Raw genomic sequence first — 72,089 nt, 5'->3', positions numbered from 1 at the left:
AATTTGTCACTGTCTTCCTTTTTTGACAAGTTATTTTTATTGTTCCTTCCAGAAAAGTAGCTTTCTATAGTTAACTCTCTTTTTTTTTTGGTTTATTTTGGCTTATTTTAATACTTGAGTTCTTCTCCTGGGGAACAGGGAATATTGTCCCAAGCTTTTAATGCTTAGGACAGGACATAGTCCTTGGCTTATTCACTTCCCATAATGTTTCCTATACAGCCAGGCCTTGCCTATGCAGAGATTTGTTTTCTCCTTTATGCCAAGGCAACCTATCCAGCCTATTCCTCCCTACCCAGTCCTTTCTATTGCACCAGCATTACCAGGGCTCAGACTTTTTTTTCCTCATCTAGGGTTGGGACCCTCACTACTGACCTTTTCTCATGTTGGCTTGTTGAGTTGGGACCTGAGCTTTGCTATAATGAAGACCTTCCCACTAGCTTTCTTGCTCTCCCTTCTACACTGGACTATATTTTCATTTTACCCAAAAGTCACAGACCTTTACCAAAGATCATCCACCACATCTTTATTTCAGAACTTGTTTTGCTCTTTTTTAGTGTGATCTGTAGCTTTAGGGTTTGTGCAAATGATTCATTTAAAATTGTTTCAGGAAACGTTGCAGAAGTTAAACTAGTATTACATCACCATCTTTGCTCTGTCCTGGAAGTCCTATTCCTGTTCTCTCTGATGTTTTTTATTAGGGATATGTACAATATTTTTTCAAAGGCTTATTCAGTATCTATTAAGACAATCCTATGATTTCCTGTTCATTTTCTTATTGATATGGTCAATCATGTTGATTGATTTCCTAATATTGAACCATTCCTAGATACCTAGTATAAATTTTACCTCATTACAGTGTATTATACTAGTGATAATTTTCTATGATATCTTTGTGAAAATTTTATTTAAAGTTTCTGCATCAATATCCATTAAGGAGGTTGGTCTATAATTTTTCTCTCTTTGCTTTGACTCTTCCTAATTTGGGTGTCAGCACCAAGCAGAATGTGACAGAATTCCTCTCTCACATAATTTTTAAGATAGCTTATATAGAATTGGAGTTAATATTGATATTATCTCATTACCAATTACTGCATTACCTTTTAGGATCGAAATGAGCAAAAAAAGTACAAATCATAGAAATCTACTATTAAGATGAAGATGCTAAAGTTACTGTCTCAAAAGAAGAAAGCAATGACAAATTATCTACATGGGATGTCTCAAGAGTTTATGAATTGGACTCAAGTCTAAAACCTCATGAAGAGTTTAAAAAGATTTTAAAAATAAAAGAAGAGAGGAAGAAAAGAAATGGAAAAAAAGAAATTAGAATCATGCAGGAGAATTATGAAAAACTGACCAAAGAAATCAACTCCTTTAAAAGTAAAAATGAACAACTGTAAAAGAATGTAATTTATTAAAAAAAATAAAAAGGAAATGCAAAATGGAAAAGGAATGCAATTCATCACAAAGTAAAATTGACCAACTGAAAAGGGAATACAACTGATTTAAGAGTAAAATTAACCAAATGAAAAAGGAAATACAGGGGACAGACAGCTAGGTGGTGCAGTTGATAGAGCACCAGTGCTGGATTCAGGAGTATCTGAGTTCACATCCAGCCTCAGACACTTAATAATTATCTAGCTGTATGGCCTTGGGCCAGCCACTTAACCCCATTGTCTTGCAAAAAAGAAAGGCAAAGCAAAAAACAGGAAGACAAAATACCCTGAAAATCAGAAGTGGACAATTAGGAACTAATGACTCCATGAGGCATCAAGATTACATCAAGCAAATTAATAGGCTGAAAATAAATATAAAGTACTTTTAAGCAAACAACCTGGAAAATAGATCCAAGAGAGATGATAGTTGATGAATTATTGGTCTACCCTAAAGTCCAGATAAAAAAAAAGAGCCTGAAAAATATCTTTCAGGAAATTATAATGGAAAACTGTCCTAATATACTAGTTCAAGAAGACAAAATCTTTCTTGAAAGACCACCAGAAAGAGACCTCAGAATAAAAACCCCAAGAACAAACTTAGCTAAATTCCATAATTCTCAACTAAAGGAGAAAATGCTTCAATCTACCAAAAACTCTAATTAAATATAAATTCTGCTCATCAGAGTTATATGACATCAGCTTTTCAGAATATGAGGAACTGGAATATGATATTTCAGAGGACAAAGGACCTTGGATTACAACCAAGAATTAACTACCCTGAAAATTCAGTATATTCTGTAAGGGGGGGAAAAGGTGAATTTTTTTTACGTTTTTGCAAGGCAAATGGGGTTAAGTGGCTTGCCCAAGGACATACAGCTAGGTAATTATTAAGTGTCTGAGGTAGGATTTGAGCACTGGTACTCCTGACTCAAGGGCAGGTGCTTTATCCACTGCCCCACCTAGTTGCCCCAGAAAAGGTGGATTTTTGATGAAATAGAAAAATTTCAAAGTTTTCTGTTAAAAAGATCAGAACTGAACAGAAAATTCTATCTTCAAAACAAGACTTAAGAGATACATAAAAAGGTTAATGGAGAGGAAAAAAACATTAGTCAGGAACATTAAACTGTATACATCCCTTCAGGGAAAATAACACTTGTAACTCTTGAGAATTGTATTTCTCTTAGGATAGTTAAAAGACTGCAAATAGTTGAAGGGATTATACTTATATGATATGGGTATAAATGAGACCTGAAGCAATGTTAATTATGAGGGTGATATTTCCTATAGAGACAGAGTTAGGAAGAATTCTTAGAGGCTCTATACATAATTAAATTATGAAGTGACTTTATTAGATTCTTTGGTTAAGGAGGGTTGTAATACAATATAGACAGAGGATGGGAGAGTACTTAGAACTGTTCAACATAAATGGATTAGGAAGTGATCTTGCAATAATCCATACTTTACATTAAAAGGTTACATACCATAGTTGTAGTCCTAAAGAGACAGAGGGAGAGAGTGTACTTGATACTTTGTTTGGGAGGGTTGTAGGCCTATGGTTGGAGTAATATAGAAATACAGGGAAAGAGTATACTTAAAGGGATTGGACACAAAAAGATCATGAAGTGATTTTGATTTATTTGATGCTTTGGCTTCAATCAGAGGAAGTGTGGTGGGGAAGTATAAAAGATCCATGAAATGATTTGGCTTTGCATTGTTACTTTGGCATATGAGTATTGTGTGTCTGTGTACTTCTGGATAATCATATCACTCTTGATTATCTCCTTGCTTCAACACAGTATCTGTGCTCCAACCAAAATAGCTTACTGGACATGAACAACTACAATAAAATGTAAATGCATACCAAGAGGATACTACAAAAGGCAACTTGGATGAGAGACCTACACTCGATTTTGATTTTCCCCTCCTTCTCTCCTGGCTTCTTTTCCTACTGGCTCCCATAATTGTTACACTAATAATAATTCTCTTGCTTCTATTTGGTCTTTGCCTGCTTAATCTTTGTAGCAAATTTGTTTCCACCGGGATAAGAGCAGCAGGTCTACAACTAGTGGCCTCAGTCGACTTTTCACCTGTATCAGATCCTGATAAATATATTTTCTCTCCAAATAAGTTCCAATAGGATAGGTAGGGACAACTCTATGAGCCTTTGCAACTCTGAAGAAGTTATAGAAAACTGACCATCTCAATTCCAAGATGAATCTGTGCCCAAATAATTTGAGTAGGAGATTAAGATGCAGGGGGAAATGGGGTGGCTAGGTGGTGCAGTGCATAGAGCACCGGGAGTACCTGAGTTAAAATCCAGCCTCAGACACTTAATAATTACCTAGCTGTGTGGCCTTGGGGAAATAACCCCATTGACTTGAGAAAAAACCCTAAAAATATGCAGGGGGAATTATGGGCACAGAGAAATATTGGAATTGGAAACACATCTTTATTTATTTATTTTAAGAAAGATTTTATTTATTTTGAAATTTACAAATTTTCCCCCATTCTTGCTCCTCCCCCACAGAAGGTATTCTTTTAGTCTTTACATTAGTTCCATGTTATATACTGATCTCAGTTGAATGACAGAGAAATCATATCCTTAAGGAAGAAAAATTAAGTATGAGGTAGTAAAATTACCTAATAATGTAATTTTTTTTTATAATTTAACAGTAATAGTCTTTGGTCTTTGTTCAAAGTCCATGATTTTTTCTATGGATACAGATGGTATTCTCCATTGGAGATAGTCCAAAATTGTCTCTGGTTATTGAACTGAAGGGATGAGCAAGTCCATCAAGGTTGACCTTCACCCCCATGTTGTTGTTAGGGTGTAAAATATTTTTCTGGTCCTGCTCATCTTGCTCAGCATCAGTTCATGCAAATCCCTCCAGGCTTCCCTGAATTCCTATCCCTCCTGGTTTCTAATAGAACAATAGTGTTCCATGACATACATATACCACAGTTTGTTAAGCCATTTTCCACATTGAAGGACATTCACTTAATTTCCAATTTTTTGCCACCACAAACAGGGGTGCTATAAATATTTTTGTACAAGTGATGTTTTTACCCTTTTTATCATCTCTTCAGGCTATAGACCCAGTAGTGGTAATGTTACGTCAAAGTATATGCACATTTAGGCATAATCCTAAATTTCTCTCCAGAAAGGTTGGATGAGTTCACAGCTCCACCAGCAATGGAATAGTGTCCAAGATTTCCCACAACCCTTCCAACAATGATCGTTATACTTTCCGGTCATATTGACCAGTCTGACAGGTGTGAGGTGGTACCTCAGAGATGCTTTAATTAAAATTTCTCTAATAAGCAATGATTTAGAGCAATTTTCATAGGACTATGGATTGCTTTGATCTCCTCATCTGTAAATTGCCATTGAATATCCTTTGACCATTTGACCATTTTTTAAAAAAAATATGACTCAGTTCTCTGTATATTTTATAAATGAGTCCTTTGTCAGAAACATTGGTTGTAAAGATTGTTTCCTAGTTTACTACATTTCTTTTGATCCTGGTTACAGTGGTTTTGTCTGTGCAAAAACTTTTTAATTTAATGTAATCAAAATTATCTACTTTGTTTTGAATAATGTTCTCTTTCTCTTCCTTGGTCATAAACTGTTTCCCTTTCCATAGATCTGACAGTTAAACTACCCCTTGGTCTTCTAATTTGCTTATAATATTGTTTTTTTATGTCTAAATCCTGTATCTATTTGGATCTTATCTTGGTATAGGTTGTGAGGTGTTGGTCTAATCTAAGTTTCTTCCATACTAACTTCCAATGTTCCCAACAGTTTTTATCAAAGAGAGAGTTTTTATCCCAGTAGCTGGGCTCTTTGGGTTTATCAAACAGCAGATTACTATAATCATTTCCTGCTATTGCAGCTAATCTATTCCACTGATCCACGATTCTATTTCTTAGCCAATACCAGAAGTTTTGAGGACTGATGCTTTATAATTTAATTTTAGATCTAGTAAGGCTAAGTTGCATTCTTTTCTACTTTTTTTCCATCAAATCCTTGGAAATGCTTGACTTTTTGTTTTTCCATATAAATTTACTTACAACTTATTCTAACACATTAAAGTAATTTTTTGGAATTTTGATTGTTAGGGTGCCAAGCAAGTAGTTTACTTTTGTTAGAGTTATTAGCTCAACCTATCCATGAACAGTTGATATCTGCCCAGGTATTTAAATCTGATTTTATTTGTGTGAGAAGGGTTTTTAATTGTTTTCAAAAGGTTTTTGAGTCTGCCTTGTCAGGTAGACTCCCAGGTATTTTATTTTGTCTGAGATTACTTTTAATGGGATTTCCCTTTCTAGCTGTTTCTGCTGTATATTGCTAGTCATATATAGAAATCTTGAGGTTTTATGAGGAGTTATGTTATATCCTGCTACTTTTCTAAAGTTTCTAATTATTTCAGCCAGTTTTTAGAGGATTTTTTGGGATTCTCTAGATATATCATCATGTCATCTGCAAAGAGTGAGAATTTTGACTCCTCCTTCCCTATTCTAATTCCTTCAATTTCTTTTTCTTCTCTTATAGTTGAGGCTAACATTTTAATATTATATTGAATAGTAGTGGTTATAATGAGCATCCTTGTTTCATCCCTGATTTTATTGGGAATGCCACAAGACTATCCCCTGTTGCATATAATACTTAATGATGGTTTCAGATAGATACTGCTTATTATTCTAAGGAACAAACCATTTATTCCTATACTCTCTATTGTTTTTATTAGGAATGGGTGCTGTTATTTGTCAAAGCTTTTTTCAGTATCTATTGATATGATCATATGATTTCTGATAGGTATGTTATCAATATAATTAATTATATTAACAATTTTCCTAAAATTGAACTAACCTTGCATTTCTCATTTAAATACTACTTGATCCTAATGTTATTATCCTAGTGATAACTTGTTGTAATCGTTGTGCTAAGATTTTAAGATTTTTGCATATATATTCATCAGGGAGATAGGTCTATAATTTTCTTTCTGTTTTAACTCTTCCTGGTTTAGATATCAGCACAATATTGGTGTCATAGTTAGACAGAGGTCCATCTTCACTTATTTTTCCACAGAGTTTTATAGAATTGGAACCAATGGTTCCTTAAATGTTTGATAGAATTCACTTGTGAATCCATCTTGCCATGGAGATTTTTTCTTAGGGAGTTCAATAATAGCTTGTTGAATTTCTTTCTCTGAGATAGGGTTATTTAGGTTTTTAATTTCCTCTTCATTTAATCTGGGCAACTTATTTGTAAATATTGTTCCATTTCACTTAGATTGTCAAATTTATTGGCATAGAATTGGGCAAAGTAATTCTGAATTATTGCTTTATTTTCTTTCTCATTGATGGTGAGTTCACCTTTTTCATTTATGATACTAGCAATCTGATTTTCTTCTTTCTTTTTTTAATCAAATTGACCAGAGTTTTATCAATTTTATTTATTTTTTATAAAACCAGCTTTTGGTTTTATTTATTAATTCAATAGTTTTCTTACTTCAATTTTATTAATTTCTCCTTTAATTTTAAGAATTTCTAAATTGGTATTTAATTGGGGATTTTTAATTGGTTCTTGTCTAATTTTTTTAGTTTCATTTTAAGTTAACTGATTTCTTCCTACTCCAATTTATTCATGTAAGCATTCAAAGATATAACATTCCCTGACAGCTGCTTTGAGTGAATACCATAGGTTTTGGTATGTTGTTTCATTATTGTTATTAAGTGGGATTAAATAATTAATTCTTTCTATAATTTGTTTTTTGATCCACTCATTCATTACAGGGAGGCTATTCAGTTTTGAATTGGTTCTGGGTTGATATCTACCTGGCCCAATATTGCATATGACTTTTATGGCATTGTGACCTGAGAAAGATGTATTCACTATTTCTGCCTTTCTGCGGTTGATCATTAGGTTTTTACTCCCTAGTACATGGTCAATTTTTGTATAAGTGCCATGTACTGCAGAGGAAAAGGTATATTCCTTTCTATCCCCTTTCAATTTCTTCCACATGTCTGTCATATCTAGGTTTTCTAATAATCCATTTACCGACTTAACTTCATTCTTGTTTATATTATGATTTGATTTATCTAAATCTGAGAGCTGGATGTTGAGGTTTGCTACTAGTAGAGTTTTGCTGTCTAAGTCTTCCTGTAGTTCTTTCAGCTTCTCCTCTAAGAATTTGGATGCTGTCCTATTAGGTTCATATATATTAAATATTGAAATCACTTTATTGTCTATGGTACCTTTGAGGAGGATATAGATTCCTTCCTTATCTCTTTTAATGCTATCTATTTTTGCAGCTTCTTTGTCTGAGATAAGGATTGCTACCCCTCCTTTTTTCACTTTAGCTGAAGCAAAATATATTTTGCTCCAACCTTTTACCTTTACCCTATATGTATCTTTCTGCTTCAAATAAGTTTCTTGTAAGCAGCATATTGTAGGATTTTGGTTTTTAATCCACTCTTCTATGCACTTACATTTTAAGGGAGAGTTCATCCCATTCACATTCAAAGTTGTAATTACTAACTCTTTATTGCCCTCCATGCTATCTTCCTTCCGTTTGTATTTTCCCCCCTTTTCCCCTTCATCAATATTCACCAGTGTTTTGTTTCTGAATACTGCTACCTTCAGTGCTTTAGCTCTCTTATAGAAACCCCCCTCCCCTTTTTCCCCCTTTCCCTTTTCCCCTACTTCCCTTCCTTCTGTTAGTTCCCCTTTTTTGTCCCCTTCCCTGACCCCCCTCCCCTTTTCCCACTTTTAATGCTTGAAGGGTAAGATAAGTCTCTTAACTTTATTAAGTATGTCTAAGCTAACTTTAAGCCAAATCTGATGAGATCAAGTTACAGATGGTTCTCACCTCCTTTCTTCTTCCCCTCAACTAAAATAGGTCTTTTGTACCTCTTGATGTAATGAGATTTGCCCCATTCAGTCTCCTTCCAACCTCCCTTCTACTTACTGCTCCCCTTTTTAAGGAAGTATTGTTTTTAAATCATTCTATCTGAGTCACAGAAAAGTTACCAGTGTCCATCACTTCTGGCTAAGTATATTCTGTGTAACAGAGTTACAATTCTCAAGATTTATGAGAATCTTTCTCCCAAGTGGGTATAAAGCCACTTAATCTTATTGTATAGCAGTTTGTTTTTTAAACTTTTCATGTGTCTCTTGAGTCTCCTGTTTGATGTCCAAATTTTCTATTTAGCTCTGATCTTTTCATCATGAAATCTTGGAAGTCTACCATTTCATTAAATGTCCATCTGTTTCCCTGGAAGAGAAGGCTCAGCTTTGCCAGGAAGTGGATTCTTGGTTGCAATCCAAGCTCCCTTGTTCTTTGGAATATCTCATTCCCAGCCCTTCAGTCCATTAAAGTTGCTGTGGCCAGGTACTGTGAAATCCTTACTGTCTTTCCTTGGTATTTAATTTTTTTTCTTTCTGGCTGCTTGTAGGATTTTTTTTTCTATTTTATCTGATAGTCCTGGAATTTGGCCACAACATTCCTTGGTGTTTTCATTTTAGGATCTCTTTCTGGAGGGTATCGCTGTATTCTTTCAGTAACCATTTTCCCCTCTGGTTCCATGATATCAGGGCAATTTTCCCTCACTAAATCCTGTAATATTAAGTCCAGGTTGTTTTTTTCTCTTCAGTGTTTTCAGGAAGGCCAATAATTCTCAGTTTCTCACTTCTTGACCTGGTTCTCGAGGTCTGCAGATTTGCTAATGAGATATTTTACATTTTTTTCTATTTTTTGATATTTTGGTTTTGTTTAACACAATCTTGTTGTCTCATGATGTCATTAGTTTCTGATGATTCCATTCTTTGTTTTTAGAGATTTTTCTTCATTTATCTTTTGCACCTCCTTTTCCAGTTGGTCCATTCTATTTTTGAACAACTTTTCTATTTGTCCAAATGTATTCTTGAGAGAATCATTTCCTTTTTGTGTTTGCCCAATTGAAGATGAGAAAGTTATTCTCGTTTTGTATTTGTCCAATTGTATTTTCCAAAGATTTGTTTTCTTGTTGTGAGATGTTAATTTTCTCTTGCAATGTTTTGATTTTCTCTTGGGTTTCTTTTCCCAATTTTTCTAATTGATTTTAAACTCCTTCCTGATTTCTTCCAGGAAGTCTTTCTGGGCTGGAGACCAATTCATATTCTTCTCAACAGTGCTAGATCTCTCTGGGTTAGGATCTGTCTCTTCTAAGTATTTCTCTATGGGGTCCCCTTTTCTCTGGCCTTTTTTTCATCTTGTGTTGGTGGGTGGGGAGGTTTGCTTTTGAAGATCCTAGAGACTTTGGCCACTTGGCTTAGTAATTCCAGGGGTCAGCCAGTCCTGGTTGCTTTCTCTGGAGGGGCTCCTCAGTAGCAGGGTGTGAGTTGACCTTGAATACTAGGCTGGACCCTTGGGGGGGAGTCAATATCTTTCTGTTGAGTGAATTCTGTTGCCCTGAGGGGGTGCTGGTGGGGGGTGGAGTTATTGCTTGTTCTGAGCAAAGGGCTCTGCTGAAAGTATGGAGCTCAGGTCCTGGCCCAGCTGGTTGTTCTCCAGGCATGTACTGAGATATAACTCACCCTCCTGTAGCTCTTTTCTCCCTGGCCAAAGACTCAGCAGCTAAAGTTGGATCTCAAACCTGCCACTCACAAAGTCTCTATGGCTGAGACTGGCCTTCTGGCTTCCCCCAGTTGCTGTCCCTGTACTGATCCTCTGCTCTTCTCTCCCAGTTCACCCAGGGTCCCCTGAGATAGAACTTCTTGATGGGTCTTCTTTTCATAGCTTCTCTTTCTGGGTTTTGTTGATCTAATTTCTGTTAAGAGGTTTCTCTCATGTTATTTCTGAGGGGAAAGAGAGAGAGAACCTATCACATTGCCTGTCTTCTCTCCACCATCTTGACTGGAAGTCGGAAACACATTTTTATAATCTTTTCTCTGTACTGTTAAAGTTTTTTAATCATGTACTGTTGGACATTTTGGGAGCTATTTTTGTAATCTTTTCTGCTATGTTAAAATGTTTCCTTTTTGACATTAACTTTGACCTTGGCCACACACTCACCTATGTGTCAGAAGAAATTACTCAAGAATGGCAAAATTTAAAACCTTGGGAGTCTCTTCTATAGTTATCCCTCCAATTCCAGATGTTGACCACTCCCAAAACACCACCCCTTCCACTAACCTTAGAAGGGCATTTAAGGGGAGTCTGGCAATTAACTTGCCCTCTTATATCTTACCTATCCTACACAATGTAATTAGAAAGGGGGTAGCTAGGTGGTTCAGTGGACAGAGCACCAGACTTGTAGACAAGAGGACCTGAGTTCAAATTAAACCTCAGACACAATACACTTAAATGACCTTGGGTAAATCACTTAACCCCACTGCCTTGCAAAAATCCAAAAGCTAATTAATTAATTAATTAATAAAAATAAGTAATAAAAAATTAAACCAGCATTCCACCTGTATTATTTCAATAATCACACTCAAACCCCATGTTGTCTTTAAGGAATTCTTAACTTTCTCTCATTTTCTCTTTTTTGTATTTGTAGCAACCATTTAATAAACCCATTATTTTTTCTTTTAACACTTACACTCTAGGATCAAATGTTTGCTTTTGAAATGCTTTTAAAATGAACTAACAACCCAAGCTCAATAAGAAAACAATAGATTTTAGCTTATTTATAGAGAAGTCATTCATAAAGATTTGTGTTTGTAAAAAAAATCCAAACATGAATTAAATAGGTCTTTTATTCACCTAAGTTAAATTCATATCTACTTCCTCTAGTCATTTTATATGATGATAGGATGAAATTGCTTTATTTTATGAAGAAAAGGATGTATATCATATATTATATAGAATATTAGCCTTGGATCAGGGAAAGGTCTTATTTCAAGTTTTACTTTCATTATATGCTGACTGTGTGACTTCAAAGAAGGAACTTAAATTCTCATTCTCTGGCAACTCCCTAGAACTTTGAGTTTCAGAGATAATATCTGAATTAGCTGAGAGAATTCCTTCATCTGGGAAATGTCTATGTCAATAAAATAAAAGGTTCAGTTTTGTTTTGATGTCCTGAATTCCTCCCCATAATTATTTTAATGAGATAAATTTAAATAAGCATTTTCTCATCCATTAGTGGTATTTCTAAGAGTGACAGATCTCATTTAGGGAATAAATAATATATAGCTTACATTAATTAATATAAATGTAATAATGACATTGACATAATCAAAGTTTTGTAGGTAATACTTAAGGTGACAAGCAAAGTAAGTTTGCTTGTATAGTAAGACATATTTGCACCAAATTTAATTAAAACCTACTACAAATATAAAAGATATGCCAGTATAAAAATAATCATTAATCCACATTTTTCTTCTCATCTAGTTACCTGAATTACAAATGGAAATTTGGTAAATATCAGTCATTTCTATCTTAAGTTGTAAGATAGAAAGGAAACTCTGAAAAGTCAAGCAAATAACCTTTTGTTTTGGTTTGAGGTAGATCAGGAAATTATTAATAATATTAGAGAGAAGGCAAAATAATTTGACCTCAATTTTGTTTTTTTATTAATTTTTTATCTCAAGAAAAATATCTTTATAATAGGAAGTACAGGACAACAATAACAACCAAAACAGATCACTGAAACCCAAGATAAATGAGATAGTAAGGCTTGACAATATGCTGTCAATCAGTTAAAGTTACCTGGCCCAGAAGAACTATGTTTCAAGGAATAGTATTTAATGTTATTGATCTTTAAAAAAATTAATTATATTTTATTTGCTCCCAATTTCATGTCAAGACAACATTTAGCATTTTTATTTATTCATTTATTTATTTAGTTAGTTAGTTAGTTGGTTTTTATTTATTTATTGGTTTATTTATTTATTTAATGTTCAAGTCCCAAAATTCTATAATTCCCTTTCAACCTTCCCTGATATGGTAAGTAATGTACTATAATTATTATTATTATTATTATTATTATTATTATTATTGTTGTTGTTGTTATGTTAAAATATGTAAAATATATAAAACATTTCCTTGTTAGTCATTTTTTTTGCAAGAAGACTCAAACAAGAAAGAAAAAAATAAAGAAAAATGGTTTGTTTCAGTCTGTATTCATATAACATAAGTTGTTACCTCTGGAAGCGGATAGCATTTTTCTTCATGAATCATTTGGGATTGTTTTAGATTGTATTGCTGAGAAGAAATAAATCATTCACAATTCATCATAAAATATTGCTATTAATATGTACTATGTTCTGGTTCTAGGTCTATTCAGTTTACTTTATATGAGCTCATGTAAGTTATTTCAGGTTTTTCTGATATCATCTTTCTTGTCATTTCTTCCACCACAATAATATTCCACAGAAAATATATAATACAGCTTCTTTAGGCTTTCCACCCCACCCAATTGATGAGCATCATCTAACTCCACAATTCTTTTTTATTTTTTATAAAAGATTTTATTTACTTTTAGTTTTAGAATGTTTCCCCTAATCTTACTTCCCTCCCCCACCTCCTATAGAAAACAATTTGTCAGTCTTTACATTGCTTCCACGTTGTACATTGATCCAAATTGAGTGTGATGAGAGAGAAATCATATCCTTAAGGAAGAAACAGAAAGTATAAGAGATAACAAGATCAGGCAATAAGATATCAGTTTTTTTCTAAATTGAAGGGAATAGTCCTTGAACTTTGTTCAAATTCCATGGTTCTTTATCTAGATACAGATGGTATTCTCCATTGCAGATAGCCCAAAATAGTCCCTGATTGTTGCACTGATGAAATAAGCATGTCCATCAAGGTTAATCATCACCCCCATGTTGCTGTTATGATGTACAGTGTTTTTCTGGTTTTGCTCACCTCACTCATGCAAATCCCTCTAGGCTTCCCTGAATTCACGTCCCTCCTGGTTTCTAAAAGAATAGTAGGGTTCTATGACATACATATACCACAGTTTGCTAAGCCATTCCCCAACTGAAGAACATTTACTTGATTTCCAGTTCTTTGCCACAACAAACAGGACTGTTACGAATATTTTTGTACAAGTGATGGTTTTTACCCTTTTTTCAACATATGTTCAGGGTATAGACCCAGTAGTGTTATTGCTGGACCAAAGGGTATGCACAATTTTATTGCCCTTTGGACATAGTTCCAAATTTCTCTCCTCAGCTCCACCAACAATGTAATAGTGTCCCAGATTTCCCACAACCTTTCCAATAATGATCATTATCCTTTCTGGTCATATTGGCCAGTCTGAGAGGTGTGAGGTGGTACCTCAGAGAAGCTTTAACTTGCATTTCTCTAATAAGTAATGATTTAGAGCAATTTTTAATATGACTATGAATTGCTTTGATCTCCTCATCTCTAAATTGCTTTTACATATCCTTTGACCATTTGTCAATTGGGGAATGACTTTTTAAAAAAAAAGATATGACTCAGTTCTCTGTGTATTTTAGAAGTGAGTCCTTTGTCAGAAACATTAGCTGTAAAGACTGCTTCCCAGTTTACTACATTTGTTTTTTTTTTTTTTTGTTCTTCTATTTTCTTTTTCTTTTTTAGTTTTTGCAAGGCAATGGGGTTACATGGCTTGTCCAAGGCCACACAGCTAGGTAATTATTAAGTGTCTGAGACTGGATTTGAACTCAGGTACTCCTGATTCCAGGGCTGGTGCTCTATCCACTGCGCCACCTAGCCACCCCACTACATTTCTTTTGATCTTGGTTACAGTGGTTTTATCTGTGTAAAAGCTTTTAAATTTAATGTAATCAGAATCATCTAATTTGTTTTTGGTGTTGTTCTCCATCTCTTTCTTAGTCATAAACTACTTCCCCTTCCATAGATCTGGCAGGTAAAGTACTCCTTGATCTTCTAGTTTGGTTATAATATTGTTTTTTATGTCTAAATCCCTTTTCCATTTGAATCTTATCTTGGTATAGGGTGTGAGGTGTTGGTTTAATCTAAGTTTCTTCTGTACTAACTTCCAATTTACCCAGAAGTTTTTATCAAAGAGAGAGTTTTTATCCCAATAGATGGACTCTTGGGTTTATCAAACAGCAGATTACTATAATCATTTCCTGTTATTGCACCTATCAATTCTACTAGTCTACCACTCTATTTTTTTTAGATTTTTGCAAGGCAAATGAGGTTAAGTGGCTTGCCCAAGGGCAATCAGATGTTTATAAATTATATTGCTTTTTTCATAAAACCAACTGTTGGTTTTATTTATTAATTCAACAGTTTTTTGCTTTTGATTTCATTAATTTTTCCTTTAATTTTTAGAATTTCTAATTTAGTATTTAATTGGGGATTTTTAATTTGTTCTTTCTCTAATTATTTTAGTTGCATATTTGGTTCATTGATTTCCTCTTTCTCTAATTCATTCATGTAAGCATTTAAAGATATAATATATCCCCTGACAGCTGCTTTGAGTGAATGCCATAGGTTTTGGCATGTTTTTTCATTATTGTCATTATCTGGGATAAAATAATTAGTTCTTTCTATAATTTGTTTTTTGATCCACTCATTCTTTAAAAGGAGGTTATTCAGTTTTGAATTTGTTCTGGATTTATATCTCTCTGACCCAATAATGCATGTGACTTTTATTGCACTGTGATCTGAGAAAGATGTATTCACTATTTATGCCTTTGATCATTAGGTTTTTACAGCCTAGTATGTGGTCAATTTTTGTATAAATGCCAGAGAAAAAGATAGATTCCTTTCAATTCCTTCAATTTCCTCAATACATCTGTCATATCTACATTGTCTAACAATCTATTTACCTCCTTAACTTCTTTCTTGTTTATTTTATGATTTATCAAGATCTGAGAGCAGGAAGTTGAGGTCGCCCACTAGTAGTTTCACTGTCTAAGTCTTCCTATAGTTCTTTCAGCTTCTCCTCTAAGAATTTGAATGGTATCCTATTGGGATATATATATATATATATATATATATATATATATTCAGTATTGAAATCACTTTATTGTCTATTGTACCTTTGAGGAGGATATAGATTTCTCCCTTATCTCTTTTAATGCTATCTATTTTTGCAGCTGTTTTGTCTGAAATAAGGATTGCTACCCATGCTTTTTTCATTTCACCTGAAGCAAAATGTATTTTTCTCCAACTGTTTACCTTTACTCTATATGTATCTCTCTACTTCAAATGAGTTTCTTGTAAGCAGAATATTGTAGGATTCTGTTTTTTAATCCACTCTGCTATTTGCTCATGTTTTAAGGAAGAGTTCATCCCACTCACATTCAAAGTTATAATTACTAATTCTTTATTGCCCTCCATGCTATCTTCCCTCTGTTTGTAGTTTTCCCCTTTCCCCCTTTATCCATATTCCCCAGTATTTTGTTTCTGAATAACACCCTCTTCAGTGCATTTTTAATCCTATATCCACCCCCTCCATTTATTTCCCCTTTCCCTTTTTCTCTTTTCCCTTCCCTTCCTTTTGTTCATTCCCCTTTTTTTCTCCCCCTCTCTTTCTCCATCCCCCCTCCCCTTTTCCCCTTACATGTTTTTTATAAATTAACTGAGTATGTGTGTAAGTTAACTTTAAGCCAGGTCTGATGAGAAGAAGATTCATGTGTTTCTCTTCTCCTTTTTTCTCCTCTATTACCATAGGTAAATTGTATCTCTTAGTGTAATGAGATTTTTTACCCCATTCATTCCCCTCTCTCTTATCTTCTCCTTCCTGTCCCCCTTTTTCAGTAGGAGGTGTTTTTAAATCATTCTACCTGAGTCATAGGAAATTCTGAGTATCCATCACTTCTAGCTAAGTATATTCTAATAGAGCTACACTTCTTAAGAGTTATTAGAGTCTTTCTCACAAGTAGGATTATATACATTTTCATCCCATTGGATAGCAGTCTCATGGATAAATCATGAGTGTCCATCATTTCTGGGTAGGCATATTCTCTCTGTTAGACTTACAATTCTCAAGAGTTATGAGAATCATTTTCCCAAGCTGAAATATAGCCAGTTTCAACTTATTGGATAGCAGTTTCCCCCCCACCCCGCTTTTTTTCTTTTTCATGGGTCTCTTGAACCTCCTGTTTGATGTCCAAATTTTCTATTTAGGTCTGGTCTTTTCATCAGGAATTTTTGGAATTCTTCCATTTGCTTAAATTTCTATGTTTTCCCCTGAAAAAGAAGGCTCAACTTTGTGGGATAATGGATTCTTGGTTGCATTCCAAGCTCCCTTACTCTTGTTCTGGAATTTAGCCACAACATTTCTTGGTGTTTTCATTTTAGGATCTCTTTCTGGAGGGGATCGATGTATTCTTTCAATAACTACTTTGCCCTCTGGTTCCATGATATCAGGGAAATTTTCCATCACTAGATCCTGTAATATGAAATCTAGGTTTTTTCCTCTTCAGTATTTTCAGGAAGTCCAATAATTCTCAGGTTTCCCCTCCTCAATCTATTCTTGAGGTCAGTGGTTTTGCTGATGAGGTATTTTACATTTTCTTCTATTTCTTCTATTTTTTTTTTATTTTGTTTAACAGGCTCTTGCTGTCTCATGAAGTCAATAGTATTCGCAGACTCATTCTTTTTTTTAGAGAAGAGTTTTCTTCATTTACCTTTTGAAACTCCTTTTCCAATTGGTCACTTCTACTTTGGAAAGAGCTTTCCATTTGATCAATTGAGGTTTTGAGAGAATTATTTTCTTTTAGCATTTGCCCAATTGAGAGAATTATTCTCATTTTGTATTTCTCCAATTGAGGATCTGAGAGAATTATTCTCATTTGATATTTGTCCAATTGTATGTTCCAGTGATTTGTTTTCTTGTTGCAATGTGTTAATTGACTCTCCCAAATTTTCCAATTGCTTTTTAAACTCCTTCCTTATTTCTTCAAGGGAATCTTTCTGTGCTGGAGACCAGATCATATTCTCCTCAGAGGTTCTAGGTCTCTCTGAGTTAGGATCTTTTCCTTCCAAGAATTTTTCTATGGATCTGCTTTTCCACAGACCTTTCTTCATTTTCCTAGGACCTTGATTTGGGGAGGTGCTGGTTCACAGGGGTTTGGTGTTGGTATTCCTAAAGGCTATACTCACTGAGTGCAATATCTCCATCTGGCCAATAGGAGGTGCTGATTGCTTTCTCTGGAGTGTCTGTGACCTTGATTGACCTTCTCCCTTAGCCTGGAGGGAGTGAATGAAGCTGTTAAATCCTTTTGTCTTCAATCCATCATAGGCTCTAGCCTGGGGTGAGATCATCCCTCTCCCTATTATCAGCTGGGCTAGTTCTTCTGCTTATACATGTGTCTGGGGCAAAAGTAGTCTGTAATTGTGCTTGTTCTTGGAAGAGGCTTCAGCTGAGTGGACTCAGAGTTCCTCAGATCAGAGGAGCCCAGGGATGATGTCTGCAGCTCTCCTGCACCAGAACTCTCTCCCCAGCCCTGTTGGCAAGCTCCAGACTGTCAGCGCCAACACCAATACCTCTGCTCCCTAGTTGACCCAAGTCATGGAGGTCAACCAGGCTCTAACCCCACTGATCAAGCAGGTCTGGGTTATTGGCCCTCAGGCTCCTGGGGCTCTAACCCTGCTGCTAATTAGTCTTATCTGGGGCTGATCTTCCCTCTGAGCTGGGACTCACCCAGGACCATGGAAATAAATCCTGAGGTAGGTGTTCTTTCTGGGTTTTGTGGATTGGATTTCTGTTAAGAGGTTTGTTTCATATCATAGATAGGGAAAGATCAGGAGATTTTAGAACTCTGCCTGTCTTCTCTCTGCCATCTTGGCTGGAAACCCCTAACTCCCCAATTCTTTTTTTTAAGGTTTTTACAAGGCAAATGGGGTTAAGTAGCTTGCCCAAGGCCACACAGCTAGGTAATTATTAAGTGTCTGAGACCAGATTTGAACCCAGGTACTCCTGACTCCAGGGCCTGTGCTTTATCTACTGAGCCACCTAGCCACCCCCAACTCCCCAATTCTTAACCACTACAAAGAAACTACTATAAATATATTTGGACAAATAAGTTCTTTGCTCTTTAAAAAAATTTCTTTGACATATAGACAAAGTTAAGATCAAAGTATACAAAAACAAAGAAACATAAAACATTTGTTTTGGTTATAGACCTAGAAGAATTGGACAGTGTGCAAAGATTTATAGTCTCTTAATTAATAACACCATATCGTCTGCAAAGAGTGATTGTGTTGTTTCCTCACTGCCTATTTTAATTATTTCTATTTCTTTTTGTCTCATTGATAGAATATTTCTAGTATTCTGTTCAGTTACAGTGATCATGTGCATCATTGCTTCGCCATGGTTTAGTTGATTCTCTAATATTCTTGAAGTACACCATCTTATCATCTGCAATTTTGTTTCCTCTTTGACTATTCTGTCTCATTTCTTTTTCTTCTCTAATTGCTAAGGCTAACATTTCCAGTACAATATTGAATTACAGTACTGATACTGGCATCCTTGTTTTACCATATTATTGTAAATGCTTGTCCATTGCATACAAAGTTTGCTGCTCATTTTAGATAAATGCTGCTTATCATTTTTAAGGAAAACTCCATTAATTTCTATGTTCTCTCATATGCTTGAACAGGTATAGGTGCTATTTTTGTCAAAAAATTTTTCATCTATTGAGATAATCATATGGTTTCTCTTAGTTTTGTTACTGACATGGCCAATTACACTCATAATTTTCCTAAAATGAAGCAACTCTATATTCCTGGTATAATCTAACCTAGTCATGGAGTATAATCTTTATGACATATTTCTAATATGGTTATTTTATTGCATTATTTATTGATTTATTTGTTTAACTTGTATTCATATTTATAGTAACTTTATTGTTTTATTTAATTAACTTTTATTTGTTTATTGCTGTCTCATATATTTAATTTTTAAGTTCCAAATTCTGTCTCTCCTTTCCTTTCAACCTTTCCTGAGATGGTAATGTGGTATAATTATAATGTTCAAATATGTAAAACATTTCCATCTTAGTCATTTTTTGCAAGAAGTATAAACTAGTGTAGTATATTACTAGTATTTTATCTAAAATTTATGCATCTATATTCATTAGGAAAATTGGTATATAATTTTTGTTCCATGTTATAGCTTCTTTTGGTTTAGGTATCAGCTCCACATTTGTGTGATTAAAGGAGTTGGTTGGACTCCTTCTTTACCTTTTTTCCAAAACAGTTGATAAAATATTGGAATTAATTGAGCCAAGATGGAAAAAAGAAGCTAAGAATTTGCCTGAACTTTTTTGAAACAGCATTAAATTAAGCCTTTATACAGAGTCTCAAGTGACAGGATCAACAAAAAATAAAATAAAATGAAATTCTTTTTTCCCAGCTCAAGATGTCTTATAGGGTGATCAGGAAATATCTATTTCACTTGGGTAAAAGGGAGTGCAGTCTAGCTCAGATCAGGTAAGTCAAGATAGCAGGAGGTTCTTTGCTACAGTTTAAATCAGTAATCTTGGTCCCTGCATCCCGTTTCAGCAGACCAGCCAACGCTGAGGGCCCCATCTCCAGGTTAGAAGATATATTACAAGCCCACAAATGCCTAAGCAACAGGAAGGACTGGTTACTATTTTGAGGCCCCAGTGCAGAAATTCAGTGATCAGACCCCAGGCTCCCAACATAAAAATCTTGAGACTGTACTTCCTATGCCCCAGGAACAGAGTTGCCTAGAGAAAGCAACTCCTTAAAAATAGAATTGGTCAAATGGTAAAAGAGTATAATAGCTAACTGAAAAAACAGATACTTAGAAATTATAATTGGGCAAGTGGAAGTTAATAATTCTTTGAGACATCAAGAATTATTCTAACAAAATAAAAAGGCTTGAAAAATAGAAGAAAATGTGAAGTTCCAAATAGGTAAAACAACTAAACTGGAAAATAGAGGTAGAAGAGATATTTTAAGACTGAAAGCCATGGACATAAAAAGAACATGGACAATATATTTTGTGAAATTATGAAGGAAAATTGCCCTAATATATTAGGATAAGAAGCTAAAATAGTCCTTGAAAAAAATACACCAATGACTTCTTTGAAAGGGATCTGAATATTAAGACAAATATCATCCTAATCTTTCTGGGGAAAAATGAATATTCAACAAAATAGGGGACTTTCAAACTTTCCTGAACAAAAGACTAGTAATGAACAGAAAATTCAAACCTAAAATATATCACTCAAGAGATAAATAAAAAGATAAATAGAAAAAAGTTACTAAATAAGATTATTCCTACATGTGAAGATAATATTTATAACTCTTCAGAAGAGCTAGAAGAAATATGATGACTATAACTTTCAAAATTTAAAAACTTTTCAAAGACAGTTGATGCCAAGAGATGATATTCTGGAGTCCAGGAGAGAGTTCAGGGCTGGAAATGTTGATCTGGGAAAGATCACTGTGGAAGTAAGAATGTAATCCACAGAAGTTGATATGTTCACCAAGAAAAATTGTACATAGGTAAGTTATCCAAGTCAGAAGTTGGCAAAGGTTTGATGGAATTGAGAATAGACAAGGGGAAAAGAGAGTCATATAAAGAAGATAATGAAGAGTTAAACTCAATCACCAATTGGTCAAGAAACTGAGGGGTAAAGGGTATAATTGGGATAAAGGTGAAATCTTTACAAGTGCTTTTGGACAGGTAAAGAATTTAACAGTAGAGTGAATAGATAAAATAATGAAGACAAAAAATGTTAAGAGTAATGAAACATAGAGAAATGCAATAATAAAAGATCATTGTCAGGTAAAGAATTTTTGGTGAACCTTCTATTTTCTTTTTCTCCCCCAATTTAAACAAAAACACAAGATCATGAAATCATTCATTCATTCTTTCATTCAAGTCAAGCCAAGGAGGCCAAAACAAGAATAGTTTTGGCAATTAAATTATTAGGTTTAATATAATTGTGGTCACCCTTTTAGCATACAAAGGTTTTCATACAAGCATGCTTAAAATGATAAATTTTCACAGATCTTTGAATTATATCATTAACTGTGTATTTTTTCTGGTTCTGGTGTTTCCTCAGCCTAAGAAGCTCTCAAATTTTGCAACTCTTTCCAACTGGACAATTCATGCATATTATTGTCCTAAATTATGGGTAGTTTTTGATAGATTCTAAAGACTGTTTAAAAGCATATCATAATCAGGATAATTGACTTTCTTCATAATTTGATAATTTTATTACTATATTATATATAGTATATTTGTTATATATATATATATATATCTTACTATATTATTATATCACTATACTATATTATAATATATATATACTATATATCTTACTATACTATATCTTACCATATTATATATGTATATATTTATATCTATCTATGTCTATGTGCATGATATACTCCTGGGCATAGATAGCTACTTATTCTGTACTTCCTTACTGAAGCTCTATCTTATAGATTTTTGTAGTAACAATAAAAATTTAGATCTGGAGAAATATTATGTGGGGAAATAAAAATTCTTCACACACTCACTTAACACCAACTAGATATGAAGCATTGTGTTTAGTATAAACATATTTACTGATCTAGACCTTCATAGGTCATTTGCATGAAATAAAAACTAACTCCTCAAATATAAATTGGCACTTCTAAAGCCTTAAGGGTTTTCACGAAGTATTGAGACTCAATGAGTCGGACAGAAACAGAATGTGAAACCATATCCTCTACCCATTATGACTCCCCGCTTCTAAAGACATTTTATTGAAATAATTAAGCTAGCAATTAATTGTTAACTAAATTAACATTTTAGACTTATCTATTAAATTGAAATGCTAATTCTAGCTACCTCCAGAGAATTGAAATAGTGTTAATTGTAATTTAGGATTTGTAGCCAGATTAAACATGCCATCTCCATTGTAGGCTGTTTCAATGAAAAGGATATATTAGAAATCATTACTTTCATAGGAAATATGACAACCTATACTCTATTATTATTGTGCGGCACTTCATAATGGAATATTTATAACTTAATAATAACTAAGGAGAAGAAAACATATATATATATATATATATATATATATATATATATATATATATATGGCTCTTTAAAATATGTGAAATACTTTTCAATTATCTCATTTTATCCTCACAACAATTTTGGTAGTTAGATGCTATTATCATCCCTATTTTACATAGGAGGAAGCAGTGTTACACAATCAGCAAGGATCTGAAGGCCAAATTGAAGTAAAGTGTTCCTGAGTAAAGGTCCAGAATTCTATACACTAAGCCACCTAGTTGCCTATTACTTGCAGAAATAAGTTACCTCTTTCAGCTATAGATATGTATCCAGTAGATATCTATAACCTATTTAGCAATATTAATTTGATAAAAATTGCTATTAAATTGTTTAAAGCACCGTGGTAGTATATTGAACATTCAAATATTGATGCTACATGGACCTTAAAATGTTAAGAGTGGAAAAAGACATGTTTAGGGAGATCATAAGAGCTAAAATATTGAATAATAAAATCAAGAACCAAAAGGATATGGACATGCAAGGAAGAATGGACAAATATAATAAGATTGAGATTTTATAGGGAAAAATAATAGAGCACTATGATTTTGGGGGGGATCAAATTGTCTTTTATAAAATAGAAATGTGTTTCTAGAAAGAGAATAGTGAAAAGCATTAGATAATTTATTGATTTGGATTAGTATCAACTGAATTGAAGTGAGTACAATGCAATATGAATTGTTTATGTCACATTGTAGCCAAAAAAGCAAACAATATCAGGTCTCTTTATTAGGGGCATGGTACTAGTAGTCTGACAGTTCTATTTACTTTGCCCTGGTAAGATCATACTGGGAGTGCCGGGAGCAATTCTGGATACTATATTATAAAAATAGTAACATATTGCAGTTTGTATAGAGTACTGGGACTCTTGACAAAGGACCAAAAGATCATGTCAGATAAAAATAGGCTGAAGAAAATAAGGATATTTAGCTTAGAGAAGAGAAATCTTGGAAGCATGGGGACATGTGGTACACACACAGTAGTAGAAGAGACAAGGAGTTGAAGAACTGGCATATGAGTGATTAGAATCTCTTGTACCAAAAGACAAAAGGGGTAGAACTGAGACTGTCTCTCACTCTCTCTCTCCAGATATATATATATATATATATATATATATATGTATATATATATATATATACATATATATATATATTTATATCCCCTATCTTTCCCACACATGTACATACACATGCACACAAACACACACATGCACACACACATACACGCAGCTCTGAGTAGTTTGAGAATTCTTTTCTTCCACTTACTCAAATCTTCACCAGTTATGGTCCCTTATTGTTAGGATCCTGATAACTAGCACCCAGTTATATTTAAATATTTAAAATTAGATTAGCTTTTTCAAAGAAATATTCATTTCAAAGGTATAATAAATATTAATGTATATCTTTTAAATACTATTTTGAATTTATAAAATAAAGCAAGCATTTCCATAGCATTGAACAATAAAAAATACAGCTTGTTATTCCTTTAAAATGCACATTAAATTATCATGAAAATTTCTTTTTTTTCTTTCTTGCCATTACCCTAGAGATGGTTACCATTTATGTATGCATGTATATATTTAGCTATTATATCTCTATCTCTATCTCTATCTCTATCTCTATCTCTACCTCTATCTCAATATCTATATATCTATAAAAATTATTCTATACATACTAGCATTTATCAGTCCTTTTCCCTCTGGATGTAGAAAGCATCCTTTTACATGTCTTTTATAGTTGATTTAAGTTTTCATAATATTCAAAATAACTTAATGTTCTTAAACAAATGTTCTTAAAATGACATTGCTGTATTTTCCCCAATAATTCTGAGGTGTAATTTCTAATACCACCCTGTTCCATTATCTCAATATTCAGGAGATTAGACTTACAATTTAGTTTGGTTGCTACATTGCATTAATTCCAGCAAACTAAAGCAAAAAAACAAGATTACTTGGAGTATCTGGACCTCTGCTCCTCAAGGATTCACTTCTGGACTGACTGTAATATCTGAACTGGTTCCTGAATTGCAGCATGATCATGGCTCAAACTCATGGTTTAAATTGGATATTCTACTTCCTAAACTTATAACGGTATAGAACCAATATGACAAGGTCATGGTCCAAGGACAGAGGAGAACGTTGAGACCTCACCTACTAAGCTTCTCTCCACTTACTACAAAAGTATTGATAATAAAGAAGTTCCTTGCCCTCAAATTGTATAATACAAAACATCGCAGATGGTGAGATATACCACCTATTACAGCTACCAATACAACCAGCTTCCAAGAGTCAAGATGATGGAGTAAGCAGTCAGTTCCTGCAACTCTCTCATATTCTCCTCCCCCAAAAAGCCATAAAATAGTGCTGCAAAAAATTCTGAAAGAACAGAACCAGAAAAGGATGAGGTGAAACAATCTTTTAGCCCAAGAAACTAGGAAGAATTGCAAGAAATGGCTATCTCATTCAAGTAAAAGAACAGAGCAGCAAATTATAGGACAGGGAGCCAGCCACAAATACAACCTCAGCAAACCAATAGGAGATTGAGTTACAATGTGATAGAGTAGTTAATTATCAGAAAGCCCTCCCCCCACACCTGCAAGGACTGCAGACTAGCCAGGGGCAAGAATCATCTTGTGCTTCAGCACAGCCCCCATCAAAAATCCTCTAATTGCCAGACTACCATGTATAACAGTGTAGCTCCAGGGAAATGCAGATCATCCCCTCAGGACAAATCAGATGGCACCTATACTATAACTCCAGTTTAGAACCAGGTAAACTGCTAGAACCCTACAGTTTCCAGCAGTGTCAGCCATCTTTCATATGACTCCCTAAGCACAATACTAAACTCGAGGGTCCCCTTTGGGCCTTAAGGCAACATCAGCACAGCACCAGGTAAATAGCCAGGGTCTTTAGGTTCAAAATTCAAACAAATTATGCATGCATAATTTAAGAAGACGGAGAGAGTGCCCCTTTCACTGACAACAGAGTTCAAATTTAAAAGAAAAGAAAAAAAAACAAAAGAAGATGAGGGGGAAAAAAAAGAATGTGTCCAAAAATATTATTTTAGTGACAGAGAAGACCAAGTCACAAACTCAAAAAACTACAATGTCAAAAACTCTGATTGGAAAAATCCCAAAGAAAAATGGGAGATGGTCTCAACCCCAGAAAGAACTCATTTGAAGAGGTCAAAAAAAAGTTTAATAGTCACATAAAAGAGGCCGAAGGGGGGGGGGGGGAATGGAAAAAAAGAAGCAACTGCTTAAAAAGTAGAATTTGTCAAATATGAAAAAGAGGCAAAAATTCATTAAGGAAAACAATTCCAAAAAGAGTACAATTGATCAAAGGCAATAGAAAGTACAACAACTAATGAAGTAAAACAACTCCTTAAAACTCAGAATTGGACAAGTGGAAACTAATGAATCTTTAAGACATCAAATATCCATCAAACAAATTCAATAGAAAGAAAGAATATGTAAGAAAATGCCAAATACCTCATGGGAAACATAACAGACTTGGAAAACAGATCCATAAAAGACAATATCAGATCATGTTCAACTATGATGAACTTGTTTATTTTAGCAGCACAATAACCAAAGACAAATTCTAAAACACTTGTGATGGAAAATACCATCCATATCCAGAGAAGGAATTGTGGGATTTAAATGCAGACCAGAGTTTACTATCTTCACATTTTAAAAGTTGTTTTAGGTATTTTGTATTATTTTCTCTCATTTTTTATTTCAATTTGATTCTTCTTTCACAATACGATTGATACGGATCTATGTTTAACATGTAAATTTGTATAGCTTACAATACTTTACTTTCTGCAGGAGAAGAGGGAAAGGAAGATAGGGAAGGAGAAAAATATAAAGCTCAAAACCTACAAAAATTATTGTTGAAAATCATGCTTGTTTATAGTTGAAAAATAAATAAATAAAATATTTTTTTAAAATAGACAATATCAGGATCATTAGGCTACCTTAAAGTCATAATCTAAAGGAGAACTTGGACATCTTTCTTCAAGGCAAATTGCCCTGATGTCCTAGAACCAGAGGGCAAAATAGAGATTGAAAGAATCCACTATTCAACTCAAGAGGAACAAAATAGCCAAATTTAACAACTATCTGATCAAGAAAACTACAAGTGGCCAGAAAGAAACACTTCATATTTTGAGGAGTCACAATCAGGGTAAACAAGGCCTTGGCACCTGCAATACCAAAGGGCCAGAGGGCCTAGAATATGATATTCTGGAAAGTAAGGGGCTAGGACTATGGCCAAGAATCATCTTCCGAGTGAAATTAATGTAGTATTATAACATTTAAAGCCAGCAATAGGAGATGAAAAAAGACATTTCATTTAAAAAATTATAAACAAAATATATTTAGGAGACTACCTGTCAAATCATACCTAGGATCTATATGACCATACTATTCAAACAAAGTCAGACAATTAGAAACATTTAGAAATATTTAGAAAACAATTAAAAATTACCAATTGCTCATGGGTCAGCAGAGCCAATATAATAAAAAATGATAATTCTACCTAAATTAATATACTTATTCAGAGCCATGCTAAGCAAACTACTTAACAATTATTTGATAGAGCCAGGAAAACTAAGAATAAAATTCATCTGAAAGAATAAAAGGTTAAGAAGGTCAAGGGAATTAATGAAAAAAAAATACAAACCAAGATGACCTAACAATACAGATCTCAGATTATATTATAAAGAAATAATCACCAAAACTATCTAATATGGTGTGAGAAATAGAGGAGTGGATCAGTTGAATATATTGAATACATAAGACTCAGTAGTCAATGACCCTAGTAGCCTAGTGTTTGATAAACCCAAATATTCCAGCTTTTGGAATAAAACTCATTATTTTTAAATAAATAAAAACGTCTAGGAAAACTGGAAAACAATAAGACAGAAGCTAGGTATAGAACATCTCACACTATGTATCAAGATTAAGTTAAAAATGCATGCATAATTTAATAACTGCATAAAGTTTGATAGCATTAGAAAAACAGAATAGCAAAGAATAGTGTATATCATAGATCTATGGGGAGAAGAATTTATGCCCAAATGAGATAGAAAGCATTACAAAATAATACAAATATAAATTTGATTATATTAAATTTAAAAGCTTTTGTATAAACAAAACCAAAGCAACCAAGATTAGAAGTAGAGCGGTTGGGGGGGCGGGGGGGGGGGGGGCTATGTGGCATAGTGGATAAAGTACCAGCCCTGGAGTCAGGAGGACCCTAGTTCAAATTTGACCTCAGACATTTAATAATTACCTAACTGTGTGACCTTGGGCAAATGACATAACCCCATTGCCTTGCATAACAAAACAAAACAAATTAAAAAAGGAAACCCCAAATAGGGTCACAAAAATTTGAACACATTTGAACTCATTCACAAGTACTCACACACATGTACACATATACATACACACACACACACACAAGAAAACAGTAGGATTTGGAGAAAAAATTTCAGAAATGTTGAACTTAAGGTATCTTTAAAAATAAGTAACTAAATTTAGACTTAAGTTATTAGGAAGTTCAATAGATAGAGTGTTTGGCATGGAGTCAGGAAGATCTGAGTTCAAATCCAATCTTAGACATATTTGTGACTCTAGGCAAGTTATTTAGCCTATGTTTGCCTTATTTTCTTTATTGGTAAAATGAATATAATAATACCAAATTGTAAACTGCTAAGCATAATCCCTGGTACTACTACATGATAATTATTACCATTATTATCATTATTATTATAACAAGACATTCAGACCCATAAACTGATGTGTTTTGGATGGGAACTGGTTCATAGGAATAGGTTTATTGACAAAGTTTCACTACAGATATTTGGATTATAATTTTAGAGCTAGAAACAATGAATGATGCCTAAAATTCATTTTACAGATGAGTAATTGAGGTCCAAAGAATTTGGGCTAAAAATTGTCTCATCACAGTAAATTACAGAGAAATGATATGAATACTCATCATCTGACTCCAATGTCAATGTTTTTTTTCCAATTGCTAAACTGCTTTTCCATATGAGAAATATCTCAGATTTAGAAATATATGAGATAATTTAGTAATGATTCATGCAAAATTCTGTAATTCAGATGACATACTTTGATGTCAATTCCAATTCCTATATTGGCATTTTAATTTTGAAAAAAATGTTCTCACTTAGAACTGGCATGCACACCTGTTGATATTAAAGAAAATCGTACTTATGTGACAAAATAGGTTAAATATTGACAACTGTATTTCTTTTAATCTAACCAATCTCCAAACAGAACAGTGTATATAAAATATATAATGGCATGTTCAAGTTCCCTAAGTATTATAAAAGAAAATAAAGATTTATTTTATTTTATAGTAGCATGAGGGAAAGTCAAAAAAAGTACATAGTGGCATGTAACTTAAAAGTAAAAACAACTGAGAAAGCTACTAGAGTATGAGTCAGACTGCTTTCCGATTGTCATCAAAGGCAATCTGCAAAAGTAATAAAGATAGATCAGGGAAGCTCTTGGAACATTATTTTTTGAAGGCTAGCCCACACATCCATAACATGCAAAGTTTTAACATAACATTAAAAACAGGAGGCCTGGAAACATCCTTTGACTTCTGTATTTGAATTCCAGCCATTGGGAGTATGTGCACACCACGGAAAATGTTCTTCAACTTGATTCCAATTGTTCAAATCTATTTCTTTACATTTTAAAAAAGGAATTCTTATGAGAAACTTGTTTGAATTTTTAAAATATTTTTGTGGTTAATAGAAAATTTGTGAATGTAAATAATGTACAAAAGGACTTCTTCCAGGAACTGGTAGTAAACCTATAGTTGAACTCTTGGCAGCTCTGTGCTCTTATCCTCACTGCCCTTTTATACATGCAAGTTTCAGGGAACATCCTGTGAAGCAGCTAATATAGGGACTTAGCTATTTGACACTGGCATCTATTTAAGATTGTGAACTTCATGTCTTGAAACTATAGGATAGATTGATCCAGCAAATCTTTCATTCTCTTCTCACTTCATGGTAGACCAGGAATTGGATAGTTTGGATCAAGCAGAAATTACAACCACCATGGAAGCTGAATTTGGGTCTGAAATTCTGGACATAGATGCAGAAAAGTTAATATATCCATAGAAGATCATAGATTATTTTGGAGATAAGAAGGATACCTATAAAGTTGTTTTTTAATTTTTTTTTTTAGTCAGAGACTCATATGTCCCCGGTGAGTATTTGAATGCAAGAACATACTATCATCATATTGCTGCAATATTTCTGTTTTCTTCAATTAAATTATCTCTGGGTATATATTGACCCTTTTTAAAAAATATATCTAAAAACAATTTTCTCAGGATTTAATTTTTGATGCTTTTAGATGCAAGGTACTGCCTTTATATTGATTGTTTTAAAATAGAGCTCACAGGGTGCAGCTAAGTGGCACAAATAGATAGAGTACCAGCCCTGGAGTCAGGAGGACCTGAATTCAAATCTAGCCTCAGACACATAATACTTACCTAGCTGTGTGATCTCAGACAAGTCACTTAACCCCATTGCCTTGAAAAAAAGACAAGTAAAATAGATCTCACTGTAAAAAGGATATTTATAACAGATTTTACTGGAACTTAATATTTAAATGATTATTTCCCAAGATTATGTTATGCTTTCTCTAAATAAACAGAAACAGAGAGAGGTAGGGGATAGTGGGGGATAGAGGGGGGGAGAGAGAGAGAGAGAGAGAGAGAGAGAGAGAGAGAGAGAGAGAGAGAGAGCAAGCAGAGTCAGGGAGAGAGAATAAACCCAAAATAGGTGAGACACCTGGGTCTTTACTTAAGGCATAAAATTCGGAGACTGTTGATGGTACTTATTCCTCTTTATCAGCATTGAAGAAAGAGAGATTATCCCAATACAGGTTTCCCTGATTATGTATATTACATCCACACTCAGCTCACCTAAAGATATGCTGCTATTCCTTCAGCTTGTTCAGGGTATTGATATTCCTAGATAGAGCTATTAATGAAAATGTTTGACTAAAGATTTCATTATATTTTCCTAAGGGTACTGTGTTAATAAACAATTCTAAAAGCATATTATTGACTTTCTATAATAGAACTAAATTGTTTTACTCAGAACTTTGTAAAGTTTTCTCTCAGTTTAACACTGGAATGAAAGAGCCTACCTCTCTGAGCCCAGATGACAACTATATCAGTAAGCATGGCATAATTGGTTGTATTTTTAATTTATTATATTAACAACATGGATTCCCAAGTCTGAAAATTTCCATCAGTACAGGAATGAGAGAGAGAGTTCAAGAAATGTGTCTGTGAACTTCTGCACTATGAATCAGTGGCTAGAGAGGTAACCTCAGAATCAGGAAGATGGGAATTCAAATTCTACCTTTGGTACATATTGACTGTTTGACCCAGGGTTAATCACTCAAATTCTCAATATATAGAACCTTCCTCTAAGATTGGAAGGGGCAGAGAAAGTTGCTACCTGATGTGGCAGTAGAAAACATATTTCAGTAGATATTCTCTCCATCAATTAAATCACAAACCTGGTTTTAAAGCATTATAAACTTTCTGGTTCCCTGAAAATTACTTTTTTTTAATGCTTAAAAATATTTACTTAGGACTTAGGGCCAAGATGGCAGTTCTAAAGTCTCCTGATCTCTTCCCCATCTATCACATGAAACAAACCTCTTAAAAGAAATCCGAACCAGGAAACCCAGAAAGAAAAGCCAGGAGAGGAAAATCTACCTCAGGATTTGTCTCCCGCAGCAGCCTTGGCTGAGTACCAGCAGGTGAGTCTGAGCCCAGGATCAGCCAGATCAACAGCTGAATCAGAACCGGGAGTCTGAGGGCCAGAGAGCCGGACCTGCTGGATCAGCGGTGGGGCTGGACGAAGGGGGGCTTGGGTCCGTGAGGAAGCAGAGGCTCTGGTGTTGGGGCTGTCCCCCTGGAGCTTGGGGAAGGGGCCGCTGGTAGAGGTCTGGTGGAGGAGAGCTGCGGACACCATCCCTGGGCTCCTCAGGTCTGAGAAACTCTGAGCCCACGCCTCCTTTGCACTGAGGCCTCTTCCCAAACAAATGCAAATTACTTCTGCCTCAGGCCCAGGTGTGTGAGCAAAAGAACCAGCCCAGCTGTGGAATCACCTCAGGCCAGGGTAAAGCCCACCATTGATTTAAGGCAAAAGAATTCAATAGCTCCAATTCCCTCCCTCAAGCAAAGGGAGAAGGCCTCACAACCAAGGTCACAGACACCCCAGAGAGGGCAACCAGCACCTCCTACTGGCCAGCCAGAGAAACTGCACTCAGTAAAGCCTTTGGAGATCCCAAGCCCAGGTGAACCAGCCCCACCCAACTCAAGTTCTTAGCATAATGAAGAAGGGTCAGCGGAAATCTGGATCCATAGAAAAATTCCTGGAAGGGAAAGACCCCATCCCAGAGAGACCTGGAACATCTGAGGAGAATACAATCTGGTCTCCAGCACAGAAAGACTTCCTTGAACAAATAAGGAAGAAGTTTAAAAATCAACTGGAAAATCTGGGGGAGACAATTAATACCTTGCAACAAGAAAACAAAACCTTAGAAAGTACAATTGGACAAACACAAAAGGAGAATAAATCTCTCAGATCATCAATTGGACAATTACAAAATGAAAATAATTCTCTCAGATCCTCAAAGGAGCAAATGCAAAAAGAAATTAATTCACTCAAAACCTCAATTGGTCAAATGGAAAGCTCTTTCAAAAGTAGAATTGACCAATTGGAAAAGGTTAATGAAGAAAACTCCTCCCCGCAAAAAATAATGGAGTCTACAGAAACTAATGACTCCACGAGACAGCAAGAGTCAGTTAAACAAAATAAAAAAATAGAAAAAATAGAAGCAAATGTGAAATACCTCATCAACAAAACCACTGACCTTGAGAATAGATCGAGGAGGGGCAACCTGAAAATTACAGGACTTCCTGAAAACATTGAAGAGAAAAAAAGCCTAGACTTAATATTACAGGATCTAGTGATGGAAAACTGGCCTGACATCATGGGATCAGAGGGCAAAGTAGTTATTGAAAGAGTACATCGATCCCCACCAGAAAAAGATCCTAAAATGAAAACACCAAGGAATGTTGTGGCCAAACTCCAGAACTATCAGATAAAAGAGAAAATCCTGCAAGCAGCCAGAAAGAAACAATTTAAATATCAAGGAGCCACAGTAAGGATCACGCAGGACCTGGCTGCATCAACTTTAAGGGATCAAAGGGCCTGGAATGAGATATTTTGAAGAGCACGGGAGCTTGGAATGCAGCCAAGAATCTACTTTCCTGCAAAGCTGAGCCTTCTCTTCCAGGGAAAAAGATGGAGATTTAATGAAATGGAAGAATTCCAAAAATTTCTGATGAAAAGACCAGAGCTAAACAGAAAATTTGGATATCAAACAGGAGGTTCAAGAGACACATGAAAAGGTAAAAAAAAAGGGGGGGGCAGTAAAAGGAAAAAAATGCAATCCAGCAAGTTGAAACTGGCTATATCCCAGCATGGGGGGGGGGGGGGGGAAGAGACTCTCATAAATCCTGAGAAATGTAACTCTAACAGAGAGAATATACTGAGCCAGAAATGATGGACATCCATGACCTATCCATGAGACTGCTATCTAATGGGATGTAACTGGCTTTAACTCCACTGGGGAGAAAGACTAATAACTCTCAGGAATTTTGACTCTATTCAACAGAATACACTGAACTAGAAGGGACAGACACTCAGAATTTTCTATGACTTAGATAGAATGATCTAAAAAAAATACACTACCTCCCTAAAAAGGGGGACAGGAAAGAGAAGGGAGGAGGGAGGGGATTGAATGGGACAAATCTCATTACACTAAGAGGTACAAAAAACCTATGGTAATAGAGGGGAAGAAGGGAGCAGAGGAGAAACACCTGAATCTTCTTCTCATCAGACTTGGCTTAAAGTCAACCTACACATATTCTGTTAACTTATAAAACATCTAACCTTTCAAGAATTAAAAGGGGAAAAGGGGAGGGGGGACAGAGAAAGGGAAGGGGAGTGGAGGAAATAAGGGGAAATAACAAAAGGAAGGGAAGGTGTATTGTGATTTTAAGTGTTCGTGGATCTGCTCCCACAAAATGACACTCTCATACAACAAATTTTAATAGGGATTTATTAAACTAAACAAGGAATAGGACAATAAGACGAACGACACTGACACAAACAATACAAAATTACACAGAGTATTAAAACTATTACAATAATTATTAAGATAGAGGAAAAAGAAAAAGAAAACATCACCACTTCGGGGGAACACCGTCTCTCAAAGTCAATGCTGGGGAAGCCCCGGATCAATCCAGCGTGAGACCCAAAGGGGAGAATCCCAGGCAACTCGTCAGCTCCATGGGTGAGGCTTCAGTGTTTTTTAACACGAAAGTGATTTTTATACATTAGAGGACAAAGAAGGCATAAAGCCAGGGCTTGGGCTAAGTTCCAGTATTCAGTAATAAATTTAAAAAAAACCATCTGTAGATTGTGTGACCTGCTGAAGGCCATGTACTCGTAAAGGGCATATTCTTAATTAAATCGTTTATCCTGAAGAAGGTAGCCAACTTCTTTCAAGGATAAACAGCTCCTGGAATGGCTAGTTCCTGGAATTACAGCTGCCGATAATCAGTAGAGTTCATGGATCAGTCAATCAGGCCTTGGATGGTTAGTATTTGAAATGATCTTATAAAATGGGTAAACTGATTTTTCCCTTCAGAAGGGAACAGGGAAAGGGGAAAGAAAGGGGAGGGTGTGATATAGGAGGGCAAACACACTGAAGGGGGTGGTATTCAAAAACAAAATACTGGGGAATATGGATAAAAGGGGGGGAAAGGGGGAAAATACAAACAGAGGGAAGATAGCACAGAGGACAATAAAGAATTAATAATTGTAACCTTGAATGTGAATGGGATGAACTCTCCTTTAAAACATAAGCAAATAGAGTGGATTAAAAACCAGAATCCTACAATATGCTGCTTACAAGAAACTCATTTGAAGCAGAGAGATACATATAGAGTAAAGGTAAAGGGTTGGAGCAAAATATATTTTGCTTCAGCTGAAGTAAAAAAAGCAGGGTTAGCAATCCTTATCTCAGACAAAGCAGCAACAAAAATAGATAGCGTTAAAAGAGATAAGGAAGGAAACTTTATCCTCCTAAAAGGTACCATAGACAATAAAGCCATTTCAATATTGAATATATATGCACCCAGTGGGACAGCACCCAAATTCTTAGAGGAGAAGCTGAAAGAATTACAGGAAGACATAGACAGCAAAACTCTTCTAGTAGGAGACCTCAACCTCCCACTATCAGATCTAGATAAATCGAATCATAAAACAAACAAGAAAGAAATTAGGGAGGTAAATAGATTGTTAGAAAAATTAGATATGGTAGACTTATGGAGGAAACTGAATGGGGATAGGAAAAAATATACCTTTTTCTCTGCAGTACATGGAACCTATACAAAAATCGACCATGTACTAGGACATAAAAACCTAATGATCAACTGCAGAAAGGCAGAAATAGTGAATACAACTTTCTCAGATCACAATGCAATGAAGTCATATGGAATACTGGGCCAAGGAGATATAGACCCAGAGCAAATTGGAAACTGAATAGCCTCATCTTAAAAAATGAGTGGACCAAAAAACAAATTATAGAAAGAATTAACCATTTTATCCTAGATAATGATAATAATGAAACAACATACCAAAACCTATGGGATTCATTCAAAGCAACTCTCAGGGGATATATTATAGCTCTAAATGCTTATATGAATAAATTGGAGAAAGAGGAAATCAATGAACTAAACATGCAACTAAAAACATTAGAGGGGGCGGCTAGGAGGCGTAGTGGATGAAGCACCAGCTTGGAGTCAGGAGGACCTGGGTTCAAATCCAGTCTCAGACACTTAATAATTACCTAGCTGTGTGGCCTTGGGCAAGCCACTTAACCCCATTTGCCTTGCCAAAAACCTAAAAAAAAAATAGAGAAAGAACAAATCAAAAATCCCCAATCAAATACCAAATTAGAAATTTTAAAAATTAAAGGAGAAATTAATAAAATTGAAAGCAAAAAACTATTGAATTAATAAATAAAACCAAAAGTTGGTATTATGAAAAAACCAATAAAATTGATAAACCTCTCATCAATTTGATTAAAAAAAAGAAGAAAACCAAATTGCTAGTATTATAAATGAAAAAGGTGAACTCACCACCAATGAGGAGGAAATTAAAGTAATAATTTGAAATTATTTTGCCCAACTTTATGCCAATAAATTTGAAAATCTAAGTGAAATGGATGAATATTTACAAAAATATAAGTTGCCCAGGTTAAATGAAGAAGAGATTAAATACCTGAACAACCCTATCTCAGAAAAAGAAATTCAACAAGCCATTATTGACCTCCCTAAAAAAAAATCTCCAGGGCCTGATGGATTCATAAGTGAATTCTACCAAACATTTAAGGAACAATTGGTTCCAATCCTATATGAACTCTTGGGAAAAATAGGGAAAGATGGAACTCTGCCTAACTCTTTCTATGAAACCAATATGGTACTGTTATCTAAACCAGGAAGAGTTAAAACAGAGAAAGGAAATTATAGACCTATTTCCCTGATGAATATAGATGCAAAAATCCTAAATAAAATCTTAGCAAATCGACTACAACAAGTCATCACTAGGATAATACATTATGATCAAGTAGGATTTATTCTAGGAATGCAGGGTTGGTTCAATATTAGGAAAACTGTTAGTATACTCAATTATATCAATAACAAACCTATCAGAAACCATATGATCATATCAATAGATGCTGAAAAAGCTTTTGACAAAATAAAGCATCCATTCCTATTAAAAACACTAGAGAGTGTAGGAATAAATGGACTGTTCCTTAAAATAATTAGCAGTATCTATCTGAAACCATCAACAAGCATTATACTCAATGGGGAGAGGCTAGAGGCATTCCCAATAAAATCAGGAGTTAAACAAGGGTGCCCATTATCATCACTATTCAATATTGTATTAGAAATGTTAGCATCAGCAATTAGAGAAGAAAAAGAAATTAAAGGAATTAGAATTGGGAAGGAAGAGACAAAACTCTCACTATTCACAGATGACATGATGGTCTACCTAGAGAATCCCAAGAAATCATCTAAAAAACTACTGGAAACAATTAGCAATTTTAGCAAAGTTTCAGGTTATAAAATAAACCCCCATAAATCCACAACTTTCCTATATATAACTAGCAAGAAACAGCAGGAAGAGCTAGAAAGAGAAATCCCATTCAAAGTAACCTCAGACAGTATAAAATACTTGGGATTCTATTTGCCAAGACAGACTCAGAATCTTTTTGAAAACAATTATAAAACACTTCTCACACAAATTAAATCAGATTTAAATAACTGGGCAAATATCAACTGCTCATGGATAGGTAGAGCTAATATAATAAAAAGCACAATTCTACCAAAACTAAACCATCTGTTTAGTGCCCTACCAATCAAAATCTCCAAAAATTACTTTAATGAGTTAGAAAAAATTGTAAGTAAACTCATATGGAGAAATAAAAAGTCAAGAATTGCCAGGAGTTTAATGAAAAAAAAATGCAAACGAAGGTGGCTTAGCACTACCGGATCTAAAATTATATTATAAAGCATCAGTCATCAAAACTGTTTGATATTGGCTAAGAAATAGAGTGGTGGACCAGTGGAATAGACTAAGTGTAAAAGCAGGAGAGGATTATAGTAATCTGTTGTTTGATAAACCCAAAGAGTCAGGCCACCAGGATAAAAACTCCCTCTTTGATAAAAACTGCTGGGATAATTGGAAGTTAGTATGGAAGAAACTTAGATTAGATCAACACCTCACACCCTTTACCAAGATATGATCCAAATGGTTACAGGACATAGACATATAAAACAATACTATAAGCAAATTAGAAGATCAAGGACTAGTCTACCTGTCAGATCTATGGAAAGGGGAACAGTTTATGACTAAGGAAGAGTTGGAGAACATTACTAAAAACCAATTAGATGATTTCGATTACATTAATTAAAAAGTTTTTGCACAGATAAAACCAATGTAATCAGGATCAAAAGAAAAGTAGTAAATTGGGAAACAATCTTTACAACTAATGTTTCTGACAAAGGACTCATTTCTAAAATATACAGAGAACTGAGTCATATTTTTAAAACAAAAAACCATTCCCCAATTGACAAATGGTCAAAGGATATGCAAAGGCAATTTACAGATGAGGAGATCAAAGCAATCCATAGCCATATGAAAAAAATGTTCTGAATCATTAATTATTAGAGAAATGCAAATTAAAGCTACGCTGAAGTACCACTTCACACCTCTCAGATTGGCCAGTATGACCAGGAAGGATAATGATCATTGTTGGAAGGGATGTGGGAAATCTGGGACACTATTACACTGTTGGTGGAGCTGTGAACTCATCCAACCCTTCTGGAGAGCTATTTGGAACTATGCCCAAAGGGCAACAAAAATGTGCATACCCTTTGACCCAGCAATACCACTACTGGGTCTATACTGAAGAGATGAGGAAAAAGGGTAAAAACATTATTTGTACAAAAATATTTATAGCAGCCCTGTTTGTGGTGGCAAAGAATTGGAAATCCAGTAAATGTCCTTCAGTTGGGGAATGGTTTACAGCAAACTGTGGTATATGTATGTCATGGAACACTATTGTTCTATTAGAAACCAGGAGGGACAGGATTTCAGGGAAACCTGGAGGGATTTGCATGAACTGATGCTGAGTGAGATGAGCAGAACCAGAAAAACACTGTATACCCTAACAGCAACATGGGAGTGATGTTCAACCTTGAAGGACTTGCTCATTCCATCAGCGCAACAATTGGGAACAATTTTAGGCTGTCTGCAAAGGAGAGTACCATCTGTATCCAGATAAGGAGCTGTGGCGTTTGAACAAAGTACAAGGACTATTCCCTTTAGTTGGGGAAAAAAAAACCCAGATGTCTTACTGTTTGATCTGGTTACCTCTGAGAATTCTGTTCTCTTTAAGGATATGATTTCTCTCTCATCACACCCAATTTGGATCAAGGTACAACATGGAAACAAAGTAAAGACTGACAGAGTGCTATCTGTGGGGGTGGGGGTGGGGGGAGGGAAGCAAGATTGGGGGAAAATTGTAAAACTCAAATAATAACTTTAATAAAAATTAAAAAAAATATTTACTTAATAGGTAGGGATAATTTACATAAAGCATAATAGAGAGAAGAACAGAACCACATATTTAGTCCTCTATCTTTCTAGAGATTTAGAATAATTTTGGGAATATTCTTAATAATACATTATCTGCTATGTTGCATTCTGGTGGGTCCCTTTTATAGGAGAAATTCCACTGAGATTTGAAGGTGAGACTTTATTAGGCATTTTATAGAGTAGATTCTTGTCCTGGTGTGGGTTTGATTAAATCAATAAAACAATTAAACAACATCTTATTAAGCCCTGCTACCCAAATACTATAGTAGATGTTGGGGGCACATATATACCTATTCTCACAAAGTTTTGATGACCACTGACGTTTCACAAGAATGAAATTCCAAGAATATTTTCTTATATTTTCTTTTGTACAACTAGGATCCAGTTGATATTCAAATTTCTGTTATTATTCAGAATTTACTGACTTAAAAGAGTTTTAGAATACCATTTTGTCCAAGGTTGCAATGCTCTTGCCCCAACCAATATAATGGATTCTTATCTTCTAACTGTAGAGCAAAGCCTTCCATGAGAATAAGAAGGACATATACTTCCCAGAATAATAGAAAGAACCAGCAGTTATGAGAGAAAAGGGGTATCATTTACTAAAGGAAATGAACTGTAAAGTGAAAGAAACAAAGAAAAAAGAAAATATCCATTATGTTACAGGAATAGGTCATGTGGCAAGAACTAGTGATCCTTAGGATAAAGCAGCAGGAAGGGAGAATGCAATGAATCTTTTTCAATAAAATTATTTTAATAAAATTCCATTAATAGAAATCATATCAGTTTTGAACATTGGAACTTTATACCAAGCTCTTTAAAATTATGTACTATAGCATATGGAATTAAAAATTCATTCTTTCCTAAATTTTCTATAAAACTCAAACAAATGAGGTAATCTTTTGCTTCAGTTCTTATCTAATCTTAAATCACTGAAAGATGTTGCCTCAGAAAAACTGAGACCTGGGAAAGACCTTCACTTAAAATAGCCAACATCTACCTTTGACTGCATGGGGTGATCCCCAGTTGTCCTGATCTAAATATAACTAGAGGACCCAGATGACTAGAGGAGAAAAGGAAGTTGATAACACTTCACAGGTCTGCCTCCCCTAAATCCAATTCCATGTCAAGGAAAGACATGACCTTCCTGATGTCATTAGTCCTAGGTGGCACAATGGATAGAACATCAGCACTTGTCAGGAGGACCTGAGTTCAAATTTGAACTCAGACACTTAATACTTAGTAGCTGAGTGATCTTAGGCAAGTCAATTTACCCCACTGCCTTGCAAAAACAAAGAAAAAATGGACAAATAATAATTTGTTACCTCCATGACCCAATTCATTTTTAATAGCATAATGACCTTAATTTCTTTAGCTTTTTTAATTTGGAATTTAAATTTTTTAACATTACTAAAATAATTAAATTTTCCTATTATAATGATATAGTATTATTTATATTTCAATATAATCTCACTCAATCTTATTACATCTAAATTCTTCCCCAGTCAAGTATCCCATGTTGCAGATGAAAGGAAAAGAGACTTTTTAGAGCAGAGTTTAGGAAATGCTAAACCATTGATTAGAGGAAGGAATAGAGCCTCTTACAGTTTCTCCTTTGTGACTTAGAGTTTCAGTTTACAAGTCAAGTATAAGTTGAAAAGTTGATGAGCAGAAGGAAAAGAAAATGTGGAACATGAGAAAAATGAAAGCATTGCAAAGAGGTTCTTTACCCAATAAGTGTATTTATCCTATCATATTAATATTAGAGTCTCTCTCTCTATTCTTCAATTATTATTATTATTAAGTTATCTTTTGCATTGTTTGGCATGTATAGGCATACTTTCATTCTTTTCTTTTTATGAGTCTCTCCAGCTACTTCTTCCCTTTTTTAGAACTCTATGGAATTCTTATCTCCAAAAGATACTTCTCCCCCCCCCACAAGTAATATAGCTTCCTATAGTGGAATTGCCTCTGGGATTCCTGTTTCCTGGGCTAATAATGGGGTCTTCTTTCACCATTCCCTCTGAAGACTTTGAGTCCCTACAGGAGTATTCATCTTGCACATAGTAAACACAAATAAAATTGGCTACTTGGAAGAAAGTGTTGTGAACTGGTAGTCTTCTCCATGGATTTGTTTAATATTGAATCTATTTCATTGCCTATGGTGGTACCTTTTATGAAGATGGGTTTCCTTCTTTATCCCTTTAAATGAGATCTAGTTTTCTTTTGCTTGGTCTGAGATCAGGATTGGTTCCCCTACTTTTTTTTTACTTTAGCTTAAGCATAATATATTCTTCTCCAGTCTTTTACCTTAGCACTAATATGTATTTGCCTGCTTCAAATGTGTTTCTTGTAAACAATATATTGTAGAATTCTGGTTTTAATCACTTTGCTGTTTGCTTCCAATTTATGGGACAGTTCATCCCATTCACATTTAGTTAAGATAACTAACTCTCTATTTCCCTCCATCCTTTCTTCCCCAATTGTACTTTTTCCTTTCCCCTTATCCCTTCACACCAATGTTTTGTTTCTTATGTCCCCTCTTGATCAGTCTTTTCTTCTATCAGCCCTCTTCCCTTTCTTTCTCCCATTCCCTTTTTACTTTTATTTTAACTTTGCCTTCACTTTTACTTCTCTCTCCTTTTACGAGCCTCTTCCTCCCTTTTTTTTACCCACCCCCCATGACTTCAGATAGGGTAGAATAAATTACTAAACCCAACTAGGAAATTATTCCATCTTTGGGCCAAATCTGTTGAGAGTAAGATTTACTCAGTGCTCACATCTTCCCTTCTTTCCCTCTATTAATAGGTCATTTATGCCTCTTCATGAGTGTTACTTAACCTCTAATGTCTCACCTTCTCCCAATATAATCCTTTTCATGTCTTGTTTTATATTTCTCTTTTACCCACAATCTCTGTCAAGGTAAACTCTTTTTATCTGTTCTGTTGTAAGTACAATTCTTAAGGACTGATTGATTGATTTATGAGGATTATTACCTCATAATCAATTCATACCCATAGCTTCTGTACAAGTACACACCCCTCAACAGTCTCATTAGAAATACAATTCTCAAGAGTCATAAAATCATCAAATTATAATCAACTCATACCCACAGTGTCAAGTACATTCTTGTCAACTATTCCTATAGAAATACAAACCTCATAAGCTAAAATATGCTGTAAAGCAAAATCACTTCATGATTAATTTATACCCAAACCATCTGAGCACACTCCATCCAATTATCCCAATAGAAATATAACCCTTATGAGCTAAATTATCATCTAAAGCATCATCACTTTCATGATTAATTTATTCCCATACTCTGTCTAAATATTCTGTTTTTAGCTAATCTAAGAGAAATACAATTCTGAAGATTTGCAAGTATTGTCTTCCTGTGGAGGGACGTACACAGTATAATCTGATTGACTAACTTTTTTCTTTCCATTTACCATTTTATTCATCTCCTGAGACTTGTTTATGAAGATCAAATTTTCTGCTCAGTTATGATCTTTTAATCAGGTAAGTTTGAAAGTCCTTTATTTTGTTGAAAAATCCATATTTTTCCACTGAAAGAGTATACTGAATCTTGCAAGGTTGTTGATTCTTGGTTGTAATCTAAGCTCCTTTGCCCTCCAGAATATCATATCCCAGGCCCTATGATCCTTTAACACTGAAGTTGATGGGTCCTGTGTAATCCTGACTAGAAATCCCAGGTATTTAAATGACTTCTTTTTCTCTGCTTGCAATATTTTCAACTTTGACTGGGAATTCTGGAATTTGATAACAGTATTCCTTGGAGTTTTTATACTGGGATATCTTTCTGAGTGTGAACAATGCATACTTTTAAGGAATAATTTATCTTCTTCTTTTAGGAAATTAAGGCAGCTTTCCATGATAATTTCCTAAAAGATATCCAGGCTCTTTTTCTGATCATAGTTTTTCAGGCAGACTAATAGTTCATAAATTATCTCTCTTTGATTTATTTTCCTTATTAATCATTTTATAAAAGATACTTTTTGTTTTCTTCCACTTCTTTGATTTTGTATCTTTCCATGACTCTTCTTTACATGTAAATTTTATTGCATCATGGTCTAAGAAGTATGTATTTATTATTTCTGTATTTCTGCATTGGATTTTAAGGTTTTTATGCCCTAACACATGCTCAATTTTTTTTATAGGTTCCATTTACTGCTGGGAAAAAGATATATTCTTTTCTATACCCTTTAAGTTTTCTCCAGAGGTCTATCATATCTAATTTTTCTAAGATTTCATTCACCTTCTTAATTTCCTTCTTGTTTATTTTGTGGTTAGATTTATCTAGTTCTGAGAGAGGGAGGTTGAAGTATCCCATTATAAGTTTTGCTGTTTGTCTCCTTATAATTTAGTCAGTTTTTCCTCTAAGAATTTGACTGCCATGCCATTAGGTGCATACATGTTTAGTAATGATAAATCTGCATTACCAATAGTGCCTTTTAAAAAAATGTAGCTTCGGGGCGGCTAGGTGGTGCAGTGGATAGAGCACCAACCCTGGAGTCAGGAGTACTTGGGTTCAAATCTGGCCTCAGACAGTTAATAATTACCTAGCTGTGTGGCCTTAGGCAAGCCACTTAACCCCATTTGCCTTGCAAACTCTTAAAAATAAAAAGATGTAGCTTCCTTCCTTATCCCTTTTAATGAGATCAATTTTTTGCTTTTACTTTATCTGAGCTCAAGATCATTACCTTTGATATTTTTTACTTCAGCTGAAGCATAATATATTTTGCTCTATCCTTTCCCCTTTACCCTGTGTGTATCTCTCTGCTACAAATGTATTTCTTGTAAACAACATATTACAGGATTCTGTTTTTTAATCCATTCTGCTATCCACTTGCATTTTATGGGACAGTTTATTCCATTTACATTTACAGTTAAGATTACTAATTCTGTATTTCTCTCCATGTCATCTTTCTCTGTTTATATTTTTTCCTCTTTTCTTTCCTTTTATTCCTTCTCAGCAAAGTTGTAATCCCTTTCCCGTTTAACTTTTCTTTGAAAATTTGACTTTCAGTTTATTTTTCCCTTATACCTATGCCTTCCCTTTTATCAGTCCCTTTTCCCCTTATCTTTTCCTTCCCCCTCCCCCTCCCCCCAATAGAGTTGACTAAATTTTTAAACCCAAGTTGGAATGTATGTTATTCCTTCTCTGGGCCAAATCTATTGATTAGAATTTACTCAGTGTTCACACCCTCCATTCTTTGCTGCTAAAATTATAAATCTTTGTACCTCTCCACCTAGTGTTATTTATCACTAAATTACTATCAATAAGATATCATCAGTGATTGCTTGATAAGCTCAAAATGTTATCAAAGTACCATCACAGATTGATTGTATTATTGCTTGATTGTTTAAATATTAGCATTGTCTAAAAGTCACTAAGTATCTTCCCTTCTTCTGCCTCATTAGATGTACACTTTTCATGAGACTTGAATTACATCAAATTATAAACCTTTTCATGTACCCTCCAAGAACACACAATCATCATGAGCCAAAGTATCAATCAAAGTCAAATCATTTCATGAATATTTGTAGCCCCTCCCAAGTACTTAACCAGTTTTAAATAAAGTACAATTAAGTCCAACTCTGATTTAATTAACTATAAAAATCTCAAAGGCCTCTAAGTTCTAGGAGGCTCTGATTATAAGTTATGGGAGAAACTTACTCATGACCACCCAGTTTATGATGCCTTCATTTGTAAATTTTGTCAACACAGCAGAATTAAAGTGGAGCAAAGGATCCTGGGACACTTAAGTTTAGAGTCAACAACCCTGCCTTTCATCAGGGCTTTTTGTATCAAACACAGTGATGTCATCTTGGGCCTCTTCAATGGAAAGACAAGGTCCAGTTATCTACATGTCCTCTAAGTTTAATCTTTTCAACTAGATTCAACCCTTTAATTATCCTAAAAGAAGTAAAACTCTTCAGAGTTAGAAGTGTTTTATCTTCCCCTTTTTTTTTTTGATTTTTGGTCTTGACTAACATTTGTTTTGTTTTGGTTGTGTTTTGTTTTTTCCTTCTGCTTTTCATTTACCTTTTTATGTATATATTGAGTCATGTATTTGACAATTGAATTCTCAATTCAGTTCTAGTCTTCATGTCAGGAAATTCTGGAAATCCTCTATTTCACTGTACACCCATCTTTTACCCTGACAGTATATGGTGAATTTTTCAGGATAGTAAATTCTTGGTTTTAATTTCAGGTCTTTTGCCCTCTGATATATAGTATTCCAGGTCCTCTAGACCTCCTATCAATGTTGAGGTCCATAAGTCCTGTGTGAGTCTTATTATGTTTCCTTTGTATTTAAATGTTTCCTTTTTGCTGCTTACAGTATTTTCTCCTTTATTTGAGAGTTTTGGAATTTGAATATAACAGCCCTTGGAGTTTATATCCTAGGGTTCTTTCTAGAGGGGTACTATATATTCTTTCAGTGGTTTTGTTGTCTTCTTGTTCTAGCAGATTTGGACAGTTTTCCTGATAATCCTGCATGAGGTTATCTCTGATATTTTTTTATCTAGGATTTCTAGTATTCTGAGGATTCATAGATTATATCTTCTGGATCTATTTACTAGGTTGTTTGTTTTTTCTAAAAAATATTTTATGTTTTCTTCAGTTTTTTCAACTTTTTTATTTTGTATGATGGAATCATGTAATCTCATAGATACATTGGTTTTTATTTGTTTAATTGTAATTTTTAAGATTTTATTTTCTTCAGTTACCTTTTGTGTTTCTTTTTAAAGGTATTGAACTCTCTGGTCAATTTTTGATATTTTTCCTGCATGACACTCATTTCTTTTTTCCATTTTTCTTCTTCCTCTCTTCTTTGGTTTATAAATTCTTTTTTAAGCTCTTCTGTGAGCTTTTGAATCTGGGTCTAATTCATAGACTCTTTTGAGACTTTCCCTGTAAGTAATTTTTCACTGATTTCTTCTTCCTACATGGCATTGTTATCATCTTTATCTGCAAAAATAGTTTTCTATAGTGAATGATCTTTTAGCTTTTTTTGCTCATCTTTATAGGTTTCAGCTCTGCTCCTGGGATATAGGGTGTATATAAATCTGAGCTTTTTATGCAAGGGCTGGGGTCTGATCCCTGGCTTGTCATTGGCCAAGATGTTGCCTATGCAGTCCAGGCCTTGCCTTTGCAGAGGTTTATTTTCTCCTTTGTGTCCAGGTTTTGACTTTGCAGTAAAAGGATGGAGCAGATTATGCTATGCCTCAATCAAAATGAAAAAAGCAGGTGTAGCACTAGTTATCTCAGTCAAAGCAGCTGCAAAAATGGATCTCATTAAAAGAGATAAGGAAGGAAGCTATATCATCCTAAAAAGTACAAAATATGTATCCTCCAAGTGGAATAGCATCCAAATTCGTAGAGGACAACTGAATGAGTTACAGGAAGATATACGATAAAACTCTACTGGTGGAAGACTTCAACCTTCCTCTCTCATAATTAGGTAAATCAAATCATAAAATAAGCAAGAAGGAAGTTAATGTGATGAATAGAATGTTATATAACTTAGATATGATAGACCTCTGGAGAAAACTGGATGGGGATAGAAAGGAATATACTATTTTTTTCTGCAGTACATGACACCTACATAAAAACTGACCATGATTTAAATCACAAAAACCTTATAATCAAATGCAGAAAGGCAGAAATATTGAATGCATCCTTTTCAAACCATGATGCAATAAAAATAAAATGCAAAAAAGGGACATGGAGAGATTTATCTAAGATTAATTGAAACTAAATAACCTAATTTTAACGAATGAATGGATCAAACAACAAATCATAGAAAGAATTAATGATTTTTTCCATGACAATGACAATATTGTGACAATATACTAAAATTTATAGGATGAAATCTAATCAGTTATTTGGGTATATATTATATCTCTAAATGCTTACATAAATAAAATAGAGAAAGAGGAAAAAAATGAACTGAGCCTGCAACTAAAAAAAGTTAGAGCAAGAACAAATAAAATATCCCTAATTACCACATTAGACAATCTGAAAATTAAAGATAAAATTAATAAAATAAAAAGTAAGAAAACTATTGAACCTACAGGTGAAACCAAGAGTTGGTTTTATGAAAAAAATAAAAAAGGAAACCTTTGGTCAATTTGATCATAAAAAAGAAAGAAGAAAAGCAAATTACTAGTATCAAAAATGAAAACAATGAACTCACCACCAATAAGGAGGAAATTAAAGCAATAATTTGAAACTATTTTGCCCAACTGTATGCCAATAAATTCCATAGTCTAAGTGAAATGGATGAACATTTACAAAAATATAAACTGCCCAGGTTAAAAGAAGAAGAAATTAAATACTTGAATAACCCTGTCTCAGAAAAAGAAGCTCAATAGCCCATCAATGAACTCCATAAGAAAAAAGTCTCCAGGGCCAGATGCATTCACAAGTGAATTCTATTAAGCATTCAAGGTACAATTGGTTCCAATTCTCTATAAACTATTTGAAAAAATAAGTTAAGACAGAACTCTGTCTAATTCCTTCTTTGACACCAATATGGTGCTGATACCTAAACCAGGAAGAATCAAAACAGAGAAAGAAATTTTTTTGTTTTTTTAAACAAGGTAATGGGACTAAGTGACTTCCCTAAGGTCACACAGCTAGGTAATTATTAAGGGTCTGAGGCCGTATTTGAACTCAGGTCCTCTTGAATCCAGGGCCAGTGCTCTATCTACTGTACCACTTAGCTGCTCCTAGAGAAAGAAAATTATAGAACAATTTCCCTTATGAATATGGATGCAAAAATGTAAAGTAAAATATTATCAAAGTGTTTACTGCAAGTTATCCCTAGCATAATACACTATGACCAGATATAATTTATACCAAGTATGCAGGGTTGGTTTAATATTAGGAAAACTGTCAACATAATTGACAATAACAATAACAAATCTAATAGAAATCATATGATTTTCTCAATAGATGCTGAAAAAACTTTTGACAAAATGTAATACCCATTCCTTCTAAAAGCAGGAGAGAGAGCACAGGAATAAATGGATTGTTCCTTAGAATGATTAGTACTATCTATTTGAAGCCACCAACAAGCATAATAAGCAATGGGGATAAGCTAGAAACATTCCCAATATGATCAGGGGAAAAACTATGATGTGCATTATCACCACTATTATTCAGTATTGTTTTAGAAATGTTTGATTTAGCAATCAGAGAAGGAAAAGACATTGAAGGAATTAGAATTGGGAATTAAGAAACAAAAACCTCATTCTTTGCAGATGATATGACTAAAAAAATCTATTGTAAACATCTAAAAACCTACTGCAAACAATTAGCAACTTTAGCAAAGTCACAGGATATAAAATCAACCCACATAATTAGGCATTTCTATATATTATTAGCATGATACAGTAGTAAGAGATAGAATAAGAAACCTCACTTACAATAACTTCAGATAATATAACATAGAATTCTATCTGCCAAAGTAGATTCAGAAATTTTATGAAAACAACTAAAAACACTTCACACCAATAAAATCAGATCTAAATAAATGAGCAAATACCAATTGCTCATAGGCTGAGCAAATATAATAAAAATGACAATTCTATCTATATTGAATTATTTATTTAGTGCCGCACCAATAAAACTTCCAAAAAATTTTAGTGAACTAGATAAAATAGTAACTAAATTCATAGAGAGGAACAAAAAAGTCAAGAATATCAAGGGCATTAATATAAAAATGCAAAAGAAGGCAGCCTAGCGTACTAGATCTAAAATTATATTATTAAGCATCAATTATTAAAACTGTCTGGTACTGGCTAAGAAATAGAGTGGTGGATCAGTGGAGTAGATTGGATCCAAAAGAGAAGCAGGAAATGACTACAGTAATCTACTGTTTGATAAATCTAAAGAGTACAGATTCTAGGCTAAGGATTCACTCTTTCATTAAAAATTTCTGGGAAAATTGGAAGATAGTATAATAGAAACTAGGGATGGGCTAATAATATCTCATGCCCTATACCAAGATAAGATCAAAATGTTTGCAGGATTTAGACATAAGAGGCAATATTTAAAACAAATTAGGAGAACAAGTATTAGATTACCTATCAGATATATGGAAAAAAGAGCAGTTTATGATCAAAAAAAGGGAGAGAGAACATTATAAAAATAAACTGGATAATTTTGATTACATTAAATTAAAAAGTTTTTTCACAAACAAAACCATTGTAGCCAAAATCAAAGGGAATGTAGTAATTTGGGAAACAATCTTCACCACTAGTGTTTCTGACAAAGTCCCATTTCTAAAATATATAGAGGACGGAGTCAAATTTACAAAAAAAGCAAGTCATTCCCCAGTTGACAACTGATCAAAGTGTATGCAAAGACAATTCTCAGATGAAGAAATTAAAGCTATCTATAGTCATTTGAAAAATTGCTCTAAATCATTATTGATTAGAGAAATGCAAATTAAAGCATCTCTGAGATACCACCTCACACATCTCAGATTAGCCAATATGACCAGAAAGGACAATGTCAGTGCTGGAAGTAATGTGAGAAATCTAGGTCATTGATGCATTGTTTATGGATCTGTAAATTGATCCAAACTTTCTGGAGAGCAATTTGGAATTATGTCCAAAAAGGCAATAAAAATGTGCATACCCTTTGATCCAGCAATTCCACTACAAGGTATATACCCAGACTAGATCATAAAAAAAAACCAGGTAAAAACATCACTTATACAACTCTGTTTCTGGTGGCAAAGAACTGGAAATCAAGGGGATGGTCCATCAATTGGGGAATGGTTGAACAAATTGTGGTAAATACATGCGATAGAACATTATTGTTCTATTAGAAATCATGAGGATCAGGATTTTACAAAAGCCTGGAGAGATTTATATGAATTAATGCTGAGTGAGATGAGCAGAACCAGAAGAGTATTATACCAATAACAACAACAACATTGGGTGATGATCATTCATGATGGACTTGATCATTCCATCAGTGCAGTAATTAGGGACAGTTTTAGGGGATTTGTGATTAAGAATATTGTCTGTATCCAGAGAAAGAACTGTGGAGTTTAAACAAAGATCAAAGCTTATTATCTTCAATTTTTAAAGGTTGTAATGTAATATGTAACATTGTTTTTCTAATGTTTTCTTTTTTCCCTTTGGATCTGATCATTTTCTCACCACAAATTCAATTTCTATCTATGTTTACTGTGGATGCAAATGTGCCATCTGTCTTCTGTTGGGAGGAGGGGAGGGAGGGAAGGGAGGGAAGGAGAAAAATTGTAAAACTCAAAACCTCACAAAAAATAATTGGTAGGAACTACCATTGTATGTAATTGGAATACAAAGTAAATGTTTATTTAATTAAAAAAGAGACATTGAAGGTATGTTCATCAATTGAAGAATTTGTGGTATATGAATATAATGGAATCTTATTTTTATATATGAAATGATTAGCAGGCTGATTTCAGAAAAATCTGTAAAGACTTTTTTGAACTGAGAGTGAGTGAATGAGAAGAACTAGGAGAACACTGCACATTTTATCAGCAACAATGTACAATGATTCTCAGTAATACTGTGATCAAAGACTATTCTAAAAGACATGATGGAATATACCATCCACATCCAGAGAATTGTGTAATCTGAATGAAGTTCAAAACATACTTTTATCATTTTTGAAATTTGTTTTTTCCTTTCTTATGGTTTTTCTCTTTCTTTCTAATTCTTCTTTTACAGCATGATAAATAGGAGAATGTTGCAATATGATTGTACACATATGACCTATTTCAGATTACTTGTTTTTAGGATGGGAGAAGGGAGGGAGAAAATATTACAAAAATGAATGTTGAAAATTATCCTTACATATAATTGGAAAATAGATAAATAGAAAAGAAAAAAAGATATCTGTGGGCAATATAATGTACTTGGGAGACTATCTGCTGAGATAAAGGCAGGAACTACAATTTCAAAATATTTTTCCCACAAAAAAGGCAGATTTAAAGACATGAAGAAGTATTAATTGTTTATGGGTAAGGTATGGCAATATTTAATTAATTCACTTATACAGTGTGATACCAATCAAGAGCTAAAAGAAAAAATTAATCTGCAGGAATAAATAGTCAAAATATCAGGGGAATTTCTGGGGGCAAATGTGAAGGAAGATATCATAGAATTACCAGGTTTCAAACTATATGAAAAACAAGTATTCGTTTAAAACAATTGAATATTAACTACTAAAAGGAGAGGTGGATTAGTGGATTAGATTAGATCCAGAACACATAATAGTAAATTATCAGAGTAATTTAGTATTGGATAAAGCCAAAGAACCAAGTTTTAGAAGACAAGAACTATCTAACTGATAAAAATTCCCAGGAAATCTGAAAGCAGTTTGACAGAAATTAAGTATATTCTAGCACTTCACACCATATACCAAGATAAGGTCAAAATGAGTATATAATTAAACTAAAGGATAATATTGAGTGCAAATTAGACATGGACAAATTTTTCCATCTACATCTACACATGTAATCTGAAATTATGTTTTATATGATTCCACATATATAATTGATAAGACATTTCTTGCCATTACAATGGCTGTGGAAAGGCACAAGATTGAAGAAAAGTTATTTATTTTTGTTTATTTTTTTTTTTTTTTGTTTATTTTTTTTTTTGTTTTATTTTTTTTTGATTTTATTTTTTTTTTTTTTTTTTTTTTTTTTTTTTATTTTTTTTTTTTATTTTTTTTTTTTTTTTTTTTTGTTTTTTTTTTTTTTTTTTTTTTTTTTTTTTTTATTTTTATTTTTTTTTTTTTTTTTTTTTTTATTTATATTTTTTTTTTTATATTTTTTATTATTTTATTCTTTTTTATTTTATTTTTTGCTTATGCCAAAAAAAGTTTCATTTTTCTTCTACCTGAAAAAGCACCTTATATTTATTGGTTATGGCCAGTAAGGTCAGGTTTTTGTGAAGTTTAACAAAGATGCGATGATACAATGAAATAAGCATGACAAGCAAATAAATGGTGTTCATGTCCAGGGATAATTTCTCTACCAGATCTTGGAGCTTGTTACCACATTCTTAGTGTTAAAAAATACATAGTAGACAGAAACTATAGGTTGTGTTGGTAATAATCAGTGAGGTGTAACTTAAAAAGTACCCAAAATTCGAAGCCAAAATATCTGTTCTATTGACCTGCTGCAATTTCCACTTAGAACATATTATAACAATAAAGCAACAGATTGGCACTGCTAGGAAACAAAGTCTTGAGGGGATCTGACAACAAGATAGGATGCCAATGGAACCTGGAAGTAGGGGACCCAAGTCAGTCAGAGGCAATTATAACTAGTGTGAGCTCAAAGGGACCCTAGTGGGAGGGAAAGGAAGGAGAGCTTATTCAGAAAATAAACTTTGCTTACTGTCACAGTTCTATGTGTTTTACTTATATCTTCTCAAAGATTAAAAAAAAAAAAAAAAAAAACAAAGCCCAGTGATTCCCCTGCAGTCTACCTAGGAGAAGTAAGGAGGCTGTTTCCTATTTATATGCCTGTTTCTGAGTCAAGTGACTCATGTTTGACTTATAGTTTTTTCCTGGTTATAGATCTTCTTTTCAACCTGGACCACCTTTATTCTGATAGGATGGAATACAGTATTAGATCAAAGGTTATTTTACTTAGAACTAAAAGGGACATTAGAGAAACTCTCATCCTTAATAATAGGTAAACTCATCCAAGGAGATAACATAATTTACTCAGGATCATGTAGGGATTGTTATTTCCATCATGTCATAGGTTCTGAACCCAATATTTTCAGTTATAATTCCTTATCATCATGCAAATTGGGTTGAAAAACTCACAGAACAATCAATACTGACTCCATGGAAGACAATTCTAATCCTTCCTCTGTGGCTTTAAAGAAGATACATTCTTGCCTGTAAGTACATCTGCCAACTTGCTCTGTATTCAGAGTTCAAGGCTAAATGACAATGAATCGGGGGAAGAGTATGAAGAAGGCGATGGTGTCTGACAGAATGTATCAACTCAAAATATTTCAGACATTCTTCAATGTAACTTGAGGGAGAATGATTTCCAAAGAATGATTTCTGACCATCATTTCAGGAGGAACCTAAGTCATGCTCACTTCATTCCTGTCTAAACTATCTCTCCAAACCTCTACATCCTTCCCAAGCATTGTCTGCAGATACCCTTTCCTCCCCTCACCCCATTATCTAGTTCCTATTCAGTGTTCCTTTGGAATGGAAATTCTTGGCATTGAGAATTTTCTTGCTTTTCTTTGTATCTCTAGCTCTTTTCACAATGCCTAGGACATAACAGTTACTTATGTGTTCTATCCAACTATTTTTACAACATTCCATCTATCTTATTATCTATCAAAGATATTAGTTTAAAAAGACCAAGTTCTCCCTTGGGCTCTCACCAATTGTCTTGACCAGATGTCTTGCCATTAAATTCTCAATGATACTGGTTGAGAGATGGCTCTGGAAGAGATACTGAGATTAAAGACTTTGCAAGGTCCTGCCTCACTTAAATCCAATTCTATTTCAAGTCAAGACATCACTGTCCTGATGTCATTGGTCTTGTTCAAGAATGAAAGACAAATGACAAACTGTGGATAGCAGTAATTTCACAATTGGGGTTCCAACTGGTCAGCTCCAGTTAGGTAATACTGTTTCCTTCTCATGAGGAAACTGAGACTCAGAAATGTAAAGTGATCTTATCATTGTTTTTGTTTGTCCTTCAGTCTGGAAGATTAATGACATCAGAAAGTGATATCTTGCCTATTAAGTGGTTTGGATTTCAGTGAGACAGGGTTGTGCAAAGTCATTATCCTCACTATCTTTGCCAGAACCATCAGTAAAATCATAATAATTTCATAGCGAAATTTAAAGAAAAGTACTTTTTGGGGGGGCAGCTAGGTGGCTCAGTGAATAAAGCACCAGCCCTGGAGTCAGGAGTACCTGGGTTCAAATCCAGCCTCAGACACTTAATAATTACCTAGCTGTGTGGCCCTGGGCAAGCCACTTAACCCCATTTGCCTTGCAAAAAACCTAAAAAAGAAAAGTACTTTTTTGCAATCTCAAAGAGATTCATTCCATTATTGTGGTTGTTGTGAACAGCTGTTTCCCCTTGTAATAGATGATAGAATTCTACCAATTCAGTAATTGGAAGATTTTCTGTGGCCTCTAATAACTCCTATTGTTTTCCTGTGTGCTTCTTATGTCTTATATTAAGAAAAACATGATCCATATCTTTCAAGTGTCTGGGAAGTTTATGATATAATCCGTTAAACAATTTCTTTCCTTTAAATTCAATGCACATAATGTGGATCATACTTCTACCTTCATTTGGAGGAATTTCAAACAAATAAATGCTTTATTTATATATCATACTATAAGCACAATTTTATTATATTTAATTTTCCTTTTGAATAAATTTTCTTACACCTGTATTTCTGTCTTGACTTGAATCCTGCCAAGTTCTTGGAATTAATATGAAATATTTTACATTAAACTTATAAATATACTTTACTTTCTATGGTGTGTGCTATTTTTTGAATCACAGATTTTTTAGAGGTCATTAATATATTACTATTGACTTATTTCCTTATTATTTTCACCTGAGAATTGTTGAATGCTATCTCTTCTCTGCTATTCCCTTTTTATATCTTGCATGGTCAACTCCAAATTATCTAGTTTTGAAATTTTAATCACTTTTTCTCCCTCTCTCTCTCTCAAATTAACATAAAGTTTAGATTTTATCTTAATCAAGCCATTTAGTCCACTGTCAAGCACAATCTTCCAGTTTTCATAAGATACACTCTGTTCCTGCCAAGACCCTACTATTTTGTATCATAGGCAAAACCCAAGAAACCTAATTCTTATCTTTGGCAACATCTTTGTAGTCAGATGCCCATGGCCCATATCATGCTTTCAAACTCACTACCATCAAGTAGAAGAGAAAGAAAATGCCCATTATTTTCCCAAATCTTTCCACTTCATACTCAGAACATCAACATATCTATATTTTTTCTTTAATTCATATGTTGAATGTCTGTTGCCAGAGGAAAAAACAGAAGCAGAAAGGAATAAGTGATTTATTAATTTGGACATATTTTCTGCCCAATATTGAATGTATGTCCTGGGAAAACAATCTTCTTCTTAATTATACATATGTATGTATACATATGTATGTACATCCAGGGCCATCCCAGTCATCCTGATTCATATTTGGCCACTGGACTCAGATGGCACCAGAGCAGGTGAGGCTGGTGACTTAGCACAGCACCCCCTTACTCAAATCCAATTCACGTGCTTGTCATGGCATCACCTCCCTGACGTCTTGGTCCCCTTCAAAAAGGAAAGACAAAAACAAACACAAAAAGACCATCATGCATATGTATGCTTTGCCATATATATACCATACACACACATACATACAAATGTACTGTGTATATGTGCACATGTGTGTGCATAAGTATGCATATAAGGCTAGCTGTGTTTATGCCTGTATGTGTATATTTTTGTACAGGTTTTTATATGCATACATACAAATATATATGTGTATATGCACATATTGATAGAAATATTTATCTTTTTATTGATCTGTCTATCACCTATGCATCTATACACCTCTAAGTTGCCTCAGGAAGGACTTAGTAATCACCAAAAAACAAGCAAAGCAACAAACCAAAAAATGTCTTTTGCTCCAGGTGGGAAACAGAATTCTTTCCAACCTTTATTGAATGATTTTGGTCATTTCTTCTGTGGAGAGTAGACTGTTGCTCGCAGAGAATGTCCAGACTTAATCGTCTCTATGAGGAGAAACTATCTTGACCTCTTTTCAGTCTTCGGCATTGCTAATTGATCTCTCTTCCTTGATACACTCTTCTAAGTTTAAGGGAACTCACATTTGACTCAAAGTCTTTCCAGCCCCTTAGTTCTAGTACTTTCCCTCTGTAGATTATTTCCTATTTTCCTGAATGTAATTCATTTGTACATAGTTGTTTGCATATTGTGTATTTCATTAGACTGTGAACTTCTTCAAGATCAGGGGAAAAATTACTTTTGTTTTTCTGTTGTTTCTATTGTATATTTGGAGTACCCCCCTTTCTTTACACTCCCATTGCTTAGCAAAGACTGGCACAAGGAAAGACACTTAATAAATGCTTGCTGACTCACTATAACTCCTTCTATTTATCCACTATTAAGTGGATAAACACACCCCTTCATCTTCACAGTTTTTTCTTCACCTCCCTATAATTCTTTTCTTGCTCCATTCTACCTTATTTCTTTTACTCAGTTTAAGGATGTTATTTTTATTAATAAAAGCATAGAGAACTATTTTGCTAGTCTCATCCTCTACCTGGGAGACTAGTATGCACACTCAGTCAAGAGGAGAAATATGATCTATACTCTGAATGTTATATATTGTAATAGTTCTCTCAGTTATAATCTTTCCTTACTTCTTTCCTTTCTTTTACACTTTTTTCTTAATATACCTATCTCAACAATTCTGGAAGTGCTACTCATAGATTTAGTCCAATTTTCAATATCCTGGAAATTTTAACATGTTTTCTTTGATGTGGATTGGTTTGACCTCCCTATGTAACCTGGTATCAAGTCTCTCCAATAACCTCACCATATTAATCCTGATTTTAGGACAGACAACCAATTAACTTAGTCCAATGTAGTTACAAACTTCCAAATTCAAAAGACAATGTTGCAGCCTCCCAAAAAGCTGAATTACAAGCATGGACACCATGATTGAAATGATTTTCTTTAGATCTATAGAGCTATCTAGAGAATTTACCTTTCTCTAGTTGGTCCCTCTCATAATTCCCTCTTGACCTGTAACTGCTAATCTGTTTCAATTAAGAAAATAACCTATAACAATAACCTATAGAGCTTTTTCCCCCTACAGTGTCTCATTCTATGTATTATGAAACAATATAAGTGATATTCACTGACCTCTTTCCACATATTCCACATTTCAAATATTTTCCACGTCTCTGAAGGTGGAACCTAGTAGACTTCTAACAGATGCAATATATTTGCTCAATGTTATCTCTACTCTATATAAACTAAATATTTTAGTGACTATCATCTAATTAGTTTGACCTATAACTAAAACCAGAAGAGTTATCTTAAACCACAGAAGTCTCTATTATCGCTAATAAACAAAATTACCAAAAAATTGTCAATTCTCCATTTTACTTTGTAGTGTCAGTATCTATTAACTATGTAATATATAATGATATATTAAATGATATATAAGTTGATCATATATCATATATGTATTATAATTAAACAATTACATATATATTTATCTTTATGTATGTATGTGCTTTGAGGGAGAGAGAGAGAGAGAGAGAGAGAGAGAGAGACAAAGAGAGAGAGAGAGAATATTGTCCTAAGAATGTCAGTCTTGGAGTTAAGAAGACCTCAATTTCTGCCTCAAACTTCACAGTTGTATCATTCTAGGCAAGTCACAAAACATCTCTTTTTTTTTTTAGTTTAGTCACCTATAGAAAGGAAAAGAGAGACAAGCATTTATTAAGGGTCTATTATGTCCCAAGCACTTTGCTAAATGATTTATAAATATTTTATCGTTTATTCTCACAATAACCCTGGAGGGAAAACATTATTATTAACCTCCATTTTATAGTTGAGGAAACAGAAGCAAATATAGAGTGACTTGCCCAGTCACAAAACTGATGTCTAAGAAAACATCTGAATTCAGGTATTCCTGACTCCAAGTCCAGAACTTTGGCTGCTATTCCACCTAAATACATCAGAGTTGCTTTAACAATCAAATATGAAACCATCTATCTTCTAGACTTCTTGTGTTTGTAAAGTGTTGAGCAAACCTTTAAAATGCTTTGAAAATTATAGCTACTATTATTTACTTTTTTCATTTCCAAATGTGGTTTTCCAAATGATAACAGATCCTTCAGAGCAAAATGATGCATTTGGTGCTTAATTCTGAAAGTTTTTTTTTTATTAATAGGATACCAGTACAAAATCTATCTACCATAGAAACACACCTTTTAAAATGTAATAGCTATAATTTCCCCCTTTGTGTATTCAAACCAAGCCTGTATTTCCATGTTTCACATTTTTGTCTTTTATAACATTTTATCCTCCTGAGAGAAAAATAAATTATATTAATTTAACATTTTTACATCATTTGATAAAAGTCATAAATCACTGTACCTGGTCCTGAATTGCTTTATGTTTTGACAGATTTTCCCTTGACTTGAGAATTCTGAGACAAATATTTCTAAAACATGATTCAGGATATTTTTTTTGTTTTAACAAGGCAATGTGACTTGTCCAAGGTCACACAATGTGATAATTATTAAGGATCTGAGGCCAGATTTGAAGCTAGCAACATGGATAGAGGGTTGGACTTGAAATCAGAAAGACCTGAGTTCAAATTCTGTTTCAGATATTTACCCACTATGTGACCCTGAGCAAATCATTTATTTTCTCTCAGTCTTAGTTTCCTCTTCTGTAAAATGAGAATAATGATAGTGTCTACTTCCCACAGTTTTTGAGAGGATCAAATGAGATAAAGTGTTATACAGACATCAAACATTAAAAGTGAATATGTCAGCTAGAATTGCAATATTAACTCCAATATACATTTCACCTATGAAGGAGATCATATTATTTAATTTGGAAAAATATTTCATTGTCAGATATGTCTTTCAATTTGCATTTCATATATTTTCATATTGTAATTATTGCTATCTGAGCATGCAAAAAAGAAGTATAAACAAGTAGAGGGGTATTATAAAGTGATGTCTTGTAGATGGCCTGAGAAATGATCTGAGGAGATGTGAGTTGTGTCTGGTAGAACAGCAAGTTTCTGAGGATCATGAAATACAGGAGATGCATAGTTATGTAACTATATATTTTTATGCATATATAGATATTTATGTATTTATATATTATGTATTTATATATATTATATATTAATATTTATATATATTATGTATGTATATATATATGTATATATATATTCCACTTGGTCCTGGAGATTTTTTCCTTAGGGAGTTTTATTAAACTTGTTCAATATCATTTTCTGCAATATGGGTAATTTATTGAATTTCCTCTTCTGTTTATCTGGAAAATTTATATTTTCATAAATATTCATCCATCTTACTTAGATTTATTTCCACACAATCAGGAAAAATTACTCTAAATTGTTATTTAAATTTCCTCTTTATTGAATGCCTATGCATTTATTTGTTTGTTTGTTTATTTGTTTGTTTATTTATTATTCCTCTTTATTGAATTCACTGGTACTGGCAATTCAACTTTCTTCTCTCTTTTTTTTGCTAGTTAACCAAAGTTTTATCTACTTTATTGGTTTTTCATAAAATCAACTCTGAGTTTTATTTATTTGTTCAACAGTTTTCCTTCACCTTTATTAATCCCTCCTTTGATTTTTCAGAATTTCTAATTTGATATTAACTGAAAATATTTAATTTGTTTTTTGTTGTTTTTTTATTTATATTCCCAATTCATTGATTTACGCTTTCTCTATTTTATTCATGTAAGCATTTAGAGATATAATCCCCTAATAACTTCTTTGGCCATATCCCACAAGTATTGTAATATATAATCATCATTTTCATTGTCTTGTATGAAATTGTTGATTATTTCTATGATTTGTTGCTTGATCCACTCATTCTTTAAAATTAGGTTATTTAGTTTCCAATTAATTTTAAGTCTATCTTTCCATGACATTTTACTAAATATGATTTAATGCAACATAGTCTGAAAGATTGTATTTAATATTTCTACCTTTCTATATTTTATTTTGTGGATTTAATGCCCTAAAACATGGTCATTTTTTTATGTGCCACGTACCACAGACAAGAAGGTGTACTCATTTGTATCCCAATTCAATTTCGCAAAAAGATTCATAATATCTAACTTTTTTAAAAATTCTATTTACCTGTTTTTCGTCTTTCTTTATTTTTTGGTGGTTAGATTTATCTAAGTCTGAGAGAAGAAGGTTGAGATCTTCCACTAGTACAGTTTGCTTTCTATGACTTCCTGTAACTCATTTAGTTTGTCCTCTTAGAATTTTGATATTATACTTCTTTGTGCATATATATTTAATATTAAAATTTTCTCAAATGTTATGATACCTTTTAGAAAGATGCAGTTTCCTTCCTTATTCTTTATAGTTAGATCTATTTTTGCTTTTGCTTTGTCTGAGATCAATATTGTTATCCCTGCTTTTTTCACTTCAGCTGAAGCAGAATATATTCTTTTATTTTATAACCTACAACTTTGCTAAAATTGCTAATTATTTCCAGTAGTTTTTTAGATGATTTCTTGGGATTCTCTAGGTAGACCATCATGTCATCTGCAAAGAGTGAGAGTTTTGTCTCTTCCTTCCCAATTATAATTCCTTCAATTTCTTTTTCTTCTCTAATTGCTGAAGCTAACATTTCTAATATGATATTGAATAGTAGTGGCGATAATGGGTACCCTTGTTCCAACCCTGATCTTATTGGGAATGACTCTAGCCTCTCCCAATTGAATATAATGCTTGTTCATGGTTTCAAATAGATACTGCTAATTATTTTAAAGAATAGTCCATTTATTCCTACACTCTAGTGTTTTTAGTAGGAATGGATGTTGTATTTTGTCAAAAGCTTTTTCAGCATCTATTGATATGATCATATAATTTCTGACAGGTTTGTTGTTGATATAATCGAGTGTATTAACAGTTTTCCTAATATTGAACCAGTCCTGCATTCCTGGGATAAATCATACTTGATCATAATGTATTATCCTAGTGATAACTTGTTGTAATCATTTTGCTAAGATTTTATTTGAGATTTTTGCAGCTATATTCATCATGGAGATATGTCTGTAATTTTCTTTGTTTTAACTCTTCCTGGTTTAGGTATCAGCACCGTATTGGTTTCATAGAAGGAGTTAGGCAGAGTTCCATCTTTCCCTATTTTCCCAAAGAGTTTATATAGAATTGGAACCAATTGTTCCTTAAATGTTTGGCAGAATTCACTTGTGAATCCATCAGGCCCTGGAGATTTTTTCTTAGGGAGTTCAATGATGGCTTGTTGAATTTCTTTTTCTGAGATAGGGTTGTTTAGGTATTTAACCTGGGCAACTTATATTTTTGTAAATATTCATCCATTTCACTTAGATTATCAAATTTTTGGCATAGAGTTGGGCAGCAGAATGTATTCTACTCTAGTCTTTTACTTTTATCTGTGTGTATCTCTCTACTTCACATGCATTTCTTATAAAAAATATATTGTAGGATTCTGTTTTTTAATCCAATATATATTTCACCTATGAAGGAGATCATGTTATTCAATTTGGAAAAATATTTCATTGCCAGATATGTCTTTCAATTTGCATTTTATATATTCTAATATTGTAATTATTGCTATCTGGGCATGGAAAAAGAGAAGTATAAACAAGTAGAGAGGTATTTTGCTGCTATCCACTTTTTTCCCTATGGCAGAATTCACCTCATTGAGATACACAGTTATTATTACTAACTCTGTATTATCCTCCATGCAATTTCCCTCCATTTGTACTTTCACCTCTCCTTGCACCATATCTCTCTCCTCTTCAGTGTTTTGTTTCTGACAGCCATCTCCCTCACTGTGTCCTCCTTTCTATCAGCCCCACTCCTATTTCTTTCCCTTTACTCCCTCCTAATTTTACCTTCCTTTCTACCCTCCCTTCTGTCAATCCCTCATTCCCTTCTACTCTTTCTCCTCTTAATTCTTTATAGGTTAATTTAGATTCCTAAACCCAAATGAGTGTATCATATATTCTCTCTTTGAGTCAAACCTGATGAAAATAACATTCAGGCAATTCTCACCCCCTCCCTTCTTTCCCTTTAATATAATAAGCTTTTCGTTCCTCTTCGTGTGATGTAATTTGCCCCATTCCATCTCCCCTCCCTCCTGTCCCACTACAATCCATTTAATTAATATATTAATTTTTATATCATCCCCAAATCAACTTATGTTCATACCTTCTGTCTAAGTATTCTCCCTCTAATAGAGGGATACAATTCTCAAGATTCATAAGCATCCTCCCATGCAGGAATGTAAGCAGTTTAATGTTATTGAATAAAATTCTTTTTCTTTTCCCTTGTTTATCTTTTTATGTATTTCTTGAGTCTCACATTTGAAGATAAAATTTCCTCCAGCTCTGATCTTTTAGTGAGGAAAATGTGAAAGTCAACTATTTTTTAGAATGATCATCTTTTCCCCTAAAATTCAAGCCCCATCCTTCTTCCTTTCATGGTATCATTTCAGGTCCTTTGATTTTTTACAGTTGATACTACATAATCCTGACAGTAATTCCTTGTTATTTGAAATGTTGTTTTGTGTTTTTTTTCTGGCTGCCTACAATATTTTCTCCTTAATTTGATGATTCTTTAATTTTACTATACTATTCCTTGGTGTTTTTATTTTGGTATTCCTTCCAGGGGTTGATCAGTGAGTTCTTTTATACTATTCTAGCCTTTGGGTTTAAGATTTCAGGTCAGTTTTCCTTAATGATTTCTTGGAAGTTGTTACAGGATCTTTTTTTTATCATGATTTTCAAGGAGTCCAAATATGCTTACATTATTTCTCCTGGATCTATTTTCCAGATCAATTGTTTTGCCAATGAGGTATGTTACATTTTCTTCCATTTTTTCATTTTTTAAAATTTTGTTCTATTGATTCTTGATGTGTCATAGAGTTATTAGTTTTCATATTCTTGAATCTTTTTCAAGGCATTATTTTCTTCAATTAGTTTTTGTATCTTTTTTCCATTTGCTAAATTCTATTTTTTTAAGTTACTTTCTTTTTCCATTTGACCAATTATATTTTTAAAGGAGTTATTTTCTTTAATGTTTTTACTTCTTTTTGCTGAATTTCTCTTGCATATATTTTCTCAATTTTTCGTATTGATTTTTAAATTTCTTTTTGAGCTCTTCTAAGAGATCTTTTTGGACTAGGGACCAATTCTTACAATTTCACATGTAGTCTCTGCTATCCTCTTCTGAGATAGTGTTGTGATCTTTCCTTATCTCCATAGTAGTGTCCTATCATCACAGATTTTCTCTGAGTTTTCTTACTCATGTTGAACTCTGCTCCTGGGCCACAGGGTCACTGTCCCAAATGTTGTTCTTGTGTTGGAGGAACAGTTCACTTGGAGACCTTCCAAGTTGGGAATGGTAATGACTTGCTCACTAGGCAGGGGTCATCTGTGCTGGCTACATGGGGTGTGGGGAGGGTCTGGGACTCCCAGTCCATTGTATGCACCTATATTGAAGCCCTCACAGTTGGTCAACTGAACCAGGAAACAAGGGCATCAGCTTCAAATCTCTGCTGTATAAGAGCCTATACTATCCTACTCTGCACCCAACCTCTGTGGTCTCTGCTCTCTTTTATGGGCTCTACTCCTCATGATAATTATTTTCCATTCCCACTAAGATCCCACACATCTTTCCTGAAATCCTACCTAGATAAACTAAACTGGAAAATGTGCCGGGGTGGGTTCTGACACTCCAGAATCCATTTAAAGACTTGATTAATGTTGTTTCTAAGAGAAGCTTGAAAGTGCTTAGGTAAGTTCCTGGCTTCTCTCTGTCCTTTTGGCTACATTCCTAAAGTTATATTCATTTGCATAATTCAGTCAAAGATATTCTTCACTAATATATAAATATCTGAACATAGCAGATTTCCAAATGAAAATTTTTGCTTGTTTGTTTGTTTTTGCAAAGCAATGAGGTCAAGTGACTTGCCCAAGGTCACACAGTTAGGTAATTATTAAGTGTCTGAGGCCAGATTTGAACTTAGGCCTTCCTATCTCCAGGGGTTGTATTCTATCAACTGTGCCACCTAGTTGCCCCCCAAATGAAATTTGATATAATACTATTTCTTTGGTGAAATGTTGAAGATTAATTTTTTAGGCTCATGTTCCCATTCAATGCATTCCTTACCAAAAGATCTAATAGGAACCATAAATCTAATAGCAATGTATTTGATTATTTCAGAACAGAAAAGTAAATAGGTAAAAAAAACCAAGTAATTAAATCATTCTTATCAGCCTCCTTGTACAAATTGATACCATCTCATACATAGTCACACATTTGTGGGAAAGGGAATAACTCCACAGAAAATAATACATTGAGATGAGAAAGTATTTGCTGGAAAACACTTCTCAAATGCTGAGTCTTCCTCCACTCCTTTGTTTGGTTCAACCACTATATTATATAATTCTTGGCTCTACCACCAACTTCTGTAAAAGCCAAAAAACTGTACTCTCCTAGCTCATTAACTTAGTTGTAATATAATGTAATGCCTTCACTACTATATCTTTCAGCTCTCCACTGTCTCTCTTTAGCTTTTAGCTCCTTTTCTGAGTTCCTATTATGCCCTTGTTCTGCACTGCTACTTTTATTACTATTGTAACTATTTGTTACTATTCTTTATCAATGTTGTCACTCTTAAGAGTAGACCAGGTGACCACATACCTTATGCTAGTGAATAAATGCTAGCTAAAATATATCATGTTTTGCCATGAAAGAGTCCTCAAGCCTCAGCACAAAAGGATATCCCCAACTTCCTTACTTGACTCTACCAATGAATCACCAGTTTTTATTCATAGTTGAATTAAGATGTCCAAATTCTTTCAATTCTTCACCATGCCAAAGTACAGGGAGAATCCCAATTATCCCCTTCACATATCACATGAATTATAAATGTTTGTTAAGTTCCTTAGGGTCAATGTATAACTAACCATTTGCTTTAAAAATTCTCATTATGAAAACATGAAAAACAAAGTAGGGAAAAGGATAATCAGTCTACCAAAAGTGTTATAGGAAACCCACTTACATAAAAAAAAGTCTAGGTCTCTAAGAGTGATGTTCTATGTACCATATCTTTGATGAATCAAATTTCACAAAACAAACTAGAGTTGTAAGCATCCTAGAAGTCATCTACTATATTTCTATTTGATTGTTTCAGTCAGTTAAGACTCGTTGGCAAAGATATTAGAATGGTTTGCTATTTCTTTCTTCAGTGTATACCTTTTATAAGGCAATCAGAAGTGAAGTGGCTTTCCTAGAGTCACACAGCTATGAGATGTCTGAGGCTAGATTTGAACCTGGTTCTGCCTGGCTTCAGAGCTCTATCTGCTGAGCCACCAGCTGTCTAAATCACTTTTGGTAGACTGATTATCCTTTTCCCTACTTTGTCATTTCCCTTGTATCTTTCACCAACCAAAACATCCCTTCTTACTTTAATCAATTTTAAACCTCTAGTTATTCATAGATTTCAAGCATATCAATACATTTATGTAAATGTGAAACTAAGAAATGAATGTAATATTATGGAGGTAGTATAATTAGGAGATAGCACAGGGTGGTCCATGATTGCCCTATTCATAGATTCTTTGCTCTTTAATGCAATCTAACATTGTATATTTGCTTTCTTAGACTGTTGATTTCTGTTAAAGGTACAGTCCACAAAACTCCCCAAATCTTTTTAGATTTTTAAATATATTTCCATCAATTTAGGACTTTTGAAGTTTATTTTTGAACCTTAATCTATTATTTTATATTTATGACTTTTAAATTTTATCTCTTTTAGATGAAATGTATTATGATAGAAAAAGCACATAACTTTAAGTCAGAGGAGCTGAGTTCAAATACTGACTCTGTTATTACTTTTATTACTTAAGTAAGTTCCTTTTACTGCTCTGGGTCTTAATTTCTTCATATATGAAATTAGTTGTTTGGCATAGAAAATTTGTCTGGATCTTGCAGTTTTAAATTCTATGATATGAAAATTCCATATGAGTTCTCTGATACTTAACTGTGAGATTTTAGATGTAAAAGGCTTTAAGAAATCAGATTATGACTCAATCAATTTTATATCCTTAGATTTATGGGGTGATATAGTGTAGATGTATTATCATTTATATTTAGAGCACTGTGGACTTGAGCTATTTATAAATTACTAATTCCATGATGTGTAAGAGGATGGAACTTTGAGTAGTCCTTTTCAGATGGTGCTAAAAACCCCTCTAAAATTTAGAAACCTATGTTAATAAAACTAGTTTCTTGCTTTTTTGTTCTATACTAGGAGCCTCCCACTATTTAACAGAGTCTCTACACATCAAAATTACTTTCAAAGAGGTTAAGCCAAAATGCACATTAGCTCTATGCTGGAAAACATGCCAGTGATGTTAAGTTTTATAGTATTAATGGCACTAGGCTTCACTTGCAGTATGGCATGACCTAAATATTTCAATTTCACTCTTTCTCCTTCCTTGCCCACAGCAAAATGACTGCCATTTCCTTGGCCCTCTGGGGTTGACAGAACTTGTGTTCCTTAATTCTTTGCTTCCCAAATCTTCCTGGGTTAACAGAACTTCTCTTATTTGATCAGAGCCTGAGAAATGAGAGTCACTCAGGGCTCCAGAGTCTCTCTGCCAACCACTGGCCATCGCTGACAGTTTCAATTGCCAAGTGGACAGAGACCTATTATTTTCTCATTCCCACTTTTTCAGCCCTGCTCCATAGGTGAGGGCAGCACATAAAGTATACTCTGTGCAGACTGTATACTGAGAGGAGTTAAGCAACATATTTTTTCTTGTACATGGCAGCAATAGAAAAGAGCATGCTCTATTAATTGACCTACTGAAGGCTCAGTGTACAGAAAATAAATCTCTTATACTGTTGTGTTGCAAGGGCTATAGTTTTTGAGGAAGTAGAGATTTTTTTTACTTTGCCTTACTGTGTAAAGAAAACTTATTTTCTAATTCTCTTAAATATTCAGAAAAATGACAGATCATTCACCCAACCTCAGCTGTTATAGTTACAACAAAACAAAACAAAACATTATCTCCTCATTTCTCTTGATGAGAATTCATTATACATCATTGTCCTGGATAAAAGGAATAATAAGAGAAGAGGAAAAAATATATCCCTTCTACTTCCTATAATCATTTATTTTTCTTTTATCAACACTGACTATAGCCACTTATCTCTCCTTTATTTAAAAATAATGACATAACTCTTTGCATATTCACAACTCCAGAAACCTCAATGATCTGATAGTTAACCAAGAATCAGAAAGTAAGGAGCAAAAATTTCAGAAATTTCTACTCTTGACTCACACCATATCTGACCTGACTATGAAAGAACCTGATACTTAAGCAAGTCTTACTTATTATTTGTTCACATAAAATTCACATGGTGATAAGTCAACAATGGGGAGAGATTCTTACATAAATAGAAAACACTGGCAGGAGAGTAAATTGATGGTTGACAGCATGAGTGCAAGAAAAGAGAAAAATAATATACTGGAGTTTTTTCGTATGAGTAAACATCTTTATAGACCTCAATAGCTTTGGAGGCTGACAGCATGATAATTCATGTTTGTAAGCATAACCCTGATTCATCTAACTAAAAAACTTATAGAATCTTTAATTTTGTCCACCAGTGCAGATTGGAAGCCCTCTATTATTTAACAAATTGTTGGGGGGGTAGAATAATTTTACTGTCATCCTAGGATGATCTCCAGGCAATAGATATATAATATATAGGCTCAAATTCTTTCCAGTTCAATAAGACCTGCCAGACCTTGGAATCTATTAGAATAGCCTTCAAGAACTCAGGGTCACCTACAATTCTCAATAAGTTATTGGAAGAAAATCATAAGAGAGGATAATGCATCTACAAAAGAATTCAAATTGTTATTAGTATACATTTTAAAGAACTTCAACAGATTTGAGTCATTCAGTTATCCTTAATTAGCTTGTCTGTAGAGATGGTTTACCACAGGGTGGCTGCTGCATGCATTTTAGATGCATTTGCATTCACGTGACTTTCAATATGGTGGACTTTTTTTTAATAAACTCCAACTCCAAAACCTCAAAAGAATGTGAATTATGTATTAGCTATAAAGAAACTAAAGCAAAATATATAAGATAGCAGCACAAAACTGGTAATTTTTTTTAAATGAAAGGCCAATCAAAGGAAAATACCTGAGTAAAAACCCTACTTATAAGTGTGAAAATTGACATAGAATATAATACAGACATCAAGAAAAAAATGAATAAAATTTTGAAAATAGGCCAGAGCACAAGGAACAATATTTTACAGTGAAAGAAAATGAACCAAAATTCTCCATTGCAAGAAAAGTTTTCTGCAGAATCTTTAAAATTTATGATCTCATGGATTATGACCCAAGTTTTATAAAAATTAACAACCCCAGAGAATAGATGTATAAATGTATACCATTTTCATTTGAGAACTCGCAGACTATGTCTATGAAATATTGAAAATTCTACAAAAACCAATGTGGTAATTGGGTTTGTTGAAGTTGTTTAAAATATTACTAGAGAAGACTCCCAGTAATGTTATTGTTTGTTCTTCATTTTCAAAGAGAACCAATAATATCACAGAATGATTATTTTCCCTGCCTGTAAATTGGATTTAAGTGAGACAGAGTTATAAAAAGTGATCAGTGTTACTCTGTCTTCCAAAAAAAAATCCCGTCAAGACAAAAGCTAAGACATCTGGTGAAGATTTGTTATGTAGTGAATATCATTAACATCTTTGATGCCAAGCTCTAAGTGTTCCACAGCACCATTTTCATGGCCTTAGAAATATATAGTTCTCATCCCCATTCCTTGGGAAGAAGTCTTCACATGCATGGGATAGATACTCTCTAAAACTCTAACACTAACACTCTAACACTCATTAACAGATTTGAATCATTTAGTTATCCTTAATCCTCTGTAGAGATGGTTTATCACAGTGTGGTTGCTGCACATGTTACAGATTCTTGGAGTCACAAGTGAGAGTTTGAGTGCTAAGTAGATACCAAAGATGAGCTGCCCTGGAAAAGACTTGACAAGCTTTCACAACAGAGATGTTAATCTTTCTTGAAGACCTAGAGAAGTTGAAAAAGTATAATATGAAATAAACACATTTTTTAAAAAAAATCACACAAACTTTGAAAAAGCAAAACAAATAAAAAAGAGAATACCAAAAAAAAAATTTAAACAACCTCTAGAACATGGAATAAAAATAATCAGGGTCCATACCTACAAAGCAAATTATAGTTTATAAAGATAAAAACATCTATGAGATACACTTCTATCCCAATAGAAAGTAAAATCTTCGAGAATGTTTTCTCACTTCAATCTTTGTATCTACAGTGCTGTCATAATAGTTTACATATAATTGCTGATCATAAGAGGCACCTAAGGGAATTGGCATATTTCAATGAAGTTAATTATTGGATTTTTCTTAATTACTTGCCGTAAATGATTTGTCTTAGGTCATATCATGGATGTGTTTAGAGCCAGCACTTAAAATTGAAGTACAGAAGTCTTGACTCTCAAGTTTAATGCACTTTCCATTATAATTAATCAGTCCGGCAGGCAATCAGTAAACATTTATCAAACACTTGCTATATGCCAAGCACCTGAGTTATTTAGAAACAAATAAGATTTAGAAAAGTACTTGCTCTAAAGGAAATGAAGGAGACAGTTTGAAAATACATATGTAAAAACAAGATATATCCAGGAAATTGGAGATAATCAATAAAGTGAAAGTAATAACATTAAGTGGAATTAGTAAAGACTTCTCTTAGAAGAGGGTTATGCTTATTTTCTCTGCTTGGTTCTTATTTCATTTTAATTCTCAATTATATGTAAGAATTTTTACATTGATTTTTAAAAAAAATTAAGTCCAAATTCGTTTTTGCTCCCCTAATCCCTCCTTGAAAAGTCTAGCAATTTGATACGCAAATTATACATGTGAAGGGGGGCAGCTGGATGGTGCAATGGATGGAGCACAAACCCTGGAGTCAGGAGGACTTGAGTTCAAATTCGCCTCAGACACTTAAATAATTAGCTTAGCTGTGTGACCATGGGCAAATCACTCAACCACATTGCCTTACAAAAAAAAACAAAAAAAATCATACATGTGAAATAATGCAATATAGTCTATATTAGTCATGCTGAAAAAGAAAATAGAGCCCCTGAAAAAATTTTAAAAAAGATAAATATGGTTAAAAAGCGATATCCTTTGATGCACATTCATACTCGGTTCTTTCTCTGGAATTGTGTACGTTTTTCATAATTCCTTCAGAATTGTCTTTTATCATTACATTGCTCATAATAGTTGTCATTCATTATTGATACTTTTATACTTTTACTATTTCCATGTACAATGTAGTCCTGGTTCTAGTCACTTCACTTTGCATTGGTACATACAAGTTTTCTCAGATTTTTCTGAAACCATCACAATTATTTGCCCCAACTTATTAAACCACTTCCCTGCTAATGGTCATTGTATAAGTTTTCAATTTGTTGTCATCATAAAAAGAGCTGCTATATAAAATTTCTGTATCTATGGATCATTTTTCTTTCCATTTGATCTTGATGAGATAGAGACCTAGTGGTGGTATTGCTAGGTCATAGGTATGCACAGTTTTATAGTTCTTTGGTCTCCATAATGGGTCGAAAAGTTCACAATTCCACCAACGGAGTATTAGTGTTCCAATTTTTTCATATCCTCTCCAACAGCTGTCATTTTTCTTTTCTGTCATAGTAGTAAATCTGATAAGTATAAGGTAGTATCTCAGAGCTGTTCTAATTTGTATTTCTTTAATTAATAGTGATTTCCAGCACTTTTTCATGACTATAGCTTCTAAAAATTGCCTGTTAATATTCTTTGACATTGATTTTTAAAAAAAAATTAACTTCCAGATTTACCAATTGAAGAATGACTAGTATTATTATGTTTGTCTCAGTTCTATGTATCAGGGAAACAAATATCTTTCTAGTTCTGCTTTCTTTGCAGTCTTGGTCACAAGATTTGTTTGTACAAAACCTTTTAAATTTAAAGCAAACAAATGTATCCATTTTACTTTCCATGAGGCTATCTTTTCTTTAGTTTCAAATGCCTTCCTTATCCATAAATTTGATGTGTTAATTATTTCGTGCTCTTCCAATTTGTTTATGATCTCACCCTTTATGCCTAAATTATTTACCCATTTTGACCTTATCTTGATATTTAGTGTGAGTTGTTGGTCTATTTCTAGTTTCTGCCATTCTGTTTTCTAGTTTTTCTAGCAATTTTTGTCAAATGGTGAATTTTTGTGCCAAAAGCTCACATTTGGGGGTTTATCAAATATTGTTATTATGGTTATTTGCTATAATGTTTTGTGTACCTAATCTATTCCATAATTTATTATTTTGATGATGGCTGTTTTATAAAATGGTACTTGTTCTAGTACAGCTAGGCTACTTTCTTTCACACTTTTAATGGATTCCTTGATATTTTTGACCTTTTGCTTTTTCTTATAACTTTAGTTGCTAATTTTTTTGAGTTCTGTAAAACAGTTTTGGAAGTTTAATTGGTATGGCACTGAAAAAGTAAAATAATAAGATAAAATAATTATTTTTATTAAATTGGCTTGCCTACCTGTGAGCAATTGATATTTTTCCAATTGTTTAGATCTAACTTTATTTCTGTGAGAAGTGTTTTGCTATTGTGTTCATTTAATTCATGAATTGTGTTCAACAATTCATTTAATTGTTAAGTATACACTCAAGCATCAAATATTTACTATAGTTATTTTTAATGGACTTTATCTTTTTTGCTAGAAGTTGTTGGTAATATATAGAAATGCTGATGATTTATGTGGGCTTATTTTTTTGTGTCCTACAAGTTTATTAAAGTTGTTACTTATTTCAACATTTTTGTTTTAATTTATTGTCTGAGTAAACCATCATAATATCAGCAAAGAGGGATAATTTTGTTTCTTCATTATCATTCTAATTCTTTCAATTTCTTTTTCTTGTCTTATTGTTATTTTTAGTATATTTACTACAATATTGAATAATAGTGTATTTTTATTAGGAAGATGTCTAGCTTATTGCCATTACAGGTATTACTTATTGATTGCAATACTCATTATCTTTTGAAGCAACTGATTCCACATTCTTGCAACTCTAATTTTTTTTAGGTTTTTTCAAGGCAAATGGGGTTAGGTGGTTTGCCCAAGGCCACATAGCTAGGTAATTATTAAGTGTCTGAGGCGGCATTTGAACTCAGGTACTCCTGACTCCAGGGCCAGTGCTCTATCCACTGAACCACCTAGCCTCCCTGCCACTCTAATTTTATATAAATTCAAATTTTAGACCATCTAGATTTAATTTAATTTAATATGTGAAACATGTTAAATATGCCAAAATATTTAAATAAATAAAGCCTGACAACCAACATCCTAA

The sequence above is a fragment of the Macrotis lagotis genome, chromosome X (genome assembly GCF_037893015.1).
Source record: "Macrotis lagotis isolate mMagLag1 chromosome X, bilby.v1.9.chrom.fasta, whole genome shotgun sequence".
NCBI classification, from domain to species: Eukaryota; Metazoa; Chordata; class Mammalia; order Peramelemorphia; family Peramelidae; genus Macrotis; species Macrotis lagotis.
Note: the sequence above shows the minus strand (reverse complement) of the source record.